The sequence below is a fragment of the Ambystoma mexicanum genome, chromosome 2p (assembly GCF_040938575.1).
Source record: "Ambystoma mexicanum isolate Mex_15411 chromosome 2p, UKY_AmexF1_1, whole genome shotgun sequence".
Classification (NCBI taxonomy): Eukaryota; Metazoa; Chordata; class Amphibia; order Caudata; family Ambystomatidae; genus Ambystoma; species Ambystoma mexicanum.
In genome coordinates, this window is record NC_090923.1 from 286,347,221 (window position 1) to 286,419,309 (window position 72,089).

Below are 72,089 nucleotides of genomic sequence, written 5' to 3' on the forward strand. Positions count from 1 at the left end.
GGAAAGGCACATGTAAATGTGATTGTCGAAGAAGCAGTGCCGACATCAATGATCATGGAAGTGATTTCTGAGATATCAGTAACTGATGAGTGCTTTCGGATGATATTCAGTACCGGTACCAGTGAGTGGAAGGGTGTGTCAAAGTCTTTGGACTGCCAGTAACACATGGCCAAAGCAATCCTAGAAAAGTTGTAGTGAGGATGGTGGTGTCTGGTCATCATTTCAAATTCAAAAGGATCGAATGCAATACATTCGAATCAAAAGGACCGAAAAAAAGACTGAATGCCTTTTTTGAAATGTATTTTCTTTTGTTGATTTCGGTATAGGTAAAATTTGTGGTTTTTGGCCCAAAAACAGGGGTTTGGGGGGGACCCCCCATAAAAAAAATAAAAATAAAAATAAACGGCATTCGATCTTTTTTTCAGTCCTTTTGTTTAGAAAGTATTGCATTTTGAAACTTTGTATTCGAATCTTTAACTATAAACCAAGTATGGTATGAGCTGTCAGTGGCTCCGACAGGCCAGTTACTAATGCACAAATGCACTGAAGCCCCTGCAGCATAAATAACATGAGTACCACAGTTATCCCATCATGGACATCAAATAGCAGCAAAGAGCACGTTGAGACCAAGTCAGAAAGTGTGATTTGCCCTCTTGGAGCACTGAGTCGATGAATACATGGAGTTCTCCGCACTGACCATCGTGAGCCGTGCCTCTTCTGCCCGCTGCCGCTCCGCATCTATAGCATGGCCTAACCGCTGCCACACGGAAGACACTTCCAGTCCTGGGTCCTCCTGCCCTCTTGCCGATGCCTGCCCCTCCGATGTCGAAGGCCCCGAGCCATGCTGGCTCCCACCTTGTTGCTGCTGCTGTGCCTCTGCCTGTGCCCTGGCTCTTGTTGCCTGCACATCCTCCTCCGGCTGGGGTGCAGTTGTTGAGGTGACCACCCCTGCTGGATGTCCGACTCCCGACTGTGGCAGGGGTGTGTCCTCCACCAGCCTGGCCGCAGGGTCAGAGGCAGCTCCACAGGGTACCCAGGTGATACATGGGTGGGAAGATGGCATGGAGGGCGACTGGCCCGTAGGGAGTTCAGGTTCAAGTGAGGAGGGGGTTGCAAGGAGGTCCAGCACACAGAGGAATCCAGCACTGGTGACCCATCCCAGTAGGTCAACGCGGTCAAAGAGGCATCCAAGATGAAGTGCAGTGTCTTCACGAAAACACTGCAGGTCACCTCGCATGCCCCGTAGATGCAACGCTATCCCAGCCAGGACAGGCTCAACCTGGTCCCGGATAGCCACGTCCGCAAGGAGAGGAAGGCCAGTTGTTGTGCGCCCATCCCCTCCCTGAAAACAGGTCTGGACGTAGGCATCCCTGCTGGTGCCAGATGATGCAGTCACAGGATCAGGGACAGGATTACACACAGGCACATCCGTGGCGGCCTGTGCTGCCTCCTGTCCCTTCCCCTGGACTGCACCACTGGCACCAGTGGAATCTCCACCTCCAGACCCCGTGAGTGGCCCTTCCACGGCCTCCTCATCCTCCAAACCCACCACCAACCTGGATGACTCCATGCCATCTTCCTCTGTCGGACCCTGTGGGGTCTCAGCTGCCCCTTCTGCTGCCGAGGAGTCCATCTCCAACCTCCGCCTCTTGGACCTACCCTCGGCAGCTGCGGCCTGGGACGCGGCACCAGACTCCTCACTCCCTGAAGAGATGACAATCTTGGAGGGGAGCCAGGCCTTGCGTCTCCGGCTGGTGGTGCGATCCCTGCCGCTTTGCTCCACAGCACCCTCTCCGCCCTCTTCATCAGTTGATGCTGCAGACAGGGAGAGATAGAACACAGGCATCAGGGCACTGTACAATGGACTGATACACACATGACAGTTGCACATGAGTGGCAGTGTCAAACTTCAGACATGTCATCACACTCCCTAACACACATGTCATTTCTACTCACACACATGAGCAATTCCACAGCAATATTGCACCAGGCGGCACCATCCATACACATACAACTGCATCAGCCTCCGAAGGTGAGCCTGACGTCACATGAAACACGGGGAGTACACAACACATGCACACACACCAACACACGTACATGCATGTGTACATGTCCACCAACTGTCAGAGTGATGAGATCGCCATCCATGTCACATCTGGCATTCAGCCTTCTACATGTCAGTGCCACATGCATCCATGTTGCATCACAGTTGCACACTTGTCAAATACACACACATGCACATGTACACAGTGCAGATACATGCAGCTGGAACCAACATCCATGTGTGACACCACAACCATGCCAACGTACATACACAGTAATTCAAACATGTGTGCTCCCACATCTGCATTTGGCCTGCATGCTTACCCACACATACACCATCCATGTGTCTCACACATGAGAGGACTTGCATGTGTCAGTCTTACACCCCTGTACATGCACATCCATACATGGCCCTACAGAAACAATGTGCAACCTGCACACTACTGGCACACCACGACAAGCACAGCGTCCAACCAGTATGCATGTACACTTACCGCTCGACTCCAGACGGTTCTGCCTCTCAAGGGCCTAGACGTGGAGCACTGGGCTCATGCGTTCCAGGACCCTCATGTGGTGGTCGGACAGGTAGCCCCGGTGCCCCTTGGCATCCGCTGCCTTCAAGAGGCACCGGGCCTTGTCGAAGGTCCTGAACCTGAAGTCTTCCCAGCGCTTCTTGACATGTTTGATGTCACGGACTGCCACCCCCTCTTCGTTGATGGCAGTCACGATGTCCATCCAGATCCTGCTCCGTCCTTCATAGTCGGCACGCAAACTTCCAAAGAGGGCATCATACTGCCCCAGGACTTGCTCCACCAGGACACCAACTTCCCTGGCACTGAAGCTGGTGGCCCTCTCCCCCTCTGGCTGGGGGTTGCCAGTGGTGCCAGATGGTGTTGTGCCCGACATGGCAACCCCAGAGGCAGGTGTGGGTGGGCAACTGGATCCTGGGGCTGGGCTGTGGAGTGATGGTTTCCCAGTCGGGAGTCTTCAGTTCCAGCAGGGGTGGTCACAGCAACTTCACCCCTGGTTGAAGTGCAGGCAGCAAATGGCAAGGCACGTGGGCAGCAGGCAGGTAGCAGCAGATGGCAGGTGGGAGCGTGCTCGAAGGGTCTTGGGGGCAGTAATTCGGCGTTCTGGGCAGGAGCGTGGTCTTCTGTGTGTTGTCGCGTGGCTAGCTTGATACGGAGTGATTTGGCACGTGAAAAAATTGCACGTCAGCGTGTAATTCGAGAAAAGGGCGTTAGCGCCTAAGCACGTCTGTGACGTTACGCGCTCGGGTGTTTCTCTCGTGATGGGTGCATAGTGAATCAGCACGTGAATACACTGCACGTATGCAAATTCATTGGACCAAAGGCCCTTTAGCGCGTAAGCGCGTCTGTGACGTGACGTGCAAGTGCGTTTCCCTCAACACGGGTGCATGTTCATCGTACACATGCAAAAACTGCACGTCCGAGTGTCAGCTTGTGTAATTGGAGGAAAGGGCCTTAGCGCGTACAAGTGATGTTGTACGTCTGGGCCGGTTTAACTGTAGTGCGGGTTCATTTTTCCACGCACGTGGTCTACGAGGGGTTGCGTGCACGTTCATTTTTGTTTTTGGGGTGCCTGTGCATTGCGTGACCCGTCATCTTCCCCCAGGGGTCACAGACAGCCTTGCTAGAGCACTAGGGTACGAATTCCATCTAGTACCCTACCCCTTTCACCCCCAATTGCCCAGGACAATAATTTACTGCTACTCCCATACGCACAACAACATCAGTGCCATGGTTGGGAGGCGACCAAGCAGTAAGGGAGGCAAAGGTGGCCGACCTTCAAAAGGTGGGCGTGGCGGGTGCGGTAGGGGACGTGGCCAGGATTTGTAGGGTGCCCCTAGATCCCCACATGTGGAGGACCAATCAGGGACACCCATGCCCCACCCCCCCATGGTTGTGGGAAACGTAGCTGACACCGTTCCCAGCTCAGCCCTTGTTGGACCAGCCCATTGTGGCACCTGAACTGGCACAGGAAGACTCCGAGGCTGACTTCCAGGTCAGCAAGTCTAAGCCATGTGTGGCGGTGCAAGTTGGTGTCACCAGGCCACGTGGATCTGGGACAGCAATGTCATCTGCTGCCCCAAGTAGGCAGGGTGGGGAGGCTGCAGGGGCAGCTGCAGCTCTATCCACCCCAGCTCTGAGTCTCCCAGCCGGGACAGTGTCGGTCCAGGTCCATCAAATCGACGTTACCCCTGCCAACATCACCCTGCAGCCAATGCCTGCACCAAGACCTATGGTCATTGTGACTTCGCACACTCCTAGTATGCAGTCCACCGGCGCTTCTGCCCCTACTGACCAGAGCGGCGTAAGCCACTCAGGATCTGCACCACCTTTGAAAAAGAAGAAGAAGGGTGCTCTGGCACTACAGGCTGAGACCCCAGACACGGCTACACACTCCGGCACGTCAAGGAAGCCTAGCTTTAATGACGTCGAACTTGATGCACTTGTGGCCTATGTGTCGGCACATAGCCGCGAAATGGTGGTGACTGCAGGGTGCAAGACCACACCTGGTCAACGTAGGGCACACTGGCAGACCATCGCGGACCACATTAGTGCCCTTTGATTTGTGAGGCGCACAGCTGATGATTGCTACAAGCGGTGGAATGACCTGAAACGCAGAGCAAAGAACAAGCTAGCCTCAAATCATGCCTCTACTCTTGTGACTGGCAGTGGGTCTCCACCAGAGGACAACCAACTCACTGAAGATGAGTCTGTTGCTGGAACCTTCGTCAGAGAGGAACAGATCCAAGGTGTGGGAGACTTACCTGATTACGACGCATTGTCCTGTGAGTGCCCATGCATGTGTGTGTAATCCATGTGTATGTTGTGTGGGTGACGGGTTCTGATTGAGTGCCAGGTGAGGGTGTGTACTCCAGAGTGCTATGGGTCATCCATGTGCTTCCTCCAATACATTCACATGCCTTGGATTTGGGTATGACAGTATCCCTTCTGCCCACAGTAGCCAATTAGTGCCACATTACTGCAGTTGCCCTTGAACTGACATCTTGCAACAACATTGTTCAGATTTTTTTAGTGTTCATTCAGGCTGATTGTTTCAATTCTCCCATTTTTGTAACACATTTTTCAGCCCTAATGCCACATATGTGACATGCTCCTGTCATTGATTACACCACAAATTGGGCCACATTTGTTACCTTGTTATGTGAATGATTAGACCATTAAGGCCGATAGAATATTGGCCTGCTCACATTTATTTTTAGGGCCTGTTTGCATGTGGAACATGATAGTTGTTTCCTGTCATGTTAAAGTGACCAACCAATGATTTGTACATCTGCCTACAATCACTGTATTATTGTACACTGGATGTGTTGCAGTGTGTGGCACATGCATATTTTGCCACACTATTTAGGATTTTTCATCTCATCATGTCCATCTCACATGGATGGGTGACAGTACTCATTCACTGACATATCGCTGTAGTTGTCTAATGTACCATGGCTATGCTACATGCCATCTGTGTGCTGGCATGTGTCATGTATGTGTATTGGACATGCCACTCACAGGCTAATGTGTGATGCCAGTGCTACCCACCATGCAGCAAGTGTGTTGCTTTTCCATCTTGGTGTCCTCAGTGTCTGCTTTTTGCCTCCCCTTCCAACTCATTGACAGTGCATGCATGCCAGGGTTATAGTCATGTGGGACATGTGTAAATCATGTACAGGATCTCTGTCTTGTCAGGCCTATGTGTGTGCTATTGTGATCATGCCTGTTTCCATTTGTTGTTTTTCATGTTTTTGCAGGTGATGACGCACTTGATGCTGGTGAGGTTGAGGAGATGGTGCAGACCCAGGAGGGATCTCAGCCATGACCAGGCACCAGTGGAGGACGTGGTGTGGTGGTGGGTGAAAACCCTTTGTTACTGCAGACCATACTGTACAGGGGTGTCTCTGGGTGCACATCCCAGACCTCTATTCAGGTGCTGAATCATATGATGAGATTATGTGCTGTCGCAGGTGAGTGCTTCTGGCAGGGATTCTGTTCTGTCCAACACACCTGCACCAGGGGTAGAACCCTGTATGGGGATGTCAGTGTTAGTAGGTCCGCCTTTGGTGGTTACGGATGCAGGGTCACACTCCACAACATCTGATCCTGTTCCTGGGCCAGCAGATCAGAGGGGGAATGCAGTCCTGCAGCCTCAGGCAGTGCCAGCACAGCAAGGTGCAGATCGCCTTGCCCCAAACAGGTGTGGTGCCCGCCGACGCGGTGGCCGTGTGCCACCAGGCAATGCTGTATGGGAAAACTCCATGTACGGTATGGCATCCCAACAGGCAGCAGCAGTTGAAATGATCGCTCAGGCAATGGAGAGGGTGGCCACTTCCATTATCCCCCCTGAAAGGCAGATGGAGCAACAACAGTAGGCAACAAACTCCATTTGCCAATCACACAGGGAAGACTTGTTGGCGTCCAACAGGGACCGACGGGCGGCACTGGAGACTCTGCGTGAAGCCATATCAATAGAGTCACAGGGCCACAGGGAAGCCCTAAGGGTAGAACTCCATAACGTCAAGGAGACTCTGCTTGAACTTGAGGCTTCCCAAAATTTTAGGGCAGAACAGCAGCTGAAGCAGCTCACACGTTCGCTCTCAGCTGAGCTGCAGGCAACCCGTGAGGAGATCCGGGCATCACGCGAGGCCATGCATGCAGAAATGCAGGCAACCCGTGAGGTGCTGCATGGGGATCTCCGCACTATAATCCTCCAAAATCAGACCTTCCAGACCTGCATGCTTGCTGCCATGGAGGACCATGCCAGGGCTTTGCATGGGCTGCCTCCCATAGCACCACCACCTCCTGATGCAGCAGCAGAGGGTAAAGAGACCGACAGCAGTTCTCCCACAATGGCATAGCCATGCAGGCCATGAGCCCATGGAGGTATTTTTTTTTTTTGCAACATCCACGCAGGTGGGTGTTGGTGTGCTCCCTGTCCTCGAACCTCCTGGGTGGCAAATTCCCCTCTACCCCCACATGGCCATTTTTGATTATTTTATTTTTTTGTTACAGTGTGTTGCCTTGTGGCTCCCATGGGCATCCACTGTGTATTCCGGCTGGGCACATGCAGGCTTGTCCTGAGTTTGGGTTAGAGGCTTGGGTTCGTGACACACACACCCCTTCTGCTTCCCATTTCCATGGGCTTGCAAAGGGTGTGACTAAGTGACAGTGACTTACACGGTGACATTGGGCTCCCATGAACTGTGTGGGCAGTCTGTAGTCAATAATGTGTGGCCATCCCTAGTGGGTATTGTTGTTGTATTGAACACTGCATGGTGTATTGATATGTGCGTGTGTCTCCATGTCTTCCTCAAAATTTGCAGGTACCTTCTTCATGTCTTCACAAGGACGTCTCCTTTGCAGATGGAGTTCATGTTGTATGCAGTACACTGACACATTTGCATGGCAGCAACACTCTGCAGTTGGAAAGGGTGGATGAGATGGCTTATTCAGGTTGTAAGACTACCACTACTTTGACTTTGTACTGTCATGTTTTTTCAATGTTTCATGCTGTGTTGCTGTATTGTGTTAAGTATTTGGTCATGTGTGCTGTTTGTTATTGATTACTGGGAGCATATTGTCTGTGGGCTGTTTCCATTTGGGACAGTGCACTTTGTGACACTTGTGTCAGGTCTTGTGCATTGCTTTGTTTGCTTTCACGTTGCATGACATGCCATGGTGTGTTGGGTGGCGGAGATGAGGAGGGGTTGGGTGACATGGCACTATTTTCATGTTGTATTTTGCTAGGGGGTAGTCATTCATGCAGCATGAATGTATGTCTTTTAATGACACAGCATTGGTTGTCTTTCGGTAGGTAGGGATGCACACAATGTAACACTTCCAGGTGACCAATCTCAGGCTGGTATGGTTGTGACAGTTGACTGCCCCTTATGTCATCATCATTGATTGTCAGCTGGTATGTGCCAGGGCTGTGTGCACTCCACAGGGGTGTGATTTTAGGTGAAGTAATTGGCCACCAGCTGCGTGCGGGCTGCCTCACCACGTGCCCTTCCCCTCCCATGCGCAGCAGCCGTGCATGTGGTTGGGGATGTGGGGGCACCACCATGTCCACCGGCAGGCCCCGGCGTGTTGCAACGTTGTGCAGGACAGATGCTGCCACTACGATCCTGCACACTACTGGGGGAGCATATATCAGCTGCCCACCAGAACCGTCAAGGGAGTGAAAGTGTTACTTGAGCATGTGCGCTCCACTATGCCCCAGGTTGCAATATGGGCTGTGTTGTATCTTACCTCAGGTTGTGTGGTGGGATTCCAAACTGGTGTCATCATGTGGGTGCTCAGAGGGTAGCCACTGTGCCCTGGGGAGGTGATGATGGGTATCATTAGTGGGGTTGTGACATTACTCAGTATCTGACATGCATGCATGTGCAGTGGCATTTATACTCACCAAGCAGCCATGTATCGCCATGCCGCCCAGCTTCTAGGTCCCGGTTTAGGGTTGACATTCTGTATATGAAACTGTCATGGGTGGAACCTGGATAGTTGGCATATACTGAGGTGATGACTCCCTTGGCATCACATACTACCTGCACGTTGATGGAATGCCAGTGCTTGCAGTTTCTATAGATGTGCTCTGATGCTCTGGGAGGACGTAGAGCCACATGGGTGCAATCAATGGCACCTAGCACTTTGGGGATGTGTGCCACCCCGTAAAAATCCTGGACAACAGCCTGCCTTTCTGCAGGTGTTCTGGGCAGGTATATGTGCCTGCAGACTGATGGCTGTGCATTCATGATGGCCAAGACCTGGTGTAGGCAGCATGACTGCGTGGCCTGTGACACCCCACCCACTATAGCACTTGTCCGCTGAAATGACCCAGTAGCCAAGAAGTGCAGTACATTGAGCACCTTTTCCAAGGGGCTCAGTGCTTCGGAGCACAGGGTGGGTGATGTGAGGTCATCCTCCCACTCACTCACCAGGTCGAGTATTATGTGAGGTGGAAACCTGTACCTCCCATACACCTGGTCATCAGGCATCCCAAAAAGGCTGGTCCTGGGAGTAAAAATTCTGGCCCTGACTATCCTCCTCCTCCTCCTGCGGTATCCCACGACCACTGCTGCAGGGAGCGGTATATTCATCGTTGCGTCTGAGCTTGTTTGTTGTTTGCGCACACTTTTAAGCTGCGCGGGTCCGGGTATGTCTGCTTCCTGCTGTCTTTTTTGACGCACGCGTTAGCCCTGTTCGATTCCATGAATACGTGTTGTAGGCGCACGTGTGGGCGTTCCGCGCTTTTGCCTCCTGTACTTCCCCCATAACGCCCACATTTTCATGCGTTGTTCCCCATTCTGCGTGTTACGCCCCGTGTTCCGCCTACTTTTGTTGTGTGCGCCGCGCTATGTGTGCTTTCGCTGTGCGTGTAGCACACGCTGTTTGGTGAAGTGTGCGCCCGCGTGCGCGACGCAGGATTTCAGCGCACATCCATGGATTTACACGCGCACGGACTTCCATGAATCGATGTGCGTGGGCTTCACTGCGATTTTCGCACTTGTTCTGCGATTCGCACGCTTTCACACGCTTGCGCGGAAATTTTCAGCGTACATTAATTCCATGAATCGGCCTGTAAATCTTTGTGCAAAAATATTGCAAACGTAACCAGCTTCTGGGGCCCAAAGATGAAATAGTGGTAGTTAGAGGTCAATAGTATCTTTTTTGCTGTTCTTTTGTGGTTCAACAGCATTGGACCAGGCTTAGAACTGTTGTGCGAATGGATCGAACCAAGTCCAAGCGGGAAACTGGCATTGAGCCAGTTCAAATGCAGTGGTTCAGAGCAGGTGGCATTCTAGCAATGCAGGTCAAATTGCGCATCAGAATCTGCTCGGAGCCAAGCCGGTTCAAGACGTGTTGTAACCACTGGTTAAGGGCGGAGTGCAATTCTTCATCGGTTTGACTCGAATTCCAGTGATTGTTTGAAGCAGTGATCCTGTTGTTCCAGTGTGCGGTACCATGTCTAGCTGGGTCGAGTCATTCAGTAACTGTTGGTTTGAGTCAAAGAGTGGCACTCCAGCAGTTGAGTCCAGCAATGAGCAGTTAATTTGAGCCAAGCAGGAGACAGGCTTTGTGAGGGACAGTGTATCTTCAAGCTGGTTTGAAGGTGCAAGCATGCTGGGTTGAAAGGTTCAGTCGAAGCCCATAGGCAATACTGGTGGCTATTGTGGATGGAACCAACCATTTCAAAGAGAGTTCGATCAGTTTAAGGTGGAGAAAACAGGAATCCTGGATGTCTTGGCTCTCAGGAGGCTGTGAGTCCCAATCCAGGGGTTTAGGGATAGGATTATTCCTTGTTCTTAGGCTCCCAACAATGGGAGGGCTAGCACACACCTGCAGGGGTCCTTAAGCGTAGTGAGGTCCTGTGAACCAGTGTAGCTGGTAGGGAGCCCAATGTGCCCTGGGTATGGTTGGGGAGCAGAGCTTGCCTCTACCTTGCACACTGAGTCTTCCCCTCCAAGAGAGGACTTTGGACAGTCAGCTCTCCCAACAGATGTCCAATGCATTCTTCCTTAGTTATTTCTCCCAAAGTGATTCATAGAAGGAGTGGAAGACACATTCTTTTAAAGGCAAAAGTCTACAGGTGAGTGTTCAAAGCATGCCTGCTTTAAGGGGTCCAATTCCTGTTCCTAAAACAAGTGGTCTTTGACTTCTGGCATCACACCCAGAGGGTTTGGTGTTGTAGGAAATACAGGGGAAAGGAAAGAAAGACTTAGATAGAGAGAAAACAAGACAGTGGAATATTCCACCAAATGTATTGAGCTCCCTTTGCCTACACTAATTCTGCCACTTTCGCAAGTTAATAATATCAAAGGCCCTTTTGATATGCAGCAACCTGGTGTGAGACCAGTCCTTTCGGGCCGGCTGTTCCCTTCGATGCCTGCTTCTCAGAACAGTGTCAGATGGACATCTATACTGACGAAGAGAGGTGTTTGTAAGTCCTCACAGGGTGAGGCCAGTCTATTCAGTCTCCTGCCATGCATTCAGAGGGTCAGGCTGCCTGACCAGAATACAAGTATCCCTTTCAGCGCTGTCCTGGGCTCACAGTGCAGCCACGTATGATATCAATCTGATATAGCTTCTTATAGGTATGTGAATTACTATCCACCGTATCATAAACTCAATCATGGGTTTGTGTTTAAAAATTAAACTACAACCAGAAAAGTAATTGTGCATGAATGCCTCGTTTTGGAATAGATGTGCTGACTTTAAATGCAGCCTCTCTGATGTGACGTGGCTGTTGCAGCAGCTGTCAAATTGGCACCTGTGTCCTTTTGACCTACTCTGAGTATCTTGAGGTCAGACACTGCAGATCAGAATACTGATTCAGAGGGGTACAGGTGTACACTAGGGTCTAGCCCACTTTTGCTGACCTACACTTTCACCAAATGCATTTATACCTATTTCTTTCTTCCTTGTTTGCTGCAAAATGCATATGTTAAGTTGGGGTAAGGTTCATATAGGGGTTGGGGTAGTAAGAGGTGGCACAGGAGTCTCCCCCCGCGATTTGTGGTAACAAAAGTGTAAACAAAGCTAAAAAAAACAGGCCAAAAGTGTAGGTCAGCAAAAAATATTCAGTAAAGATTTATAGAGCCCTACACTATCCTTTTGGGGTGAAGCTTATGAAAGGGGGATTTGATTACCTTTTTCTGAGATGGAATTACTGGCATCATTTTATTGATTAATGCAAATCAAATAAGCCAGGGTTTCTACCCGCTTGCCAGATAGCAATCTTTCACAATCAGCCAAGACCACCTGCCATAGAATGGGTGACAGCAGCCTAAGTACCAACTTGTAATACATCCTATGGCTTACAGCTAATTCAGTGATAACGTACATGTGAGTGCCTCGTTCTAACTTTCCATCTCCACTGAAATTTGAAGTTTGACATTCATCTGATATGAAATGCACATCATATATTTTTTTAATGTACATCTTTCCCTACCCGCACCCACGCAAGGCCCTATGCCAAACTTGCCACTATATGCACAAATGCTCATATGGGTGTTAAATGCCCACTAAGCCACAATGTGCAGCTCCACCCCATTTCTCTACTATTCTTCGAAGGCACTACCTGCAGGAATATCTCTCTTTAAAACCTACGCCCTCAAACCACAGTTGACTATTCTATGAACTTCTCTAAGGCCCCTTTACAATTTATTAATTTAGTCAGAATCTCAATGAAAGAAGATGGGTCTGGGATCCGCTTCCAGTAGGAATAAGTCTTAAAGGAATGGTCACCCCACATTATTTTTCACCATGGATCACCAGTTCAACCGTTCCACACCAGATACTGAGGTATTAAGGGCCTGATTCACAGAGCCTTTTCCTATGGGATTGCACCATTATAAAAACACGTCTGTGAATCAAGCCCTAAATGGGTTTTCGATGAAGCATCACTTGATTCACCTATCTCTGCAGCCCACTAGTGTTTCCCTTGGCCATCTTGTGACAACCAATAATAACACAGGTGTTTGATAACACTATATGTATGCCCTGGTGGCACCAACAGGGCAAACACCCCTGCTAGTGATGTCTGCAACCTCCATAGCAAGATGTTCTCTAAACGTATGTAAAAAAGCATGTGTCACCATGCACATGCAGAGGATACTCCACCTTCTGATGCATATCAACATTGTCTATCTCTGTGGGCATGACCATTCCTTTCCGAGCTTGTTTATCGCTCCTCTGCAGCCATTAACCACACCCTCCCCATTCTATTACCCTAATGTAACAAAGTTTTTATTTTAGTCCTCCTGCAAACTAGGAATCTACACATATTTGGTTGTCTGTAAATATTTCAATTGGCTTAACAGTAGCTAGCATTGTTTGATGTTGTCAAGTAATGTTCATATGCGGGTTGGTAGAATGATAATAGAGTCCTACTGTCTTAAAATAGCTACTAGCATAAAATATTATCCAATGATGGAAAGCACACTGATGCTCCTTAGGCCTGCGCCACACTTTTGAAAACTATAAAGACAAATAAATAAACATCAAACGCATGATAAGATTGCAGTGGCGGACTATATAACGGAATCAGATAGCAGAGGCACCGAGGTTGTTAATCCCCATCATTTTACTGTAAATGATCTGGTGGTGTATTCACAAGACAGACAGGCGACATATTTGAAAGTTACCAAGCAATTATCCAGAAAAGGAGGAACAACCATTTTCAGAAAGTAGGATTTTTAATCTCTCATCTATTAACTCTACAAAACCCATAAGGAAAAGAAAGTGAAAAAATAACCATTTAGGAGTAAAGATACACTAACTTCAATCTGGTCTGTACTGTAAAATAGCACTGTACAGGTTACAGAGTATTCCATGTCCAAATGTTAGAAGTAACTTGACAAGTTTTTTCATGATTCACCCAGGAGTCATGGAGTCATGTTACTCTCTCAAACTAAATGGGAGGATAAGCAGGGGAAATCACATGTTTCCTTAAAATTCAGTGAGTTTGGTTCATTCCCATGTGGACTTCTTTAGATCTCCATGCTATTAGGGACATCATTTGCTGTGGTTGCTACACTCCCACAAACCATGTTCCATTAATAAATCATGATCGAGACTGTCACAGCAGTGTGGCATGGCTCTGAGCGAACTGAGAGTGACAACTCAAAAGATATATGGCCTCATTACAAGGTTGCCGGTCCGGTAACAATGGTACAGGTAAACTTGCTGGTACCATTGTTACCGGACTGGCAAACTATGAGTTCTGCTTGCGGCTGCCTTGACCTGGCGGGCGTACCGGCACCAAGCGAGCAGACCTCGACGGATGCATTCATGAATGGTGCCGGTGCATCCGGCCTCCCCATTCCCATTTGAGTCCAATCGGACTCTGTGGGATGTATCAACCCACTTATCCAAGCCCTGCAACATCACTGTGCATTGCTGGCAGCAGAAACATCAGAATTGCCACTGGAAAGCATGCTGCTCGCTCAAAATCACCAGAAAATGAGCAGTGAAAACCTGAAAAATAGGCTGCCATCCACTTTTGCCTATTTTAGTGAGCACTGGAGATCACTGCCTAAAACCACCATTGGGCTACCCATAAAGCAGCCTGAAACCACTTGGAAATAGCATTGCTCATTGAAAAAGAAACAGAGCTAGTTTCAAAAAACTGTTTTCTTGGGTGTCAAAGTGCTAAAATCATGGCTCACAAACCACCCTTAAAGATCCAACCTCTTTGTTGGGTGTTCCACATCATTTACTGCAAGAATCCACATAAATACAATGTCAGAAAAAATCATATGTTCTCAGAACAAAATCCTATTTTAAGGATACTGATGGAAAGACAGCTGTCAAAAATGGGTGTAGTACCATTGCTCACCTCTACCAGAAAGCCGGCGTTTTAAAAGGGGAGGGATTTCAGTTAAGCCATAAACACAGCATCACTCTGACTCATTCTGACACGCTGATCCTTTCTCCAGTCAGGGGAAAGGGAATTCTCTAACCTATCAAATCCTTAGAGGGTTGGGCATAGAGAATCAGCCTACCCACCCACTTTGGAAACACATAAATAAGGACTGCTATGACAGATGAAAAACACACTCTTTTCCACTACTCACCGATTCCTGCGAAGCACCCTGCCAGACCAGATCCAGAATATATTCAGACAGAGATTCCAGAATCCAGATAGATCCAGAGACCAGACTCTAGAACCAAACTCTAGAACTCTGAAGCAGAGGCCTAACCCAAATCTGAACTCTTTGCAGCAGGCCTCAGAATCTAGCAACCTGATTCTAACCCTTAAACTTCCAAGGGGCATCTCAAAATCCAACAGCCTGGCTGAGCTGTTTTGCTGTTCTAGCTAAGAAGCCTGTGCTAGACCCAGATCCAGACCCAGAGAAAGCAGTGCTGTATCCAGACCCGTCAGATCCAGTTCAAGAGACCCAGACCACTGTGCAGTGCTGAGAGCAGAACCAAGAGTGCCTGAGACCTGTCGGGTAGCAAGAGTAAAGTCCAAACCCTTGACCAGATCTTTGACGAGGCACATTACATTCTAAATCCTAGGAGTGAGTATCTAGTCTAGGACTGTCCTTAACCAAGCTCTTAGTTTAAAGTAATCCTATTCCATCCATTTCAACCTGTTCAGAACTGCATTATAGAATCGTGTGTCCATCCGGTTGATTTCAAATCTGTTAGGCGTGATCTGTCATTTTGAAATCTCGACTTTCTTTCTGCAAAATCTGCCTTCACAAAAACCTCCGTAACTTTTGAACCGCACGTCCTAGAAGCAAAATTTAACTGTCATTTTAAAGCTAAGATCCTGAACCCAAAATGACATTCCTTATAGTTTTTCTGTAATCGCGTTTAACGCACGCGGAAAAAGTGTCGCAAATCGCAATTTAGCTCAATATCATTTTCTGTCACAATAGCTCTTTCTTGTTCTCAATTGCTGAAATTCGTTTTCAATTTGATAATCATGCATGAATCATTGCTAGTGTTGACCTGTAACAATCCAAAGTAATTCTCACTAGTGCTAAATCTCCTTTAGTGAATTAAAATCAATTTAGCATATTTTCACTTTCACTGCAATCACATTCAAAGGTATTTTTGCCTGTTTTAAAATCATACCTGTTTCTCTAAGCTTGCTGGGGGACTGGGATTGAGCTGCATTATTGATTGTATTCCTGAAACCTGTGTGCCCTCATTTCCATCTGTTCATATTACATAGGGGGGAGTGAGTAGTCACAGGGGAAAAAGTGACCATATTATCTTTTGATTGAAATCATATTGAGTCTATTTCTGTGTTGCATTCTTTCCCATTATTGTGGAATCACATACATCATTCTCTGCTACAGTATCCTTCATATTCCTACTCCTAAGTGATTAAAGAGATTGTCAATTTTGTAATATTACCCCTTGTTGATTACCGTCCATATTCATAAGTGTGCTATTCAGATATTATTTTGTTCATAAAGGTGTGATATATATATTGTTTAATTCTTCAAATAAACCTTTTAATTTGCAAAACAAACCTACTTCTTAGCTCAGTGAGGTCAGGGGGATTCAAAGAGAGGGGCGTTATATAAGGGTTCATCATCCAGATTTAGAGAACTTTGACATAAACAAACCTGATGGGCATCCCAGACTAGGCAATGACTTAGATGGAGTGCTGCATTGAAGTCACTTACAACTCAAATGGGAATGAGGAGTAATAATTACTGGCACCCAGGGCTGTAATGCCCTGGTAAATCCCCATTGCCAGGTGCTGGTAAATTCATGACTCTGTATTTACCGGCATGGCTACCGCGGGACTTATATTGAGGCCCATGGTGTGGCCAAATCCTGCAGTCTAGAAGAAGTTGCTACTACAATGAAAGGACTATGTAAAACTCAGATTAGACGGGACAGAACGCCATTTGAGATAGGTTGTAAAAAATATAAAATGAGAACCGTTTAAGCATCATTGTGTGGCCCACAATATATGTATATTACGGAATAAAGCTGGTTAAAAGCAGAACCTGATGCACCAGGATTTTAATAAAATGTCATTTGACAAATTATTATTCCAAGAGAGTTGGCAATGCTGCCCTCTAGAAATAAATGGGTGTTAGGTAATTTCTGTAAAATACTGACAACAAACCAAGATGTTATTTAGATGAGAAAACTAAGAACATGCCGAAGGAATGAATGTAACTAGGAAAATTACATTTCAGAAAGAATCTGATGATCATATCTTTAAAGTAAATTCCAACCAAAGTACTCCTCATTCACCACCGTTGTTACCATGTGCAGAATCTGGTGAAAGGGGCCCCTAGGGGTCCCTTACGTCTATGGAAACAAGGCGAGTCACCACACACGATAGATACGCCAGACACGAGGTTGTATTCCCAAAGCTAGGGTTTATTGCAAAGCAAAAGTCTCAGTTGGCCAACTCGGTCTCATGCCCCGCGACGTGTATCTCTAGACCTCGAGGGACGCAAGAGAAGTGAATTACGTACATCAGTTACATATATACAAAATGCATGCCAAACAATCAGCTATGACATGTTTAACACCCCCCTTTATTGGGTTTCGTTGAACTTGGTGTGATGATGGACATTTTCGACAACTATGACACCTTCAAACATCTATTCTAGTGACAATTTGCAAACAGTGAGTGTGGAGGCATCTTTCAGTTGTTGAACAGAACATAGCGCTTCTGTTCTTGGAAGCGAGCTACATACGGGGGGAGAGTTGCATTCCAGACCTTGCTATCTATGAGGTGCTATTTGTGTCCTGGGAGCCGACACGCTCTAACAGGGTTTAGCAAAGGGGGGCCATAAGAAGAGCATAATTCAAGCCTTTAGCTGCTTTATTCTGACATATTCTACCATATAACGAGATTGTCTGGCAGCTGCAAAATGATTAAATGCCCTGCAGCTCTGCTTCAAGGCTACATTCCGGAGGGAGCCAGGCATTCTTCCTGGTGCTGCCTACATTGTGTTTCAACAAACTCTTGTTATCCTTGCGGCCCTGCGGCCTTGTCCTTTTATGTGCAGACATCAATGTTTTACAGTCGAGCAGTGTAAGCGGAATATGTACTGCAAAGCAATAAGAACAGAAAGCAATGAGCAATGGTTAGAAAACAAAATGGCGATTCTTGTTACATCAAAATGGCCGTTCATTGGCAAACTGGAAAACCTATATTCTGTCATATTGTGCATGAGACTGTTGGCCCACGGCCATCAAAATACATTTGCGGTCACACAGTAGAGGTATCCATTTTTCTAGACTGACACTGGGAGCATTGATGAAACCTCAAAAGCAACAAGCAAAGAAACACAGTAAATAACACTCCTGCGTTCATTGCAGGTTTTCCGGTAACTAGCCAGTGATTCCGGTGGGACCGGCAAACCCGCCTTACTGTTACTGGTGCCCAGTATTGTGGTATTACCGGGATATTATGGCTGATGGCAGCTAGGACTCCATGGAATGGGTTTGCCACAATCACCATCACTGGTAATAGGGATGCAAGACTTATCCTTGGCCTCAAGCCTAGGGACCGCATCTCTTCAGTCCTAAAATCTCTCCATTCTCTCCCGGTTGCTGCAAGGTTCAAATTCAAATCCCTCTGCATCATCCATAAGGCTGTCTGGGGCCAGAGACCACTCTATCGACAATTGCTCTCACTAAATTCTCTCCCTTCAGATCTTTACATTCCTCAGGCACCAACTCTCTGCACGTAAAGCACTTTGATAAACAGCAAGCTGGTGGCCAATCTCTTTCCTCGGCTGGCTCCCTTCTCTGGAACAGCCTCCCTCTTCCACTTCGTCTTGAGCCAGATCTCCTCAAATTCCAGAAGTTCCTCAAGACTTTCCTTTTCACCACTTCCTCCTCTCCCTCCTTGGCTAAACTCGCAGTCGCTGAGATTGGTGACCAGGGCCATTATGTTTCCACCCAGGTGCTGGCCACAATTTACTTGATGTACAAACATCTTACAAATGCACAATAAATAAATAAAATATTTGAATAAATGGAGTACATAAGAGCATTAGCTTTACAAACAAACAAAGTGTACGTTCTTTAAAAACATATTAGATATTGGTAAATTGAAGGTCATAAAGTAGAAACAAAATAATCAACAAATAGTTCTAGAAGAAGCAGCAAAAGGACCAAACAATGTTGCTTATGAAGCATTCTGACTATGTTAATGGCACCATCATACAATTCATTGATACCTTGTTAGCATATTGATAAATGTAGATCCAACATTGGAACTATACATATAATTGACCTGTAACGAGATGCATGTTTGATGGATGGCCTGATCACTAATGATGAATGGAATTGAATTTCCTATAAAAATTACATCAGCCTACTTCCTTGACAAAGTCCAAAAAAAGGAATGTAACGTAACTCCAAATAGTTAGTTATCAGTAGGAAGGATTCCCTTTCCACAAAAAAGTATTTCTTATATTTCCTTTGTATGTAGTCATTTGCTTTTGTACATTTAGAGGTATGTAATTAATAAGGCTTTTTATGTTTGGTGATATTTACATATCACTGTTAGCTCCTTTTTCTATTGTGCAGAGTTTCCTGCAGTATATGGGAGAACTAAACCTAAAACTGAACCACAGAAAAACAGAATTTCTCATCCTCCCCAACAACACACAACATGTGTACATCCTGATCTGTCAGTCAACCATGAGATTAGAAGGCTTCACCCTAGTTCACCCTGCAGCTGACAAAATGTGCCAAACCCCTGGGATTCCACATTGACATCCATTTCTCCATTAAAATGCTCATAGTAAAGAAAATCCCAAACAACTCGGGGTGTCAACTATCTTACTTGCAGAAAATCAAGCCCTTCCTTCCAGGAAATAACTTCTGAACCAAACTCGTAACTGAATTTGACTTTCAATCTGTATCCTCATCTGAAATATTTTCATTACTGAAAAAACATTGACCCACCTCTTGTCCATGAAATGCTCTTCAAGCTATCTCTGCTAAAATAAATTCCAAATCTATCACGTTGATCAGTAACTCATTAGATGAGCACTTAGTACTGATTCCCTGAATTCCTCAAAGTCCTCTCTTAACCTTTCTGTGTTGAATTACTACTGTCCAATGGTGAGTTTAACCTGACTTTCAAAAATACTTGAGCAAGTAAGCACCTCCCAACTCCAACAATTCATAGAAACCACTTCCATTCTTGAAGGGTATCAATCAGGATTACAGCATAAATACAACATCAAAACTGCTCTGATCTCTCTTTGGAATGGTATCTATAAATATAAAATGCTTAGGTATGTTTCCGTACTCAGCTAATGCAATTTCTCAGTGTTAGTTTGCCCTCTGCTGTCCGAATGGCAAAGTGAACCTCTGTGTGCCCTTCCAATTCAACAACAGCTATCATTTTAACAAACAGAGCGAAACAAAGTAGAACATTGAGAATCATTTTAAGTTACTTCTTTCCACCCCCACTTCACTTCATACAGGGCATGGCGGTTCCAGTGTCAATGAACAGTTAATTACTGGCTCAAAGTTTCAGTCCCTAAAGAGCAAAACAATGTAGGACGAATGCCTCCTCACGAGCTAAAACTGAAAGTAGGTGCTGTAATTATGCTACTACACAATCTTATGCCATCACAGGTCCTATGCAATGGAACAAGGTTGACAATTATGCATAAACAAAGACACATAAAAAAGGCACACGTAATCCATGGAATTTAGATACTTTTCCTATACCGTGCATACCTCTCATTCCATCTGATGCAAATATGTCTTTCAAATTCAAAAGAGGATGTTTAGCCTTGTCAATGACTATTAATAAGTCACAGGGTCCTATGCCCCCTTCCTGGAAGAGATCAGTGGTAATTCTGATATTTTAGAAGGGGGACAGTAGTGACCCTATGAATTACCAACTGAAATTGACCTTTAAGATATGGTACAACTGCGTATGTTACCCCGGGAATGGCTAGTTTAGCGATAAACTAGCCATTCCCGGGGTAACATGGCTAGTTTAGCGATAACCCTTTTGGGGATGATGGATATTCTATTTGCCTTTGATACAGTGGATCCTGATATATTATTATCATGTTTGTCTCACTGAGCCAACATTTCAGCTTATGTTTTAAAATGATTCCGCACCGTTCTAATGACTGGTTGCAATAAATAAAGTTAGGCACTTTTATTTTCCCTAAAGAGCAAGTGAATTGTGGAGACCCACAGGGCACCTATAGGTCTCTGCTGTCTTTTACTATAGGAACTAGGCCATTGTTTGACATATTCCTTTAATATGGAATTATGTACCATTCGTATGCAGATGACACTTTAGTATATGTTAAAGTTGATTGTGCTGTCACCGATCTGGGAAGCCTTGCTAGTTGTCTCAATGAAGTCGAGCAAAGGATGCTAGAGAATGGATTACAGCTGCACCCTCAGAAAATTGACGTCATCCTTGTGGGTCATAAAAGTATATTCCATCTCCCTGTGTGACTCTGCTCTGTTCCCATTCCCCCAGCCACAATATGCAACATACTTATTTGTTAGGCAATAAAGGTGAACAATCTAGGCTTTTGTTGTTCTTTATATGAATACGCCAATAAGTGAATTCTTCTTTATAAGCTATTCCTACTTCGAAGTACTAGCCTGCACATAAACAGATAACTCCTTTGAGCTGTCCCTCATCCATTCCAAATTGGAACACTGCCACTTTTTGTACCTGGGTATTCATGAGTACCAACTCTGTTGACTACAGAAAGTTCTGGTCCCTGCAGTCTGTTTGATTTTTAATTCATTTCAACGTAACTATTCACACGCTTCCTGTAAGAGTCAGAATCACTTTCAAAGTCCTATGCCTTGTGTTTAAATTGTCAGACTTTCAAAAAGTGGATAGGGTTCCTGCTTATCATAAGCTCATCCCATGAACAATGTTTAAGAAACTCACATGCATACTTTGCAAATTGTGTGCCTGAAGGTCATTGAAAATGGATTGATGTGCCAATGACAGGCTGTGAGCTTGAAAGGGTTTGTGCTGCTATCTATCTCTTGAGATGAGAAATTAAACTCCAGGGCCTCACTTGGTTGCCCTAGAGATTTAGGGCCTCATTACACGGAAGGCGGTAAGGGTTAACGGTAATGGTACCGGTGACCATTAACCCTTACCGCCTTACTACGAGGTCCCTTTGCGGGTAGGTACCATAATTAGCGCCTTCCCCATTCCCATAGAGCCCTATGGGACAAACATTGGAATGGGGAAGGGCAATGGGGGAAGGGGGAATTACCGCCCCGCCAACCTTGGAATAGGGCAGTAATTCCCCTTTCCACCAAGGCGGTGCGGTATTTTACCCGCATGCCTACCATGTAATGAGGCCCTTAGTCCTGGCTGCCTTCCTTGTCAGTGCTATTCTTTGAAACTATAAGAAATAGGAGGCTCTTAGATGGGAAATGCAGGGTGGACCAGATAAGATTGGGTCTGTTCTACAACCCTGGAGACCTCCGGCTTGCACACCCCATTAAAAATGCAACATCTTAGTCATTAGCTCTTGAAAGGCGCAGGATAATCTAAACACAGATCCCTCTACTGACGTCACGCCTGAACAGAGCAGAATTGGTACTTAAAAAAGGTGGGGGCCAGAGCAAATGAGTGGTCGGACTGCCAATAGTTTAAAAGTGAGAAATGCATTTCATTGTGTACAATTGACAATATACATCGCACAACAGTCATTCTAGGATTTCTGGAAAGACGACAGTGAAGACCTGCTGATCATGTCAAAACGATGCTGGTGGGATAAACACAAATAAAGTTATTCATGAAAATGTGATGTGGCCCTCCTTGTGTTTACCAGCGATGCGAAAAATTGATAAAGCATGCCAAGTATGATTCACATGATACCCATAAAGTACCATTTGTCTCACCGATATAGTTCCAGAGTAAATGGAGAAAAACTGTATCTCTGCACAGGAATGATGTACAGACACCTGACTAGTCTCATAGGATTCACTGTAACATGTAGTTTTCAAAAATGTATTCATGTATGTCAAAACGTGGAGATTAAAGGTACTTTTCATGTTGTGAGATTTTATAGTGTCCAAGGCAGACCAAGCCCACCTGTCGAAGTGAGATGATGGAGTTCTGTCCTCCCCTAATGTCCCAAAGCTCTCCCACATCCCCTTGTCTGATCAGCCTATAGGGGGAGTGGGGTAGTGAGCATTAACCAATCCTTTCTGCAGGAATTATGACAAGTTAGTTATGTCATTTGTACTATAACTAAGTCAGCTTGCCTCAGAGCTGGACTTTTCCCACTAATACCATGAGGTGACCTGCTGTCAAAATCTGGTGTGAACATCCCAGCAGAGAGAGGCCTAACCTTGCAGTGGAGCCAGGAGACATAGAAACTGATTGGGACCCTTGGAGGAAGGACAGGAGACCTTTGACTGGCCCCCTTTGGCTATCCCAGCAGTGTGACCTGAAACTCTCTGTAGCCCAGTTTAGACCTCTCCTGTAAGTAGAACTACCCCCAGCTATGGATTGTGTATGCCCTGTATTCTTTCAGCATTGTCTTAACTATTTCCCCCATGAAAAATCCACAGTTTGCATGTGTATTTTAGTTATTGTCCCATTGAGAAATCTCCCATTTGCCGTTGTAGATCCTTAGCGTATTTATCAAAGTAAATCAATTAATTCCCCCATTTAATTCATGGGAATGTATTGTTGGCATTCAAAACCAACAATCTTTTCCCAGTGTGTTGTGAGCCGGCATAGTCATAAAGATTTGCCAAAAGAATTAACTTCAAAAAGCCAAGTTCCCATTGTAAGGTGCAAAACGGAATTGTCCCTGTGTTCCCATTGTGGGATAAAAAATTAAATCCCATTTGCATTTTCTTTCTTACATTGCAATTGTGCTAACCATCCCAAAATCGATTTTCCCATTCTATTCTGACCATAATCCTAAAGCCCTATTTGTTCCTGTCAGGTATAGAAAAACAAATTCCCCATTTCTTTCTATTCTTTCCCATAGCAGTGGTGCTAAATAATTAACAACCAATTTTACCATTGGGCTCTGAAAAACTAATTTTCCCCTTACCTTTCTTAGTGTCATATTGTTTCTGTGACCCATACCCCAAATCCGATTTTCCCGTTGTGTTCCCACTCCTTGCCACTGCATTCCATTCAAAATAGTCAAGCCTAGTGGATGTTTGTAGGGTGAGGGTTGCTGGGACCAAAGTATAATTCTGTTTGCAGTAATTGTTATTGTGCACTTTGATATGTTCTTTGCTTGAATTGGCGGGTGATGTAAAAGGTAGCTATTGTAACTGCATAGTCTGGTGTCATCTCTGTGTTGGTACTTTACTAAAAAAGATATTTTGTCTTTGTGTTGCCACAACATTGGTGGCTGATGTAATCTGTTCTAATTTGTCTGAATAAATTAATTAATAAATATCTTATTAATACACAACAGCCTGGTTCCTAGTCCATTGTGGCACCGGGTATCGGTTGGGGTTGTGTGCGAGACGGGTTGGAGGCCGTATCAAAAAGGACCTGAACGATAGAAATAAAAGCATTTTATTGTGTGCCACATTCATTGTAGGGGAAGTAGATCCCTGACGTGTGTGTGACCATATAATAAGCCATGACAGAAAAGGGTGCTTGGTGGTCAGCCCTATTCTCTTCTGAAGAGTGCAGTTCCTAATGTGATAATTTCCAGGTTCTTCTATCTCTACAATGACTTGTATACAAGTTTTGCCGGCTGACAAGGTACCTTTTCCCACTAATACAACGGTTCGCTCACTTCTATTCTTAGTCATAACACTTCTGTTTTTAGTAAACATTGACACTTGTTTGTTTCTGCCTTCTTTTGTCTTATTTGACAATTTAAGAAATATCTCTAGTACAAATTGTGTAGCACCATCTTCCATTGTCATTAAGGATGTGCTACTTATATTGTACCCATGATTTGCAGCGCTTAGGCAGGCATCAAGGAGCACATAGTCCAAGGGTCGAGATGCTTTCTGTTCTGTATATTGTTATGTGTTTTTGTGCCCTGTGAGTTTTTTTGTTCTCTCTCTCTGCCACATGTGCTATTCCCTTGTGTAATGAGTAGCACAAGGTTAATAATGAGTTATTGTTGTCTATTAGTGACATCTTCAAGGTGTTTATTTCAGCTGGAGTATTTTCTGGTTCTGTAATTGCTACTGTAGTAGTTTTAATATTTTGTTTGTGTTTACCCTACGTGTAAGGTAATCAGTTATTTTACTGTTTTGCTTGTATTTGCTGGTAGTGGCGTCCCTCTTTGGCTTATTTTCATCAGCAGCTATGGCGTCAATGTTAGACTCAGTGTGTGATGGGACAGCACAAATACTATGAATTGGAGTACACTTATGATTGTGTTGAAGCAGCTCCCTTCCAGCCATGTTACTCTTCGATCCTTACGAGCCAGCAGACTGCAGACTGCAAGTACACTTGGTTGCACATTGCTGCTCACACGCTTGCGCTATGCGCTTGCACTATGTGCAGTGCTCCAGTTAAAGTACAGGCAGCTGAGAAAGATGATTGCCAGCTTCTCCAACAGCCCAAAACACTTCCCCAATAACCCAAAACAATCAGGTGTCGAGCCGGTCAACTGCAGACTTGCAGTACGTTTGACTGCACATTGCTGCTCACCCAATCGCGCTGCGCGCACGCTCCAGTTTAAGTACAGGCATCTAAGAAAGATGTCGGTCCAACTGCAAACTCCAAGTAGACTTGGCCTCACTTTGCTGCTCACGCATGTAAGACACATGCTGGGGAATAAAGAAAAATGTTACTTTGAAGGTAGGTGTCACGGAATTCCCCCTTTCTCACCTGGGAGCGATCCTTGCAGGATTTCTTGGGCGGTGTCTTCTTACGCACGAACCTGGTCTTGTATAATCCCGCGTGAGCCCCTTCTGGCTCCAGCGTGCCTTCAGAGCTCCAGGATTCAGACACTCCGGGATCCAGGAATGAAGAAGGTAAGCACAGAGCACATGAGTCCGGGAAACAAGGAGGAAGGAAGAGGGTAATGGGAATGGAATTAGGAGGTCCAGGAACAAGGACAACAGTGTAGCGAACTACGGAGCACACGTCTAGTCGCTGCTTGCAGTAGCATTGAGACGCGCGGGCCTATTTGTAAATACGCTACGTCTGATGTAAGGACAAGGAAGATGTTGCACGTTAGACAGCCATGTTGGGAGTATCAAGGAGTGCAAGCCCCGTTGTGACAAGGACCATGAGGTTGAAAAGGGGCGTGTTCTGTGGATCAAGACAGCATGCCTCCTCCGAAGACTCGTTCCACCGGGTTTGCCCGGGTGTATGAGATGGTATCTTCTGAACAATCGAGGGGTATTCAGGTTAGAAGCTGGTTCCCATGTTCTTTCACTTGGAGGATATCCTTTCCATTCAACCAGGTATTGAAGCTGAGCCCGTTTATACCTGGAGTCGCATATTCGGGACACCTCATGTTCCACTTGGTCGTCCATCACCACCGGAGGGGGTCTGCAAGATTTCCGGGAAGATCGGATGTAGGGTTTTAATAAAGAAGTGTGAAAAACTGGGTGAATCTTCTTCCAGGAGTCAGGTAGCTTGAGTCGGTATGAGACAGGATTTATGATTTCCTTGACGGGAAATGGACCATAGTACCGGGGGGCCAGTTTGTTTGGCCGTAAGTGTCGGGGTAGTAGCTTCGAGGACAACCAGACTTGATCACCAACTGCATATGAAGGCCCTGGTCTTCTTTTAGAACCAGCATTTTGTTTAGTTCGTATTCTGGCCATCTCTAAGTGTTCCTTGGCTTCCTTGTGTACATTGATGAGTGTTTCCATCCAGGAGTCAACGGTAGGAACAGGTGTGGGATGTGGAAGAACAGAGGGTAACACTGATGGATGAAATCCTTGACTGCAATAAAAGGGGCTGGTGTTGATTGCCGAATGATCGGAATTGTACGCAAACTCAGCCACGGGTATTAGGAGCGACCAGTCGTCCTGAACCTTTGTGGCGAAACAGCAGAGGTATTGTTCCAGGGTCTGGTTTACATGTTCCGTAGCTTCATTGGTTTGTGGATGATAACCTGATGAGAGAGCGCGTTGGATTTCCAGAATGCGACAGAGATGTTTCCAGAATTGTGAGACGTATTGAGGTCCTCGGTCTGATATGATCTTGGAAGGAAGTCCATGTAGGCGGAAAATGTGTTCCAGGAAGATTCCAGCTAGCTCTGATAAGGACAGTAGTTTATGCAGGGGTGTAAAGTGAGCCATGTGAGTGAACAGGTCAATGGTAACGATGATAGTCGTGTAGCCCCTGTGTCAGAGCCTTCAGTCTTCTTCTCCTGGCGCAGAGGCAGCACAAACGCCTCCCTTCTCGTTAGGTCTTGGGGCCTGGAGATTACACCATCACAGGCTCCCGTGACCCTTCGGGGAAAGAGGGTTAGGGTCCGTGGAGTGGATAGGTAGAGGGCTGTAGGATCACCGGGTAGAGGAATAGGAAGGAGTTGTGGATAGGAATGGGGAAATTAGGGTAACATGCTCCTTGGCTCCTGCTTCCTTTTTGTGGAGTTGCAACCTGTCACTCCTATACACTTCACAACATCAAGTATACACTCAATACGGGAGCCTTTGTGCTGGAGCTCCAACCAGTTTGGCCAACTGCTTCTGCAGTGCCAGTGAGTATGCCACTGTTGTTCACAAACACTTGCAAAACGTTTCTCAGATTATTGCATGCAAGATTCCCACATTACTGCATGTAGGATAAAGCTTCCCCCACATTGCTTCATGCAAGGTACAGTACACCTACACGTGGCTCACTAGGTTCGCTCAGTCATTAATTGCAACAAGAAACATAAACATGAATTTAGCTTCGTTCTCATGTGGTTCTGCGGTGACTGCCGTCTTTTCTGTCCACGCACCGTTCCGCGGAGTCGTCTTCCACTAGAAATAAAACAAGGAAAGTTCTACCCTTAAAGGGTTAATTGTTCTGAAAACGGGCGGCCCGTGTCAAGCGTCCCCCACACGGAGGCCTACGGAGTCTGGACCATGCAATGCCCCCCAAGATGCATGCGGTAGTTGTGCAAGCACTACCCATGCAGGATTAGTAGTTCGTGCCCCAAGAGTTAGTTTCGTTTTGCACGCGTCTTGGTTTTCGTGCTTTTCGTGTTAGTTTAGGAAAATCCCTTCCATGCAATTAGCCGCTGCGCGTAGAGAACATGCGCTACTTATCTCGAATGTGACGCGGGGCCTGGGGTATGCTTTCAGGCGGGCTGGTGCCCCGCTGATGCTTGCCGACCAGAGCTCTGCAGATCCACGTCAGATCAGGTTGCCGGTCAGGATTGCGAGCGGCGCTCGTGGGGCGTGGCTCGCGCATGCACGCTCGCGTGGGCGTGGTTCCCATGTGTCCTGCTGCCGGGGTTGCTGGGAAACATAGTTTCTTGGCTGTTCTCCACCCCTGGCCTCGTGACCTGCTAAAGGGGTGGAGAACACGTCTTGAGAAGCCTGTCGGGCGCCGAAGAGGCCCCCATCTCCCTCCAAAACCCAACATAGGGGCCCTTTTCCATACCACCACCCCAACACTTGCCAGGGTTCTGACAGTACTTCCCCTCCCTCCTGCAGGCCCAGGTTTAGAGGGGTTCTTTCAGTGGAACTGGCGGAGGAGCCGAGGAGCATGAATATTAGATGCTGGTTCCCAGGACCTATACTCGTGGCCATAACCCACCCAATCCACCAGATACCACAGTGCACCCCGTCTTACTTGTGAATCTAGGATAGCTTGGACCTCGAATTCGGGGTACCCATCCATCAGGATAGGTGGAGGTTTCTTGGGCGGAATGAAAGAAGGGGATGGTTTGAGCAAAGCAACGTGAAATACTGGGAGCACTTTCATGTTTGCCGGTAGATCCAGTTTTGCTGCTACTGGACCAATCAGAGCTGTGATTTTAAATGGGCCAATGAATCGAGGTTTGAACTTAGGTGAGCCCTGTAACCGAAGATTCCGAGTTGACAGCCAAACCTTGTCCCCAATCCGGTATTGAGGGCTGAGACGCCTTTTTTTGTCTGCCTGTTGTTTGTATGCCTGTTTGGCTTTATCCAAATTGTCTCGTGCCTGTTGCCAGATAACCTCTAGCTGCTTCTTCTTTGTCTCTACTGCTGGTACCTCTGGATACTCATATTGAGGCACAGGCTGAAAGCGAGGATGATGCCCATACACACTATAGAAGGGCAAGGTTTTTGTTGATGTGTGAAATGCGTTATTGTACGTCAGTTCGGCCAGTCATATCACCTTTGCCCAATTGTTCTCTAACCCTTGTGTCAAACAACAAAGATATTGCTCTAAAGATTGATTCAAGCGTTCAGTTTGGCCTTCTGTCTCTGGGTGATAGCTGGTTGAGAGCCTTATTTCCATTCCCAATGATTTGCAAAAGGCCTGCCAGAACCTTGATGTGAACTGTGGTCCTCGATCCGAGATTACACTATAGGGTACAACATGTAACCAGATTACATGTTGTAGAAACAGGTCTGCCACTGTGCTGCCCGAGGGGGTACCTTGGCAGGGGATGAAGTGTGCCATTTTGGTGAGATAGTCCACTACAACCAAGATGGCATTGTATCCTTGACTTTGTGGTAGTTCCACTATTAGATCCATAGACACGGTATGCCATGGGGTGGGTGGTGTTGGGAGTGGTTGTAAAACCCCCGCCGGTTTCTGATGCTCCGACTTATTTCTCAAGCAGATTTCACATTTGGCGATGTGTTGTTGAACTTCCTTTTTTAACCCTGGCCACCAGAAATGACGGAGAAGTAGTTCTACAGTCTTTTTCTTCCCTGGGTGTCCCACAAAGGGTGGGTCATGGCACCATCGAATGGGCTGTTGACGAAGAGGCACTGTTGGGAGATACAACGCTGATTTAAAGAAAGGCAACCCGTCTTTCACGGTTTTGTCCTTGTCTCCGGCTGTCCAATGCACTAATTCCTGTGCCGACATGGCCTTTCTAATATCTTCAAAGACGGTATCCACAGCTATGCTAGCTATGACACGACTTGGGTCCAAAATCATCTTTGGTGTCTCCATCATGAGTTCTGATTGGCTGGAATCTTAACTAGGTTCAGGCTACCGTGAAAGTATGTCAGCTTTCCGATTTTCTGCTCCCGGACGGTACTTCACCACAAAATCGTATTCCGAAAATTGCATTGCCCACCGGAGTTGTCTTGGACTCAATGCTTTGGCTGATTTCAAAAACTGTAAGTTTCGATGGTCTGTATATATCGTGACAGTGTGTCGAGCTCCCATTAAGTAGTGGCGTCATTCGTCGAAGGCCGTTTTGATAGCCAGTAACTCTTTATCCGCTATTGCATAGTTCTATTCAGCTGGCAACAACATCCGGGAGTAAAAGGCAACTGGATGCAACTGATTGTCTTCATCTCTTTGTGATAATATTGCCCCAACAGCATAACTGGAAGCGTTGGTTTCCACAATGTACGGCTTGGCTGGATCTGGATGTCGTAGAACCGGCGCAGTGGTAAATGCCGCCTTCAAAGCCTGAAAACCTTCCTCGGCCTTCTCATCCCACTGGAACGGAACTCCTTTGCGTAACAGTCGTGTCATGGGCTGCACCTTCTTCGCAAAGCCATCTATAAAACGGCGGTAGAAGTTGGCAAATCCTAAGACAGTTTGAATATCTTTCACTGAACCAGGGGAGGGCCAGTCTATAATGGATTGCACCTTCTTCTTATCCATAGTGACTCCTTGAGGAGACAGAATAAACCCCAGGAATTCTACAGTTGTTTGATGGAATTCACATTTTTCTAGTTTGGCGTACAAATGATGTTCCCATAGCCTTTGCAGAACGGCCTTGACATGACTCTGGTGCTCTTTAGGGTCTCGTGAGTAGATAAGTATATCGTCGATGTACACTACTGTGAATACATCGATGTAGTCATGCAAAACTTCGTCTAGAAAATGTTGAAACGCTGCTGGCGCATTGCAGAGCCCGAAGGGCATTACCTGATATTCATAAAGGCCAAATTTTGTGCGGAATGCTGTCTTCCACTCGTCACCTTGTTTTACCCGTACCAGGTGGTATGCCCCACGGAGATCTAGCTTGATGTAAATTGTGGATCCGCGTACCTGATCTAGTAACACAGGTATCAAAGGCAGGGGATAACGATTTTTTTATGGATATCTTGTTAATTGCCCTATAGTCAATGCATGTTCTTAGATCCCCAGTTTTCTTTGGCACGAAAAACAGGGGTCAGGAAACCGGAGACTTGGAATGTCTGATAAACCCATTAGCCAGGTTCGTTTCAATATACTCTTTCAGATGTTTATCTTCTGCTTCCGTAAGTGCATATATTCGACTGCAGGGCAGTACTGCTCCTTCCACAAGATCGATTCGGCAATCAAAAGGCCGGTGTGCGGGTAGGGTCTCGGCCGCAGCTTTGCTAAAGACGTCGCGATATGCTTCATACTCCATAGGCAGGTCGGTTTCTGAACTCCCTCCTACACAGTGAGTTACTTTCTCTGATGTCCAACAGTTCGCATGACAGTGAGTGGAATTAAATTCCAGTACCCCGGTACTCCAATCTATGGTTGGGTTGTGCAGCCGTAGCCAAGTCAACCCCAAAATAAACCCGAACTGGGGAGCCGCTATTACGTCAAAGCGGATCGTTTCCTGATGTGTTACTCCACAACTCAAGTGTAAGGGTAGTGTTTGCTGTGTAATCGGTCCTGAAACCATCTGTGAACCGTCCACCGATTTGACTTCTTCTGGACAGGATTTGTCACACAATGGAATTCCCAGTTTCAAGGCCACCTGACGATCCAAGAAATTCCCTGTGGCCCCAGAATCCACCATCAATGACACTGATATCCGTTTTTCTTGCCATCTGAGGTGACCTGCTATCATAACATGACCTGCCTGGCTATGTTTCACATTTGCTAAAATGTCAGTTGTGTCTTCAACTTTGCTCGTCCTTGCCACCCTCATGGGCGAGCGGCCACGTTTCCCGAAGGACTTCCCTTAACAGGCTTGTTCGTACATTCCCGCACAAAATGGCCAGCTTTGCCGCAATATAGACACAGTTTCTCTCTCCGTCTTTTCTCTTTCTCTTCTTTAGACAGGGGCCCACCCACAGTTCCTATCTGCATTGGTTCGTCTGTTCCTTTTTCCGGTGTTTTAGGAGTCTTTTGTTGGTCGAGCCTCACTAGAGGCTTGTTCTCCCACCTGCGCCGGTCTTGTTGCCACTCATTTTGCCTTTGGTCTAATCTAAGAGCTAGGTCAATAATTGTTGAACAGGTCTCTGGTTGTGGGTCAACCTGTGCTACTAGATCTTTTAGATCTTCCCTCAGCCCCTGATAGAACAGAGCCATCCTTTTATCCTGGGGCCAATCGGTTTCCATAGCCAGTCGATTAAAGGCCGTGACATAAGTAACCAGTTCTCTATTACCTTGTTTTAGTGTCAATAGTTCTCGATCCTTCAGTCTTCTTCTCCTAGCGCAGAGGCAGCACAAACGCCTGCCTTCCCGTTAGGTCTTGGGGCCTGGAGATTACACCATCGCAGGCTTCCGCGACCCTTCTGGGAAAGAGGGTTAGGGTCCATGGAGTGGATAGGTAGAGGGTTGTAGGATCACCGGGTAGAGGAATAGGAAGGAGTTGTGGATAGGAATGGGGAAATTAGGGTAACATGCTCCTTGGCTCCTGCTTCCTTTTTGTGGAGTTGGAACCTGTCATTCCTATACACTTCACAACATCTAGTATACACTCAATACGGGAGCCTTTGTGCTGGAGCTCCAACCAGTTTGGCCAACTGCTTCTGCAGTGCCAGTGAGTATGCCACTGTTGTTCATAAACACTTGCAAAGCGTTTCTCAGATTATTGCATGCAAGATTCCCACATTACTGCATGTAGGATAAAGCTTCATGCAAGGTACAGTACACCTAGACGTGGCTCACTAGGTTCGCTCAGTCATTAATTGCAACAAGAAACATAAACATGAATTTAGCTTCGTTCTCAGGTGGTTCTGCGGCGACTGCCGTCTTTTCAGTCCACGCACCGTTCCGCGGAGTCGTCTTACACTAGAAACAAACAAGGAATGGCAGAACGGATGCGTGCGCTAGTTCTACCCTTAAAGGGTTAATTGTTCTGAAAACGGGTGGCCCGTGTCTAGCGTCCCCCACATGGAGGCCTAAGGAGTCTGGACCATGCAATGCCCCCCAAGATGCATGCGGTAGTTGTGCAAGCACTACCCATGCAGGATTAGTAGTTCGTGCCCCAAGAGTTAGTTTCGTTTTGCATGCGTCTTGGTTTTTTCGTGCTTTTCGTGTTAGTTTAGGAAAATCCCTTCCATGCAATTACCCGCTGCACGTAGAGAACATGCGCTACTTAACTCGAATGTGACGCGGGGCCTGGGGTATGCTTTCAGGCGGGCTGGTGCCCCGCTGATGCTTGCCGACCAGAGCTCTGCAGATACACGTCAGATCAGGTTGCCGGTCAGGATTGCGAGCGGCGCTCGTGGGGCGCGGCTCGCGCATGCAGGCTCGCGTGGGCGTGGTTCCCATGTGTCCTGCCGCCGGGGTTGCTGGGAAACATAGTTTCTTGGCTGTTCTCCACACCTGGCCTCGTGGCCTGCTAAAGGGGTGGAGAACACGTCTTGAGAAGCCTGTCGCTGCGCCGAAGAGGCCCCCATCTCCCTCCAAAACCCAACATAGGGGCCCTTTTCCCTGCCACCACCCCAACACTTGCCAGGGTCCTGACTCCCTGGAAGGTGGCAATTCCACAATGAAGTCTGTAGCAATGAATTACCATGGTCTTGTTGGTAGAGTAGGTTGTAGTAGGAGACCTGCTGGTCTCTTCTTGTCGTGCTTGTTCTGGCTACAAATAGAACAGGCTTGGATGTACAGTTGTACGTCTGTCTTCATACTAGGCCACCAAAATTGTCTTTGGCCCTCATTACAACCCTGGCGTTAAGGGGTTAACGGCGCCGTAAAAGGTGGTGGCGCCGTTAACCCCTTAACGCCTGATTACGAGGTCCCTTTGCGGGTTGGAGATTTTAACGCCTGCTTTTTGCAGGCGTTAAAAACCAACCCACAAAGGGACCTTGGTGCTAAGTACGGTGCCACAATTTGCGGCACCGTACTTAGCGCCTTCCCCATTCCCATTGAGCCCTATGGGGCGAAAATGGGAATGGGGAAGGGCCATGGCAGCATGGGGAATTACCGCCCCGCCAACCTCGGAATGGGGCGGTAATTCCCCATTCCGCCATGGCGGAGTCGGTAAGTTACCGGCATGGACCATGGTGCTGTTAGCACCATGGTCCAACGCCAGGGTCGTAATGAGGGCCTTTGTATAAGACAGAGGGTGTTGGTACTGCCACGATGTCCGGAATGAAGGGTTATCGTGGCAGAGGTTGATTATCCTTTGTTGTAATTTCTGTGTGGGGAGGACTAAAGTATTATCGTTATTATCTTTGAACAAGTATCCATCCTTGATTCTTAGATTCCATTGCTCCTTCCTTGAAATATCCTTCCAGAGTTCAGAGCATTGGGTTTATATCCAAATTTTTTCGAGGAGACTGACTGCTTGAGCTACAAAAATCGTGTGGGGAAACATCTTGGGATAGGTCTGTTCTTCAATTGTTTTGTAGTTGGGATGTCGGGATAAGGCATCAGCAATTATGTTCTGTGATCGGGGGACATGATGGATGTGGAACTGGTACTGGGCAAAGAAGAAGGCCCAACGGGCCTGACGACTGTTCCTACACTTCAAGGATTGTAGAACTTGAAGATTCCGATGGTCCGTGCGGACCTGGACTGGATGTCTCGCTCCCAGGAGTAGGTGTCGCCATTCAGTGAAAGCTTGACGGATGGCTAACAGTTCCTTTTCCAGGACAGAGTAATGTGTCTTACTGGAAGTCAGAGTTCTTGAAAGATAAGCAATGGGGTGTTCCATCTTGTCCTCAAACTCTTGCTTTATCACTGCTCCTATGGCGTAATTAGAGGCATCCGTCTCCACTATGAATGGTCGATTTATGTCGGGTTGGGGTAGGATGGGGGCTTGAGTAAACTCTGTCTTTAAATGTTGGAATGCCTTGCCTTGAGGTGTAGACCAGAGAAAGGGAGTGTCTTTCTTCAAGAGTGCAATGATCGTCTGAACAATCTCAGAAAAGGTGGGTATGAACTTCCGGTAGAAATTGGCTAGCCCCAGGAAGGATTGAACTTGTTTCACAGAAGTGGGAGCCGGCCAGGATAATATGGCTTTTACCTTTGACTGGTCCATACCAATTCCTTCTGGACTAAGGAAAAATCCTAGGTAATAAACAGAGGTCACATTAAACAGACATTTCTCGGGTTTGGCTAGGAGTCTATGCTCATGTAGTTGTTGTAAGACAGCCTTAACATGTTCTTCATGCATTAGAAGCTCCTTGGAATAGATCAGGATATCGTCCAGGTAGACGATGACGAAGATGAACAGCATATCGGAGAACACCCTATCCATGAACGGTTGAAAGATGGCAGGGGCATTAGCAAGTCCAAAGGGCATTACCAGAGATTCGAAGTGTCCAAAGGGTGTTCGAAAGGCTGTTTTCCATTCGTGAAAGGCACCCCTGAGATCCAGTTTCGTGGAGATTACAGCTCCTCTCACCGCTTCCAGGATATCTGAGATTAAGGGGAAAGGGTAGCTGTCTTTGAGGGTGCATTGGTTTAATCCACGATAATCGAGGCAAGGTCTAAGTTCCTTGGTGTCCTTCTTGGGAACAAAAAACAGTGAGGCTCCAGCTGGGGATTTCGATGGTCTTATGGTGCCATTTTCAAGGTTGGTATCCAAGTATTCTCGTAGGGCTCTCTTTTTAGGTTTGGATAGGATGAACATCCTCCCAAAGGGAATCACTGCTGAGGGTTCTGTGTCCATGGCGCAGTCTTCAGGTCTGTGAGGGGGTAGAGCCTGGACTATGGCAGTTGAGAACACATCAGCATAACTCTGATAGGCCTTTGGAACCGATACGATATTGGACACCATGAGTGGAACTTGCTGATCTATTGATGGTTCTTTGAAAGGTGTCACGGATGATTCCAGGAATAGACAGTGAGACATACAAAATTCAGATCCAAGAAATGAGGATCCTGCTGCTCAGTTGATATAAGGATTATGCTTCTGTAACCAGGGAATACCCAGGAGCATGGGATAATGAGCAGACAGACAGGCTGATTCATGGAATAATGTGCGCTGAACATTCCCGCGCAAGTGTGCGAAACCGTGCGAATCGCAGTGCAAGTGTGAAAATCACAGCGAAAACCGTGCTGAAAATCTGCATGTCGCATGCCGGCACACAGGTCATCTAACAGCGTGTGCTACGGCCACAGTGAAAGCGCACATAGAGCGGCGCACATAACAAAAGTAGGCGTAACACGGGGCGTGACACGCCCACATGCTCGCCTACAATACAACATGTATTCATGGAATCGAATAGGGCAAACCAGCACACGGCAAAGACGCGCACAGGCCTAAACACGTCCGCCACACAAAGGCAGGCGGTAGCGTCCCTGCGCATGAAAAAAATGTGCGCCAAAATGTGCGCTAACAAAAAGCACGTATATACAGCTCTGATGAATATCCCATACTGTGGCCCTCTAGGACAAATGACGTGCAAAGGGGTACGCGACAAACACGGACACCCGCTGTGTCAAAAATAGTGTGTGCGTGTATTTCGGGGGTGCGCGGGATGTTTCACACGCAATAGGCCTTGGGCGAGCGGGGTATGTGTAAATCTGGGGTTCGCGGGAAGTTTCACACGCGATAGGCCTTGGGCGAGCGGGGTACATGTAAATCTGGGGTTCGCGTGAAGTTTCACACGCAATAGGCCCTGTGCGAGTGGGGTGTTTGTATTTCTGGGGTTCGAGCGAAGTTTCACATGCGATTGGCCTTGGGCGAGCGGAGTATGTGTAAATCTGGGGTTCGCGGGAAGTTTCACATGCGATAGGCCCTGTGCGAGTGGAGTGCGTATATTTCTGGGGTTTGCGTGAACTTTCACATGCGATTGTCCTGGGTACATGTAAATCTGGGGTTTGGGGGAAGTTTCACACGCGATAGGCCCTGTGCGAATGGGGTGCGTGTATTCCTGGGGTTCGCGTGAAGTTTCACATGCGATTGGCCTGGGTACATGTAAATCTGGGGTTCGCGGGAAGTCTCACACGTGATTTCAGCAGGGTACGTGTATTTTGGGGGTGCCGTGGAGACCTACACGTCAATTGGCAGTGTGGCTCCTCCCAGGTGTTCGCTCCACACCCTCCACGGCCCCTGCAGGCAGCCCACACCACAGGGGACTACCCTGTACCCCTGGTCACGTCCCACAGGCAGCCCATCCACCATGGGAATGTCCCCCAGGCAAGCCACATGTCAGCTTGCACTACTGATCACCAACGCATGACCCCCTCCACCCCCAACCCCCAGCAGTGAGGGGCAGATGCCAGCAGGACCCCCACTAATGTCCCCCAGCACCCCCACCCCCCAGCAGTGCAGGCCACCTGCCAGCAGGCCCCCACTCATGTCCCACTCATGTTCCCTTGCACCCCCACCCCCCAGCACTGAGGGGCACCTGCCAGCAGGCCCCCACTCATGTCCCCTTGCACCCTCACCCCCCAGCAGTGCAGGGCACCTGCCAGCAGGCCCCCACTCATGTCCCACTCATGTCCCCTTGCACCCCCACACCCCAGAACTGAGGGGCACCTGCCAGCAGGCCTCCACTCATGTCCCCCAGCACCCGCACCCCCCAGCAGTGCAGGGCACCTGCCAGCAGGCCCCCACTCATGTCCCCCAGCACCCCCACCCCCAGCAGTGAGGGGCACCTGCCAGCAGGCCCCCACTCATGTCCCCCAGCACCCCCACCCCGCAGCAGTGCAGGGCACCTGCCAGCAGGCCCCACTCATGTCCCACTCATGTCCCCTTGCACCCCCACCCCCCAGCAGTGCAGGGCACCTTTCAGCAGGCCCCTACTCATGTCCCACTCATGCCCCCTTGCACCCCCACCCCCCCAGCACTGAGGGGCACCTGCCAGCAGGCCCCCACTCATGTTCCCCAGCACCCCCACCCCCCAGCAGTGCAGGGCACCTTCCAGCAGGCCCCCACTCATGTCCCACTCATGTCCCCTTTCACCCCCACCCCCCAGCACTGAGGGGCACCTGCCAGCAGGCCCCCACTCATGTCCCCCAGCACCCCCACCTCCCAGCAGTGCAGGGCACCTGCCAGCAGGCCCCCACTCATGTCCCCCAGCACCCCCACCCCCCAGGAGTGAGGGGCACCTGCCAGCAGGCCCCCACTCATGTCCCCCAGCACCCCCACCCCCCAGCAGTGCAGGGCACCTGCCAGCAGGCCCCCACTCATGTCCCCTTGCACCCCAACCCCCCAGCAGTGCAGGGCACCTGCCAGCAGGCCCCCACTCATGTCCCACTCATGTACCCTTGCACCCCCACCCCCCAGCATTGAGGGGCACCTGCCAGCAGGCCCCCACTCATGTCCCCCAGCACCCCCACCCCCCAGCAGTGCAGGGCACCTGCCAACAGGCCCCACTCATGTCCCACTCATGTCCCCTTGCACCCCCACCCCCCAGCAGTGCAGGGCGCCTGCCAGCAGGCCCCCACTCATGTCCCACTCATGTCCCTTTGCACCCCCACCCCCCAGCATTGAGGGGCACCTGCCAGCAGGCCCCCACTCATGTCCCCCAGCACCCCCACCCCCTAGCAGTGCAGGGCACATGCCAGCAGGTCCCCACTCATGTCCCAATCATGTCCCCTTGCACCCCACACCCCAGCAGTGCAGGGCACCTGCCAGCAGGCCCCCACTCATGTCCCCTTGCACCCCCACCCCTCAGAACTGAGGGGCACCTGCCAGCAGGCCCCCACTCATGTCCCCCAGCACCCCCACCCCCCAGCAGTGCAGGGCACCTGCCATCAGGCCCCCACTCATGGTGGCCTGGTGCTCATGGAGTGAGGAGGCTGGAATTCCGAGCTCCGGCCGAGCCCGTAATCCGATCCTGACTAGTGAGCCCATCCACTAGCAACACCGAATACAAGCTGACCCACTTGAAGCTGGGACGATCCCCCTTCTTTCGCAGCTAAGCCCGACGAAAATCGGACGGTGGGGACAGAGCGGGAGCTCTGGCCCGGCATCCCCCCCGACCCTGAGTGCGACGCGCAAGATGGCGGCCGCGGCGCACTGACGCTGCGGACCTGAGCGGCGAAGGCGGAGCGCCAACAGCGGCCGCTGCCTCTCCTGTCGCCTGGAGGAGTTCGGTGGACCAGAGAAGGCGAGACCCGGCGAGACCCGGCGCGGACCCCCTGGAGCTCTCGGCGCCAACCGAAGACCACGGGCGCTGCGGACCGTGCGAACCAGCGGCCCACACCCGGAGGGGCCCCCAGCGCAATCCGGGGCGGGATTCCCCCCGCGGAGCCTCCAGCGGAGGACAAACGAAGAGGCGGCCAAGACCTGGGGCCAGTGCCACACGCTGGTTCCCGTAGGCGGTGAGAAGCGTCCCTGGGTCCACCTGGGTTGCTGCCTCCCCTGCCCTGGGGGACTGCGGCCGACTAGCACACTGGGGCCGCGGATGACGCGCGTCCTCCACCACTAGCCACCACAACAAACGGGGGTGACCCTGAGAGTCTTGTCTACCCGGACACACTGCGACACCGCCCCCAGCCCCCCATCCTTGCGGAGAACAGGCCCCCGGGGCCAACATCACGCCCAACACACCCAGGCAGGACACGGCCCTGCACCCGGCGCCGCTGCCTCAAAACATCAGCGACCCTGGGGCAGCACGGACCCCCCAGACCTAGAGGAGCATACCGCAGACACTCCTTACCACGACAACTCGGAACACCGCAGGTGGGGCCACCGGCGAAACGGACTGGCGGGGCCCACGCAGCAACCCAGCCCGAAGAGGCGTAACGGCCGAGTGAACAACGCCACAATGTCCACCCTGAGGAGCAAGCCCAAATCGGCCACATTGGACCCCTTCCTCACAACCAAGGTCCGCCCATCCGCCCAATCCACCCCAAAGGGGGAGGTGCCGCAGGACACTCAGGGGGAGAGCCCCGCAAACAGCCAAGTACTTGAGGCAATAGCGGCCCTAAAGGAATTCATAGACACCAAGATAGGGGAGGTAAAGGCCGATATCCAGCTCATCCGTCAAGATGCTCGCAACCTGACAGAACGTGTCACTAACATCGAATCCGCCCAGAAAGACACCATGGAGGACACGAAAGATCTTAAAGCCGAGGTGGCAGATCTCAGGAGGAAGGTGGGCATCCTAGAGGCAAGGTCGGAGGAGGCGGAGGGACGAGCCAGGCGAAACAACATCAGGATCCTCGGCGTCCCTGAGGGAACAGAGACTCCCGACCCAACCGCATATGTAGAATCCCTAATTCAGCAGGAGATTGGGGCCGAGAAGTTGTCACAGGGTTTCGCTATAGAGAGAGCCCACAGATCACTCCAGAAGAAGCCTCCCCCAGGCTCGTATCCCCGACCCATCATAGCGAAGGTTCTCAACTTCCGAGACAGGGAAGTGATCCTGAGATTCTCCAGGGAGGGTGGAGCGATCGACAGAAACAACTCCAAAATCACCATCTACCCGGACTATACACAATCGGTACAGAGGTCAAGGAACTCCTTTGTCCCAATCAAGGCCAGACTGAGGCAACTAAACCTGAAATACATGCTGCTGTACCCATCCAGACTAAAGGTGATCTACAAAGGGAGAGCGATTTTTCTCGAAACCCCGGACGCGGCCACCATGTGGATGGAACACAACAATCTGGCTGAGGCCCCTGAAGAACCTATCCCTGACAACAGCGCCGCAGCCCGCAAAGCACGATAACCTGGAGCCAGCGCCTTTTCTCCCGATCCGCACATAGAACTTCAACCTAGCACAATACAACGAGCATGCTGGACCTCAGCATGACATGAGAGTGCAATATGATTACGGGGCCGGCCGGGCCTCCCACACATGAGCACGCAACGACAACCCCCGAAAGATCAGTGCAGGCCCGTTGCCAGCACGACCCTGCTTGCGCCGGAAACCCAGATGGGGCCAGATTGCGCGAGAGCACCTGAGCACTGCACTTCACCGGCAGGAGCTGGGTGCACCAGTTATAGTTATTTTGTATGTGTTACCGTTGAGACCGCCCCGCTACCCGAAACAACCCAAGTAACGAATGAGTACCTGACACAGAGAGAAGCACTCGGCCGACCCGCAGAACTAGAGCAAGTAACGGCACCCAGCAACACGAGACCGAGTGCAGGAGTGGCAAGGGACCGCTCAGGACAGAAACTGTATTCCAGCAATGGCATCACAACTTAACATAATCACATGGAACGTCAGGGGGATGGGATCCTATGTAAGGAGAAACCGCGTCCACTCCTACCTGAGGCGCAAGAAGGTATCGATTGCGTTGCTCCAGGAGACACACCTCCTGGCGGAAGCCACACACAAACTAGCAGACTACTCGGGAGGGCAGGGCAGCGGCGCATCTTACTCCAAATATGCACGGGGGGTGTACACATGGATAAGCCCACACACACCATTCCACCAATTGGGAACAGAAGCAGATAAGGACGGAAGATATGTAGTGGTGTGGGGCATGCTGGAGAACACACGGATATGTATAGTAAACTCATACTTCCCCCAGCACGGGGTCCCTTCCCACCTGAAACAACTATGCACCAGAATAGTGCACCACAGAGAAGACGCCTTCCTGTGGGGAGGCGACTTCAACTGTGTCATGAATGAAGAGTTGGACAGGTCCAAGACCCCACAAACCACCAACAACTCTGTCTCAAGGGCACTTCGCAACGCAGTGGAAAACCTGGACCTGGTCGACATTTGGAGAGACCTTCATCCAGCCGATAGGTCCTACTCTTTCTTCTCATCCCCGCATGGCCTCCACACCAGGATAGATTACTTCTTCATCAACGGAGAACTTATCCCACAGGTGCACTCTGTGGATTACCTGGGCAGGTCGATCTCGGACCACTCTCCCCTGCTCATGCAACTACGCTTGCAGGGCCCCAGGCCCCCCATTCCGATGTGGCGTATGCCCACGGAGACCCTGACGGACCCTTCCTTCAAGGACACCCTAGGAGAAAAACTGGAAGAATACGTAAGAATCAACACTGGGTCAGTTGAGAAATGGAGCACGCTCTGGGAGGCAATGAAGGTAGTAACCAGAGGCGAGGTGATAGCAGAAGCAGGTGGAATCAGGAAGCAACTGAAGAGGGAACTCGAGGCCAAGGAAGAGGAGATCAGGCGACTGGAAAACAGCCCGACCCCACCCAGCGAGAGGGAACCCAAGCTGGCAGAAATCAGGGACGAATGCCGACTCGCCTGGGATAGGCTGTCCAAATTCGACTTCTCCACACGCACCGCTAAGGCACACAAGGAGGCGGACAAACCGGGCAGGATACTGGCCTGGCTGTGTAGGAAAGAGCAACCAAGACAAGCCCTCAAGGAAATCAAGGACGAACACGGAGTAACCCAGAGGACACAGCAGGCAATTAACGATGCCTTCTCAAACTTCTATGCCAAGCTCTATGCCCACGATGAACTGGTCCCAATAGAAGACATTCGAGACACCCTGGATGAAGTGGGTCTCCCCAAACTGAGCTCGGAGCAGCGAGAGATGCTGGGAGAAGCCATCACGAAGGAGGACATCTCGGAAGCAATCAGGTCCCTCTCTACATGCAAGACTCCCGGAACCGATGGCCTCACACCAGAATTCTATAAAGCCTACGAGGAGATCTTAGCCCCGGTGCTACATGGAGTATATGTAGAGGCATACGAGACCGGCATATTACCTGGCAGCATGAGAGAGACACTCATAATACCTATGCTTAAACCTGGCAAGCCCACTGATGAGTGCGACTCGTACCGTCCCCTGGCAATGCTGAACTACGACAGCAAAATCCTTACAACCATACTGGCTAAGAGGCTGTCCAGGCTGATCGGGTCTATAATACACGAGGACCAAAACGGCTTTGTCCCGGGGCGCAACACCACAGCCAACCTGAGGAGGCTCCAGCATGTCATAGCACAATCCGCAGGGAGCAACGAAGACCTGGCTGTGCTCTCACTGGACGCCATAAAGGCGTTCGACTCAATATTCTGGGAATGGTTGATCGAGACCCTGAGGGAGTTCGGACTAGGCGAGCGCTTTATACGATGGATCAAGGTGCTCTACAACACCCCAGTGGCGAGGGTGAAGACAGGGGGCGTGGTGTCTGGATCCTGGGACATCCAAAGGGGAACAAGGCAAGGATGCCCACTGTCACCAATGCTGTACGTCCTTGGCCTGGAACCAGTAGCGATCTATTTCAGGAAGCAGCTCTTCGACGCAGGGATCAGAACGGGTGAGACTGATAACATCATCTCGCTGTATGCAGACGATGTCCTCCTCTACCTGCGTAACCCCAGAATGAATGCACCCACAGCGCTGGACATCCTCGACAACTTCGCAACATACTCCGGGATAAGGTTCAGCAGGCGGAAATCATGCTCCTTCCCCCTGGCTTCAAGGGAAGGAAACAGAAGAGCTACCAGATATTGGGATCCAATGGCAGACGGCAGTGTTCCGCTATCTCGGACTCACCATCATGCACACGCCTGCCTCCACACACGAAAGCAACACGGAAGCAGCAATGAGAGGGGTACGCAAATCCACCAAATTCTGGTCCCGACTCCCACTCTCCGTGATGGGCAGAGCGGCCATCGCGAAGATGATAATATTACCGAGATTCCTGTATTACTTCACCAACATAACGCACTATATACCCCCCCCTTCTTCAGAAAATTGGAATCTCTCATCAGGGACTTCCTGTGGGGCCCGGCCAGACACAGGCTTTCGCTGCACACCCTCACTCTTCCGTACAAAGAGGGCGGAATCCAGTTGCCTGAATTCCAAAAATACTACCTTGCAGCGCAACTGACACATGTTGTTAAGTGGTTGTCCGACGAACCAACAGCTGAGACAGGCCTCCTTCGCCAGCTGATAGCCCCAATGCACCCCAAAGAAGTAGTATGGAACTCAAAGGTTGGGCCTCCCGACCCGCCCATGCTGGTGAGGCTGGGGAGACAAGTCTGGAACAAGGCACGCACGTTGCTCGACCTGGGCCAACCATACATGCCTGAAATCCCCATGCTCGCTAACGTCTGTAAGACACCCACCGATCTACCAGCAATGAGGAAATGGGAGAACTCTGGCTTATACACCTGGGGGGACATGTATGAGGATGGAAGCTTCAGAGAATTTGACTCACTACAGATGAAAGAAGGGCTTGCTGCTGGACAATTTCTATGGTACCAAAGGGTGAAACAGGTCGCTAAGAAGACATGGAGCACATGGCCAGAGGAACCGGAAACTCACCCCCTCGTGCAAGAGATGCACAACTTAAGCGACGGCTGGAAACCCACGGCGAGACTGTATGCCCAACTGAACGACAGGCGCAACCCGAGGAGTGCAATCCTGAAGGAAAGGTGGGAGGCGGACCTGGAGACAGACATCACGGAGAGTGAGTGGGACAGGGCCCTGATACACCCGAAGGAAGTGTCCCGCAACGCCAGGTTCAGGCTCATCCAGCTGAATGTCCTATATAGGACCTACATGACCCCACAGAGGGTATCCACATTCAGTAGGAAAGCCCTACCAGTGTGCCCATGGTGCACCAGCGAGCACGCAGACCTAATCCACATGTTCTGGACCTGCCCCAAAACCAAGAAACTCTGGTCCGCTGTCGAGAGGACTTGCAGGGGAGCCGGATTGGAAAGGTACGAGTGGACACCCAAGGAGTGCCTCCTGGGCACATACCCCAGACTGAGCAAAATCAAGCACACGGTGAAACTAATGGACATGGCGTGCATCCTAACAAAAAGAACGATAGCAATGGCCTGGAAATCCCCAGGAGGCCCCAGATACGAACCATGGAGCAGGGAAATGGAGAGATGGACCAGCGCTGAGACCAAAGCCTGGGAGGAGGGGAACAACCGGGGAGGCGAAGACGTGAGCGCAACACTGGAGTCCTGGAAGACCCTCCTGAAGGACATGATCAACCGGACGGACTTTAAGCCCCCTTGAGTGCACCCCCAGCCACGAACTGTCGCCCTGAAGCAAACTTAACAGTCACATCCACAACAACCCTAACCCTGGGACTTTAAGAGACAACCGGATGGTGTCTGGAGCGAGGCCCGAAGCGGGGCCGGCAGGTACCCACGCAGTGGGGGGGTGGCGGGACGGTCAAAGTTATGGTTTGTTGTTTGTTTCTGGTTTCTTCTCCTTCTTTCCTCCCTTTTTTCTTTTTTCTTTTTTTTCTCTTTTCCTCTCTTTTGTTGCTGTTCTGTAATTTTATCGGGCGAACTCGTGACAAACCGGATGTTGTTATGCATCCATGCTTAACTGTTCTTTGTTAATATAAATGCCAATAAAAACATTTAAAAATAAAAATAATCAGGCCCCCACTCATGTCCCCCAGCTCCCCCACCCCCCAGCAGTGAGGGGCACCTGCCAGCAGGCCCCCACTCATGTCCCCCAGCACCCCCACCCCCCAGCACTGAAACGGCGATCTCATGACACAAACCAAAAGTCAACTATGTACATCAACACACATCCGCCATGCGAAGGAAGGCGGTAGCGTCCCTGCACATTAAAAAAATGTGCGCTATCAAAAAGCACGTATATACAGCTCTGATGAATGTCCCATACTGTGGCCCTCTAGGACAGATGACGTGCAAAGGGCTATGCGACAAACACGGACACCCTCTGTGTCAAAAATAGCGTGTGCATGTATTTCAGGCGTGCGCAGGAAGTTTCATACGCGATTGGGCCTGGGCGAGCGGGGTACGTGTATTTCAGGGGTGCGCGGGAAGTTTTACATGCGATTGGGCCTGGGCGAGCGGGGTACGTGTATTTCAGGGGCTCGCGCGAAGTTTTACACGTGATTGGGCCTGGGCGAGCGGGGTACGTGTATTTCAGGGGTGCGCGGGAAGTTTTACACGGGATTGGGCCTGGGCGAGCGGGGTACGTGTATTACTGGGGTGGGTGGGGAAGTACAGGAGGCAAGTGCGCGGAATGGCCGCACGCTACAACACGTATTAATGGAATCAAACGGGGCTAAGGCATGCGCCAAAAAGGACGCGCCAATCCGGAAAGACGTATGCCAGCAGGAAGCAGCATAAAAGTGCACGCAAACAACAAACAAGCTCAGATGCCAGGATGAATATACCGTTCCTAACAGCGGTGGCCATGGGATACCGCAGGAGGAGAAGGAGGATAGTCAGGGCCCGAATTTATACACCCAGAACCAGCCTTTTTGGGATGCCTGATGACCAGGTGTATGGGAGCTACAGGTTTCCACCTCACATAATACTCGACCTGGTCAGTGAGTGGGAGGATGACCTCACATCACCCACTCTGTGCTCCCAAGCACTCAGCCCCCTGGAGAAGGTCCTTAATGTACTGCACTTCTTAGCCACTGGATCATTTCAGCGGACAAGTGCCATAGTGGGGGGGGGTGTCACAGGTCACGCAGTCACGCTGTCTACACCAGGTCTTGGCCATCATCACTGCACGCCCCTCAGTCCGCAGGCACATATACCTGCCCAGAACACCTGCAGAAAGGCAGGCTGCTGTCCAGGATTTCTACGGGGTGGCACAATTTCCCAAAGTGCTAGGTGCCATTGATTGCACCCATGTGGCTCTATGTCCCCCCAGGGCATCTGAGCACATCTATAGAAACCGCAAGCACTGGCATTCCATCAACGTCCAGGTAGTATGTGATGCCAAGGGAATCATCACCTCAGTATATGCCAACTATCCAGGGTCTACCCACGACAGTTTCATCTACAGAATGTCAACCCTAAACCGGGACCTAGAAACTGGACGGCATGGCGACACATGGCTGCTTGGTGAGTATAAATGCCACTGCACATGCATGCATGTCAGATGATACTAATGATACCCATCACCACCTCCCCAGAGGACAGTGCCTACCCTCTGAGCACCCACATGATGACGCCAATTCGGAACCCCACCACGCCACCCGAGGTAAGATACAACACAGCCCACATTGCAACCCGGGGCATAGTGGAGCGCACATTCGGAGTGCTCAAGTCACGCTTTCGCTCCCTTGACCGTTCTGGCGGGCAGCTGTTATACACTCCCCCAGAAGTGTGCAGGATCATAGTGGCAGCATGTGTCTTGCACAACGTTGCAACATGCCGGGGCCTGCCCGTGGACATAGTGGTGCCCCAACATCCCCAACCACATGCACGCCCGCTGCGCATGGGAGGGGTAAGGGCACGGGGTGAGGCAGCCCGTACGCAGCTGGTGGCTAATTACTTCACCTAAAAGCACACAGTCCTTGCACATACCATCTGACAATCAATGATGATGACTCAAGGGACAGTCAACTGTCACTACCATACAAGCCTGAGATTGTTCACCTGGAAGTGTTACATTGTGTGCATCCCTACCGAAACACCACCAATTCTTTGTCATTAAAAGACATACATCTATGCCAGGGCTGCACAACTGATTTTGAGAGAGGGCTGAAAGTATCTTACATGATGGCTATAGTGGTCCGAAAAGTAAATATGGGCAGGGCATTAGGTGGGGCGTGGCAGGAGGCTCCTTCAACCCCCAATTTGTATTAAACACATGGAAAAAGAATATGTTGTTGAGGGGTAACAGATTTCATTTGCATTTCAACCGTACATTTAGTACTACACGTTATCCATTGTCATGAATCATTTCAATTTAGTAATTGTATTTCGTCTGTTCAATCAAATCAAATATATTTTATTGACCCTTGATTGGACATTCAGTTCTTTTTCCCTGCTTTAATTTGCTATTCGGGTTGGCTAAGAGGAGTATGGCCTTCATTGGTTCAGGTTTCCTCATAAACCAAAGGATGTACATCTCCTAACTGTGCCTGTTTCAGCTTTATTATTGGGTTCACTCTTGGAGTGCAACACAATGCCCCGTGGCTTCCACCCCCAACCAAACACCATGCCCCATGGCCCCCTCACCCCCAACCAAACACTAAGCCCCATGGCCCCCTCACCCCCAACAAAACACTATGCCCCATGGCCCCCTCACTCCCAACTAAAAACAATGCCCCATGCTTCCCACCCCCAACCAAACACCATGCCCCATGCCCCCCTCACCCCCAACCAAACCCTACGCCCCATGGCCCCCTCACCCCCAACCAAACACTATGCCCCATGGCCCCCTCACCCCAACTAAACACAATGCCCCATGCCTTTCACCCCCCACCAAACACCATGCCCTATGGCCCCCTCACCCCCAACCAAACACTAAGCCTCATGGCATCCTCACCCCCAACCAAACACTATGCCCCATGGCCCCCTCAACCCCACTAAACACAATCCCCCATGCCTCCCACCCCCAACCAAACACCATGCCCCATGGCCCGCTCACCCCCAACCAAACACTAAGCCCTATGGCTCCCACCACACTTCGGCCCAACATCTCAAATCAGGTACTAACTCGAACCCCCAGCCCCCTAACTCAGCACACACACTCACAAGCATGCACCCATACAGACCCGAACCCCACACCCACCAAATTGCTAAGACATGACAGTACTAAGTGAAAGTAGTGGTAGTCTTACAACCTGAATAAGCTAGCACATCGACCCCTTCTGTAGAGTGTTGCTGCCATGCAAATATGCCAGTGTACTGCATACTACATGAACTCCATCTGCAAAGTAGACAGCCTTGTGAAGACATGAGGAAGGAACCTGCAAATTAAGAGGACGACATGGATGCACAAGCACGTATCAATACACCATGCAGTGTACAATACAACAACAATATCCACTAGGAATGTATACACAGTATTGACTACAGACTGCCCACACAGCTCATGGGAGTCCAACGTCACTGTGTAAGTCACTGTCACTTGGGCACACCCTTTGCAAGCCCATGGAAACAGGAAGCAGGAGGGGTGTGTGTCTCACGAACCCAAGCATCTAACCCAAACTCAGGACAAGCCTGCATGTGCCCAGCCGGAATACAGTGGATGCCCACGGGAGCCACACAAGGCAACACACTGTAAACAAAATCAAAATCAAAAATGGCCATGTGGGGGCAGGGGGGTGGGGGAGGCCACCCAGGAGGTCCGAGGACAGGGGGCACACCAACAGCCACCTGTGTGGATGTTGGGAAAAAAAAACACCTCCATGGGCTCATGGCCTACACGGCTACGCTATTGTGAGAGAATCGCTGCTGTCGCTCTCCCCACCCTCTGCTGCTGCATCAGGAGGTGGTGGCACTATGGGAGGCAGCCCACGTAAAGCCCTGGTCTGGTCATCCATGGCAGCAAGCATGCGGGTGTGGAAGGTCTCGTTCTGGAGGATTATAGTGCAGAGATCCCCATGCACCACTTGACGTGATGCCCGGATCTCCTCCCGAGTTGCCTGCATCTCAGCTGAGAGCGAACGTGTGAGCCGCTCCAGCTACTGTTCTGTCCTCAAGTTAGTGGAAGCCTCAAGGTCAACAAGAGTCTCCCTGAGGTGATGGAGTTCTACCCTCAGGGCTTCCCTGTGGCCCTGGGACTCTATTGATATTGATTGGCATAGAGTCTCCAGTGCCGCCCGTCTGTCCCAGTTAGACGCCAACATGTCCTCCCTGTGTGATTGGCAAATGGAGTCTGTTGCCTGCTGTAGTTGCTCCATCTGCCTTGCAGGGGGGGCAATGGAAGTGGCCACCCTCTCCATTGCTTGAGCCATCATCTCAGCTGATGCTGCCTATTGGTTTGCCATACCGTATATGGATTGTTCCCATGCGGTATTGTCTGGTGGCATACGGCCACCGTGTCGGCGGGCATCACACCTGTTTGGGGCAAGGCGAACTGCGCCTTGCTGTGCCGGCACTTCCTGAGGCTGCAGGACTGCATTCCCCCTCTGATCTGCTGGCCCAGGAACAGGATCAGATGTTGCGGAGTGTGACCCTGCATCCATAACCACCAAAGGCGGACCTACCAACACTGACATCCCCATAGCGGGTTCTTTCCCTGGTGCAGGTGGGTTGGACAGAACAGAATCCCTGCCACAACGACTTACCTGCGACGCCACATAGGTCTCATCATCAGAATCAGCACCTGAATCGAGGTCTGGGGAGGTGCACCCAGAGACACCCCGGGAGAGAATGGTCTGCAGCAAGATTGGGTTCTCACCCACCACCACACTACGTCCCCCACTGGTGCCCGGTCATGCCTGAGATCCCTCCTGGGTCTGCACCATCTCCTCAACAGCATCAAGTGCCTCATCCCCTTCAAAAACATGAAAGACAAAAAAAGGAAACAGCATTAGCACCATGGCACTCAAATAGGCCTGAAAAGCTACAGAACCAGTACATGATTGACACATGTTCCACATGCCTATAACCCTCCCATGCATGCACTGTCACTGAGTTGGAAGGGGAGGCAATTGGCAGACACTGATGACACCAAGATGGAAGAGCAACACATTAGCTGTATGCTGGGTAGCAGTGCCATCACACATTGGCCTGTGAGTGGCATGTCCAATCCACGTACATGACACATGCCATCACACAGATAGGCATGGTACATATGACAAGTACTGCCATATGTCAGTGAATGAATACTGTCACCCATCCATGTGAGATGGACATGATGAGATAAAAAATGCTACATAGTATGACAATATTACACATGTGCCACTCACTGCAACACATACAGCGTACAAGAATACACTGACCGCAGGCCGAGGTACACATCAATGGTTCTTCACTTAAACCTCCCATGAAACAACTATCATGTACCACATACAAACTGGCCCCAAAAATGAATGTCAGCAGGCCAATTCTCAATCAGCTGAATGCTGTACTCATTCACCTAACAAGGTAACACGTGTGGGCCTATGTGGTGTGTAATGAATGACAGAAGCATGTCACATATGTGACAATAGGGCTGAGAAATGCGTAGTGAAAGTGGGAGAATTGAAACATCAGCCTGATGAACACTGAAAGATACGGAACAATGTTTTTGCAAGATGCCACTTCAAGGGCAACTGCTGTAATGTTGCGCAAAATGTCTACTGTGGGCAGAAGGGATACTGTAATACCCAAATCCAAGGCCGCAAAATGTTTTGGATGAAGCACATGGGTGACCCAAACCACTCAGGCACACACACCCTCACCTGGCACTCAATCAGAACCCGTCACACACACAACATACACATAGATCACACACACATGCATGTACACTCACCCGACAATGCCTTGTAATCTGGCAGTTCTCCCACACCTTGGATCTGTTCCTCTGTGACGTAGGTCCGAGCAACATACTCATGTATAGTGAGTTCGTTGTCCTCTGGTGGAGACCCACCGCCAGTCACCAGAGTAGCGGCATGATTTGAGGCCAGCTTTTTCTTTGCCCTGCGTTTCAGGTCATTCCACCGCTTGTAGCAATCACCAGCTGTGCGCCTCACAAATCCAAGGCCACTTATGATGTCCGCGACGGTCTGCTAGTGTGCCTGACGTTGACCAGGTGTGGTCTTGCACCCTGCAGTAATCAACATTTCGCGGTCATGTGTGGACACATACTCCACAAGTGCATCACGTTGGCCTCATTGAAGCTAGGCTTCCTTGACATGCCGGACTGTGTAGCCATGTCTGTGGTATCAGCCTGTAGTGGACGAGCACTCTTCCTCTTTCTTTTCGAAGGTGGTGGGGATCGTGAGTGGCTTACGCCGCTCTGGTCACTAGGGGCAGGAGCACCGGTGGACTGGGTAGTAGGAGTGTGCGAATGCACACTGACCATGGGACTTGGTGCAGGCATTGGCTGGAGTGTGATGTTGTCAGGGGGAACATTAGTATGATGGAGCAGGACTGACACTGTCCTGGCTGGGAGAGTCAGAGCTGGGGCGCATGGAGCTGCAGCTGCCCCTGGAGCCTCCCCACCCTGCATACTTGGGGCAGCAGATGACATAGCTGCCCCAGATCCACGTGGATTGGTGACAACAACTTGCACCGCTACACGTGGCATAGACTTGCTGACCTGGAAGTCAGCCAGGGAGTCATCCTGTGCCAGGTCAGGTGCCACAATGGGCTGGTCCAACAGGGGCTGAGCTTGGATGGTGTTAGCCACGTTTCCCTCAACCATGGGGGAGGGGCATGGGTGTCCCTGATTGTTCCTCCACACATGGGGGCATAGGGACACCCTGCAAATCCCGGCAATGTCCCCTACCGCGCCCACCACGCCCACCTTTTGAGGGTCGGCCACCTTTGCCTCCCTTACCGCTTGGTCACCTCCCAGCCATGGCACTGATGTTGTTGTGCGTATGGGAGTTGCAGTGAACTATTGTCCTGGGCAATTGGGGGTCAAAGGGGTAGGATACCAGATGGAATTCGTACCCTAGTGCTCTAACATGGCTGTCTGTGACCCCTGGGGGAAGATGACGGGTCACGCAACGCACAGGCAGCCCAAAATAAAAAATAAACGTGCACGCAACCCCTCGTAGACCGCGTGCGTGAAAAAATGAACTACGCTGTGGCACCCAGAAACACAAAAATAAGCGTACGCATAATGCACGCAGCCTACAATGACCTCTGAAGGGGAGCGCGACACACGGGGGAAGCACAGTTGATAAGTACGTGCGGAACTCACCGTCTGCCTGGAAAAAGAACGTGAAAAATACGCGCATGTGCGCGTTGGCAACACCCCCGCCAAAAGAAGAATTGTACGCTGTCTGAGGAGACAGGACAAAAGGAGAAGTGAACTCTGTTTGAGGAAACAGGCACAACAAAAAATCAGAAAAGAGCTGTCAGAGGTAACAGGGAGTACGAACTAGAAACCCTGTGAAGTAATCGTGTGTGAACCGACAAGAAGTACAGATTTCACCCACTCGCTCTCCACGAAAAGCACGTACAAGGAAATGGCGTCCTACACGCAGCTTTTAAACCGACCCACACGTACACATCAGAGACGCGTATACGCGGGCGCTTTCATCCAATTACACGCGATGACACTCGGACGTGCAGTTTATCCACGTGTGCTCTGTTATCACGTGCTCTGAGGGAAACGCCCGTGTGCGTAATGTAACTTAAGCGCCTACGCGCTAAGGGCCTTTGGTCAATGGAATCGCGTGTGTGCGCAGACGCGCTTACGCGCTAAGGCCCTTTCCTCGAATTACATGCTAATGTGCAAGATTTTCATGGCCCGAATCACTCCGTATCAAGCTGGCCATGCAAAAACATACGGAAGACCACACTCCTACCCTGAAGGCCATTTTCCTGCCCCCAAAAGCCCTGAGCACGCTCCCACCTGCCATCTGCTGCTGCCTGCCTGCTGCCCACGTGCCCTGCTATTTGCTGCCTGCACATCAGCCAGGGGTGCAGTTGCTGTGACCAACCCTGCTGGAACTGAAGACTCCCGACTGGGATACCATCGCTCCACAGCCCAACCCCAGGACCCAGTTGCCCACCCACGCCTGCCTCTGGGGTTGCCATGTCGGGCACATCACCATCTGGCAGCACTGGCAACCCCCAGCCAGAGAGGCAGAGGGCCACCAGCTTCACTGCCACCGAAGTTGGTGTCCTGGTGGAGCAAGTCCTGGGACATTATGATGCCCTCTTCGGAAGTTTGCGCGCCGACAAAGAAGGACGGACCAGGACCTGGACGGACATCGTGACTGCCATCAACGCAGAGGGGGTGGCAGTCCGAAAATTCCAACATGTCAAGAAGCGCTGGGAGGACTTCAGGTCCAGGACCCTCAACAAGGCCCGGCGCCTCTTGAAGGCAGCGGATGCTAAGGGGCGCCGGGGCCATCTGTCGGAACATCAAATGAGGGTCCTGGAACGCATATCACCAGCACTCCATGTCCAGGTCCTTGAGAGGCAGACCCGTCTGGAGTCGAGCGGTAAGTGTACATGCATACTGATTGTAAGCTGTGCGTGTGGTGGTGTGCCAGTAGTGTGCAGGTTGCACATGTGATTTTGTAGGGCCATGTATGTATGTGTATGTACAGGGCCGTGAGGCTAACACATGTGAGTCCTCTCATGTGTGAGACACATGGATGGTGCATGTGTGTGTAAGCTTGCATGCCAAATGCAGATGTGTGAGCACACATGCTTGAATGACTGTGTATGTAAATTGGCATGGTTGTGGTGTCACACATGGATGTCGTTTCCAGCTGCATGTATCTGCACCGTGTACATGTGCATGTGTGTGTATTTCACAAGGGTGCAACAGTGATGCAACATGGATGCTTGGGACATTGATATGTAGAAGACTGATTGCCAGAGGTGACATGGATGCCAATCTCATTACTGCGACATTTGGTGGAGGTGTACACATGCATGTAAGTGTGGTGGCGTGTGTGCATGTCTAGTGCACTCCCTGTGTTTCATGTGATGTCTGGCTTACCTTTGGCTGCTCATGCTGTTGTATGTGTATGGATGGTGCTGGCTGTTGCCATATGGCTGTGGAATTGCTCAGGTGTGTGAGTTGACATGCCATGTGTGTTGGGGATTGTGATGCCATGTCTGAAGTTTGACACTGCCACTCATCTGCAACTGGCATGTGTGTATCAGTCCATTGCACAGTGTCCTGATGCCTGTCTCCTATCTCTCCATGAGGGTGCTGTGGAGCACAGCGGTGGGGATCACACCACCAGCCGGAGACGCAAGGCCCAGCTCCCCTCCCAGGTTGTGATCTCGTCAGGGAGTGAGGAGTCCGGTGCCACGTCCCAGGCCGCAGCTGCCGAGGGTAGGTCCAAGAGGCGGAGGTCGGAGTTGGACTCCTCGGCAGCAGAAGGGGCAGCTGAGACCCCACAGGGTCTGACGAAGGAAGATGGCATGGAGTCATCCAGGTTGGTGGGGGGTTTGGTGGAGGAGGAGGCTGCGCAAGGGACAGAGACGGGGTCTGCAGGTGGGGATTCCACTGGTGCCAGTGGTGCAGTGCAGGGGCAAGGACAGGAGGCAGCACAGGCCACCGCGGAGGTGCCCTGTGTGTAATCCTGTCCCCGATCCTGTGACTGCATCATCCCGCACCAGCAGGGATGCTTACGTCCAGACCCATTTTCAGGGAGGGGATCCGCTTACAACAACTGGCCTTCTTCTCCCTGCGGACGTGGCTATCCGGGACCGGGTTGAGCCTGTCCTGGGTGGGGTGGCGTTGCGTCAATGGGCCATGCGAGGTGACCTGAGGTCTTTTCATGTGGAGACTGCACGTCATCTCGAATGGCTCGTTGCCCACGTCAGCCTACTGGGACAGGACACCCAGGCCGGATTCCTCCGTTTGCTGAACCTTGCTTCGACCCCCTCCTCACCTGAACCCCCTATGCGCCAGTCATCCTCTGTGCCATCTTCCCACCCATGTATCACCTGGGTACCCTGTGGAACTGCCTCTGACTATGCGACACATCCCTGCCACAGTCGGGAGTTGGATGTCCAGCATGGGTGGCCACCTCAACAATTGCACCCCAGCCAGAGGGGATGTGCAGGCAGCAGGAGCTAGGGCACGGGCACAGGCACAGCAGCAGCAGCAACAAGGTGGGAGCCATGATGGCTCGGGCCTTTGACATTGGAGGGGCAGGCATCAGCCGGAGGGCAGGAGGACCCAGGACGGGAAGTGTCTTCCGTGTGGCAGCAGTTAGGCATGCTATAGATGCGGAGCGGCAGCGGGCGGAAGAGGCACGGCTCACGATGGTCAGGGCGGAGAACTCCATGCAAAGGGCTCTGAGACAGGCCGAGTGCCTCGAGGCAATTCACAGGGACCTGGAGGTCCGGATGTCATCGTCCCTGCAAACCCTCTGGGCCTTAGAAGAGGACCGCCTCTGGGACATCGAGCAGGAGTTCGATGATGCCCTGGCCCGGGAAATCAGGAAGTGAGCCGTCGGAATAGCCCGCTGCCATTGTATATAGTTAATTAGTGTTAGGTTTCCTTTTGGTTTTCATTTCATTTGGGGTGCTTGGACAATGCCCCACCTTTTTGTATATAGTTGTTCATTAGGTAGGGTTTTTGTAGGTTTCCTTTCAATGGTTGGGCTCATGGACCCTGGATTTGTACTTTGTATATAGTTCTACACTGGATTTCACTTCATTTCAGTTTCTTTTTTACCATGGATCAATGGATGTGTCTTATTTTTACACTTTGGATTTGGTTGGACGGACAGACTCTTTGGACCCATTTGCTTTTGGATTGATTTGGATTCTGCTTTCATACATTTTTTTGGAATATTTTGAACATGCAGCTTTTTCTTCATTATTTCCATTATTGTGTGTTTTTATTTTATTCATTTGGTTAATTATTGAATACACATTTATTATATACTTTACTGATGTGGTCTTATCTCTTTTGTTTTGTGCATGTCACAATGTTGATATTTTCACAGTCATGTGTCACCATTGCGTGGGTCTGAGGGACATTGATTCATGGCCATGCTAGTTATGTATTTTCTATCATGACTTTGGAAATTCAATGTGGGGTGTTTGGACTGGGGTGGGATTTGGGTGACCATGAGGGGCATGGGTCTGGAGTGTGATGACCTGTCGGGCGGGACATGTCTGGGGGCCTGCTGGCAGGTGCCCCTGACTGCTGGGGGGTGGGGGTGCAGGGGGACATGTGTGGGGGCCTGCTGGCAGGTGCCCCTGACTGCTGTGGGGTGGGGGTGCAGGGGGACATGTGTGGGGGCCTGCTGGCAGGGGCCCTGACTGCTGGGGGGTGGGAGTGCAGGGGGACATGTGTGGGGGCCTGCTGGCAGGTGCCCCTGACTGCTGTGGGGTGGGAGTGAAGGGGGACATGTGTGGGGGTCTGCTGGCAGGTGCCCTTGCCTGCTGGGGGGTGGGGGTGTAGGTGGACATGTGTGGGACATGTGTGGGGGCCTGCTGGCAGGTGCCCCTGACTGCTGGGGGGTGCGGGTGCAGGGGGACATGTGTGGGACATGAGTGGGGGCCTGCTGGCAGGTGCCCCTGATTGCTGTGGGGTGGGGGTGCAGGGGGACATGTGTGGGGGCCTGCTGGCAGGTACCCCTGACTGCTGGGGGTGGGGGTGCTGGGGGACATGTGTGGGGGCCTTCTAGCAGGTGCCCTGCACTTCTGGGGGGTGGGGGTGCTGGGGCACATGTGTGGGGGCCTGCAGGTAGGTGCCCCTGACTGCTGGGGGGTGGGGGTGCTGGGGGACATGTGTGGGGGCATGCTGGCAGGTGTCCCTGACTGCTGGGGGGTGGGAGTGCAGGGGGACATGTGTGGGACATGTGTGGGGGCCTGCTGGCAGGTGCCCCTGACTGCTGGGGGGTGGGGGTGCAGGGGGACATGTGTGGGGGCCTGCTGGCAGGTGCCCCTAACTGCTGGGGGGCGGGGGTGTTGGGGGACATGTGTGGGGGCCTGCTGGCAGGTGCCCCTGACTGTTGGGGGGTGGGGGTGCAGGGGGACATGTGTGGGGGCCTGCTGGCAGGTGCCCCTGACTGCTGGGGGGTGGGGGTGCAGGGGGACATGTGTGGGACATGAGTGGGGGCCTGCTGGCAGGTACCCCTGACTGCTGGGGTGGGGGTGCAGGGGGACCTGTGTTGGACATGAGTGGGGGCCTGCTGGCAGGTGCCCCTCACTGCTGGGGGGTGGGGGTGATGGGAGACATGAGTTGGTGATCATATTGCAACGTGACATGTGGCTTGGTTGGGGGGCATGCTCATAGTGGATGGGGTGCCTGCGGGACATGACCAGGGATGCAGGGTAGTCCCCTGTGGTGTGGGCTGCCTGCAGGGGCCATGGAGGGGGTAGAGGGGACACCTGGGAGGGCCCACACTGCCCATTCACGTGTAGGACTCCCTGCGCACCCCCGAAATACGTATTCTCCGCTCTGACAGCAAAATCGCATGTGAAACTTCATGCGCAGCCCAGTAATACACGTACCCTACTCCAATCGCGTGTGAAACTTCCCGCGCACCCCTGAAATACACGTACCCAGGCCAATCGCGTGTGAAACTTCCCGCGCTCTCCTGCAATACACATACCCAGGCCAATCGCATGTGAAACTTCCCGCGCAACCCTGTAATAAACGTACCCAGGCCAATCACGTGTGAAACTTCCCGTGCACCCCGAAATACACGTACCCAGGCCAATCGCGTGTGAAACTTCCCGCACACCCCCGAAATACACGTACCCAGGCCAATTGCATGTGAAACTTCCCGCGCACCACCGAAATATACATACCCAGGCCAATCGCGTGTGAAACTTTCCGTGCACCCCTGAAATACACATACCCAGACCAATCGCGTGTGAAACTTCCCACGCACCCCTGAAATACACGTACCCAGGCCAATCGCGTGTGACACTTCCCGCGCACCCCTGAAATACACGTACCGAGGCCAATTGCGTGTGAAACGTCCCGCGCCCCCCCGAAATACACGTACCCAGGCCAATCGCGTGTGAAACTTCCCACGCACCCACGAAATACACGTACCGAGGCCAATCGCGTGTGAAACTTCCCGCGCACCCCCGAAATACACGTACCGAGGCCAATCGCGTGTGAAACTTCCCGCGCACCCCGAAATACACGTACCCAGGCCAATCGCATGTGAAACTTCCCACGCACCCTTGAAATACACGTACCCATGCCAATCGCATGTGAAACTTCCCGCGCACCCCTGAAATACACGTACCCAGGCCAATCGCGTGTGAAACTTCCCACGCACCCCTGAAATACATGTACCCAGGCCAATTGCGTGTGAAACTTCCCGCGCACCCCCAAAATACACGTACTCAGGCCAATCGCGTGTGAAACTTCCCACGCACCCCTGAAATACACGTACGCAGGCCAATCGCATGTGAAACTTCCCGCGCACCCCTGAAATACACGTACCCAGGCCAATCGTGTGTGAAACTTCCCACGCACCCTCGTAATACACGTACCCCACTCGCACAGGCCCTTTCGCGTGTGAAAGTTCCAGCGAACCCCGTAATACACGTATCCTGCTGAAATCGCGTGTGAAACTTCCTGCGAACCCCAGTAATACATGTACCCCACTCGCACAGGCCCTTTCGCGTGTTTGTTTGTTTGTTTGTTTATTTATTTATAGTGCGCGCCAGACCTGAGGGTATCCGGGCGCGTGTTCAAGAATACTTTAAGCTTACATGTTACAGTTACACATTTCAGGAAGGTTACAGGGTGCATTAATAGTAAATGATGGCAATATACATGGTTACATACACAGGTGATTGTACACAGGGGTGTATACACAGTATACATTGCATGTCAAGGAGCAAGGTGGGTTAAGCGGGGGTGATGAACGAGGTATGCGTTCAGCTGCAGATTAGCAGGTGGGTCAGACATGAGTAGTCCTACTCTAGTCAGTTATAGGTCATTTTCTTTGAGCCATTTAATGCAATTGACAGGGTAATTCATAGAATTTCGCAGAAAAGTGTCGCAAGCGGCTGGCGCAGAGTGTCCGCGTGCGATTGTCTGCGCCAGGCACGTGCGCTAAAACCGATTTCCGCGCACAGCGTATTCATGGATTTTAGGCTCCCAAACCAGCCGTGGCGCAGAGTATTGCAGTGACCCTGCAGCAGCGCCAGTAACGCCCCCAAGAACGCCCTCGCGCAAGGAAAAGCCATCAAAATCGCTCAATCATCGCAAAGGGCTGCGCTAACCCTGGACCAGTTTACAGGGCTGCCAAACAAGGAACGCAAAGCGGGTAACGTTCATATCAGGGGTACGCGGGAAGTTTTACACGCGATTAGCCAGGGTACGTGTATTACAGGGGTACGCGGGAAGTTTAACACGCGATTGGCCAGGGTACGTGTATTAGAGGGGTACGCGTGAAGTTTTACACGCGATTAGCCAGGGCACGTGTATTACAGGGGTACTCGGGAATTATCACACGCGATTTGGCTGGGTAGGTGTATTACAGGGGTACATGGGAAGTTTTACACGCGATTTGGCTGGGTACGTGTATTACAGGGGTGCGCTGGAATTATCACACGCGATTTGGCCAGGTACGTGTATTACAGGGGTGCGTGGGAAGTTACACACGCGATTAGGCTGGGTGGGTCCTCACAGGTGTTCCCTGTACACCCTCCATGGCCCCTGCAGGCAGCCCACAAAACAGGGGACTACCCTGCACACCTGCTCATGTCCCCCTGCACCCCCACCCCCCAGCCACCAGGGGCACCCTCCACCAGGCCCCCACCCATGTCTACCACCACCCCCACCCCCCAGCCACCAGGGGCAGCCTCCACCAGGCCCCCACCCATGTCTACCACCACCCCCGCCCCCCAGCCACCAGGGGCAGCCTCCACCAGGCCCCCACCCATGTCCCCCTGCACCCCCACCCCCCAGCCACCAGGGGCAGCCTCCACCAGGCCCCCACTCATGTCTCCCTGCACCCCCATCCCCCAGCCACCAGGGGCAGCCTCCACCAGGCCCCCACTCATGTCTCCCACCACCCCACCCCCCATCAGTGCAGGGGCACCCTCCACCAGGCCCCCACTCATGTCCCCTATCACCCCCACCCCCCAGCCACCAGGGGCACCCTCCACCAGGCCCCCACCCATGTCTACCACCACCCCCACCCCCAGCCACCAGGGGCACCCTCCACCAGGCCCCCACCCATGTCTACCACCACCCCCGCCCCCCAGCCACCAGGGGCAGCCTCCACCAGGCCCCCACCCATGTCCCCCTGCACCCCCACCCCCCAGCCACCAGGGGCAGCCTCCACCAGGCCCCCACTCATGTCTCCCTGCACCCCCACCCCGCAGCAGTGCAGGGGCACCCTCCACCAGGCCCCCACTCATGTCCCCTATCACCCCACCCCCCAGCAGTGCAGGGGCACCCTCCACCAGGCCCCCACTCATGTCCCCTATCACCCCCACCCCCGAGCCACCAGGGGCAGCCTCCACCAGGCCCCCACCCATGTCTACCACCACCCCCACCCCCCAGCCACCAGGGGCAGCCTCCACCAGGCCCCCACCCATGTCTACCACCACCCCCGCCCCCCAGCCACCAGGGGCAGCCTCCACCAGGCCCCCACCCATGTCCCCCTGCACCCCCACCCCCCAGCCACCAGGGGCAGCCTCCACCAGGCCCCCACTCATGTCTCCCTGCACCCCCATCCCCCAGCCACCAGGGGCAGCCTCCACCAGGCCCCCACTCATGTCTCCCACCACCCCACCCCCCAGCAGTGCAGGGGCACCCTCCACCAGGCCCCCACTCATGTCCCCTATCACCCCCACCCCCCAGCCACCAGGGGCACCCTCCACCAGGCCCCCACCCATGTCTACCACCACCCCCACCCCCCAGCCACGAGGGGCACCCTCCACCAGGCCCCCACCATGTCTACCACCACCACCACCCCCCAGCCACCAGGGGCAGCCTCCACCAGGCCCCCACCCATGTCTACCACCACCCCCGCCCCCCAGCCACCAGGGGCAGCCTCCACCAGGCCCCCACCCATGTCCCCCTGCACCCCCACCCCCCAGCCACCAGGGGCAGCCTCCACCAGGCCCCCACTCATGTCTCCCTGCACCCCCACCCCCCAGCAGTGCAGGGGCACCCTCCACCAGGCCCCCACTCATGTCCCCTATCACCCCACCCCCCAGCAGTGCAGGGGCACCCTCCACCAGGCCCCCACTCATGTCCCCCATCACCCCCACCCCCCAGCCACCAGGGGAAGCCTCCACCAGGCGCCCACCCATGCCCCCCTGCACCCCCACCCCCCAGCCACCAGGGGAAGCCTCCACCAGGCCCCCACCCATGTCTACCACCCTTCCCACCCCCCAGCAGTGCAGGGGCACCCTCCACCAGGCCCCCACTCATGTCTCCCAGCGTGCTACGTGTATTTCAGGGGTGCGCGGGAAGTCCCACTCGCGAATAGCCTGGGCGCGTGTATTTCAGGGGTGCGCGGGAAGTTTTACACGCGAATAGCCAGGGCACGTGTATTACAGGGGTACGCGGGAATTATCACACGCGATTTGGCTGGGTAGGTGTATTACAGGGGTACATGGGAAGTTTTACACGCGATTTGGCTGGGTACGTGTATTACAGGGGTGCGCTGGAATTATCACACGCGATTTGGCCAGGTACGTGTATTACAGGGGTGCGTGGGAAGTTACACACGCGATTAGGCTGGGTGGGTCCTCACAGGTGTTCCCTGTACACCCTCCATGGCCCCTGCAGGCAGCCCACAAAACAGGGGACTACCCTGCACACCTGCTCATGTCCCCCTGCACCCCCACCCCCCAGCCACCAGGGGCACCCTCCACCAGGCCCCCACCCATGTCTACCACCACCCCCACCCCCCAGCCACCAGGGGCAGCCTCCACCAGGCCCCCACCCATGTCTACCACCACCCCCGCCCCCAGCCACCAGGGGCAGCCTCCACCAGGCCCCCACTCATGCCCGACTCATGTCCCCTATCACCCCCATCCCCCCAGTCACCAGGGGCAGCCCCCACCAGGCCCCCACTCATGTCCCCTATCACCCCCACCCCCCCAAGTCACCAGGGGCAGCCCCCACCAGGCCCCCACTCATGTCCCCTATCACCCCCACCCCCCAGCAGTGCAGGGGCAGCAGGCAGTCAGGCAGCAGCAGGTGGGAGCGTGCTCGGGCTCTGGGGGGCAGTAGTTCGGCCTTCCGGGCAGGAGCGTGGTATTCCGTGTGAGTACGCGTGGCCAGCTTGGTACTGAGGAAAGGCCCTTAGCACGTAAGCGCGTCTGTGACGTGACCCGCACAGGTGTTTCCCACACAGCACGTGATGACAGAGCACACGTGGAAAGACTGCACGTCAGAGTGTAATCGCGTGTGATTGGTGGAAATGGCCCTACACGCAGAAGTGACAAAGCGTGTGATTGGTGGAAATGGCCCTACACGCAGAAGTGACAAAGCGTGTAATTGGTGGAAATGGCCCTACACGCAGAAGTGACAAAGCATGTAATAGGTGGAAATGGCCCTAGCGCGTACATGCCGCGTAAGTGACGCTGGACGTGTGGGCCTGTATAAAAGGTATGTGTAGAACACGTTTTCCTTGTACGTGCTTTTCGTGGAGAGCGAGTGGGTGAATTCTGTACTTCTTGTCGTTTCACACGCGATTTACTTCACAGCGTTTCAAGTTCGTATTCCCTGTTACCTCTGACAGCTTATTCTCTTTTTTCTCTTTTACTGGTTTACCTGGGCCTGTTCCCTCAAACAGTGTTCCCTTCTACTGTTGTCCTGTCTCCTCAGACAGCGGACAAATCTTCTTTTGGCGGGGGTGTTGCCAACCAAACGCGCTCCTTTTACACGCTCGTTTACCAGGCAGACGGTGAGTCACGCACGTATCTAACATCTGTGCTTGCCCCGTGTGTAGCCTACCCCTTCAGAGGTCATTCTAGGCTGCGTGTGACACGCATACGTTCATTCTTGTGTTTCTGGGTGCCACAGCGTAGTGCAGGTTTTTCTTTCTGCACACGTGGTCTAGGAGGGGTTGCGTGCACGTCATCTCCCTTTTTTGGGCCTCCTGTGCGTTGCGTGACCCGTCATCTTTCCCCAGGGGTTACATTCAGCCTTGCTAGAGCACTAGGGTACAATTACCATCTGGTACCCAACCCCTTTGACCCCCAATTGCCCAGGACAATAGTCTACATCCACTCCCATACGCACATTAACATCAGTGCCATGGCTGGGAGGCGAGGATTCCGTAAGGGTGGCAAAGGTGGAAGAGCCACAAGTGGTGGCCGTGGTGGATCCGGTAGGGGACGTGGTCGTAACTTGCAGGGTGAGCCTGTCCCCCCATGTGTGGAGGACCAGTCACGGGCACCCATAATCCCCTCCCCCTCCCCCCTCCCATTGAGGCTGATGTGGCTGACACGATCCATGCTCAGCCCTTGTTGGACCAGCCCATTGTGGCACCAGACCTGGCTGACTCCATGGCTGACTTCCAGGTCAGCAGGGCTACGACACATGCGCTGGTGCACGTTGATGCCATCATGCCACGTGGATCTGGGGCAGCAAGGTCATCTGCTGCACCAAGGAGGCAGGGCGGAGAGGCTGCAGGGGCAGCTGCGGCTCCATCCACCCCAGCCCTCACACACCCAGCCAGGACAGTGTCGGTCCTAGTCCATGCTGCTGACATTCCCCCTGACACCATCACACTAGAGCCAATGCCTGCACCAACTCCCATGCTGAGTGTGCAATCCCACACTCCTGATACAGAGTCCACCAGGGCTCCTGCCCCTAGTGTCCAGAGCGGCGCAGGACACTCAGGATCACCACCACCTTCCAAGCGGAAGATGAAGAGTGCTCGTCCGGCACAGGCTGATGCCCCAGACACGGCTACACAGTCCGGCCCGTCCAGGAAGCCCAGCTTCACGGATGACGAACTGAATGCACTTGTCGAGTATGTGTCCGGACATGACAACGAGATGGTCATTGTTGCAGGATCCAAGACCACACCTGCACAACGCCAGGCACACTGGCAGACCGTTGCGGACATCGTAAGTGCCCTTGGAATCGTGAGGCGCACAGCCAATGATTGCTATAAGCGCTGGAATGACCTAAAGCGCAGGGCAAAGAGTAAGCTGGCCTCAAGTCATGCCGCAACTCTAGTGACTGGAGGTGGGTCTCCAGTAGTAGACATGGAACTCACTCCACATGAGTCAGTCGCTGGGACCTACGTCTCGGAGGAACAGATCCAAGGCGTGGGAGATCTGGCTGATTACGAGGCATTGTCCGGTGAGTGCACATGCATGTGTGTGTCATCCATGTGCATGGTGTGTGTGTGAGGGCTTCTGTTCGGGTGCCAGGTGAGAGTGTGTGCGCCTGAGTCGTATGGGTCAGCCATGTGCTTCATACAATTCTTCCTGCGCAGCTGCATTTGGCCATAGCAGTATCCCTTCTGCCAACAGTAGACATCTAGCCCAACTGCACGCCAGTTGCCCTTGAAGTGTCACCTTGCCACAACATATTTGCTTCTTTTTCACTGTTCATTCAGTCAGTTTGTTTGCATTCCACCACTTTCACTAGGCATGTTGCTGTCCACTAGTCACATGTCTGACATGGGTATGGTAAAGTGGAGTGACTTTGTTACCTGGATATCATTTGTACACACATGTCCCTGTGCAATTGGACCATTTCAGACTGGCAGCTCCAGGTGAAAAATCTGACCTGTTAGAATTAGAAAAGCAATTACATGCGGGAACTGGACTGAATGAATAGGTGCTGCCCTCCTCTCCATATTCACTCAATAGCAATGGTACATGCCATCTGTGTGATGGCATGTGTGTTTCACCTGCCAATCACAGGCCAATGTGTGATGCCACTGCCAGGCAGCATGCAGAAAATGTCTTCATCTTCCATCTTGGTGTCATCAGTGTGTGCCATTTGCCTGCACTTCATACGCAGTGAGGGTGCATGCATGGGAGGGTTTTAGTCATGTGGGACATGTGTCAATCAAGTACTGGTTCTCTTGCTTCTCAGCCCTCAATGTGTGCCATGGTGCTAATGCCTGTTTCCATTTCTTTGTTTTCATGTCTTTGCAGGGGAAGACGCACCTGATACTGCTGGGGTTGTGGAGATGGTGCAGACCCAGGAGGGGTCCGAGGGCCGACCAACCACCAGTGAGGGACGTGGTGTGGTGGTGGGGGAGAACCCACAAGTGCTGCACGTCGTGCTCTCAAGGGGTGTCTCTGGCTGCACCTCCCCCGAGCTGTACTCAGGTGTTGATTCGGATGAGACCTATGTGCCGTCGCAGGTGAGTGTTCCAGGGAGGGATTCTGTTCTGTCTCACCCACCTGCACCAGGGTCAGAACCCTCCATGGGGATGTCAGTGTTGGCAGCTAGGCCTTCGGTGGTTACGGATGCAGGGTCACACTCCGCGACATCTGATCCTGTTCCTGGGCCAGCAGATCAGAGGGGGAATGCAGTCCTGCAGCCTCAGGCAGTGCCGGCACAGCAAGGCGCAGTTCGCCTTGCCCCAGACAGGTATGGTGCCCGCCGACGTGGTGGCCGTACGCCACCCGGCAATACCGCATGGGAGCAATCCATTTACGGTATGGCAACCCAACAGGCTGCATCATCCGAGATGATGGCTCAGGCCATGGATAGGGTGGCCACTTCCATTGTCCCCCCAGAAAGGCTGATGGAGCGGCTAGAGCAGGCAACCGACTCCATCTGCCAGTCACACAGGGAGGACATGTTGGGGTCTAACAGGGACAGGCGGGCGGCACTGGCGACTCTGCAGGAGGCCATCTCCATTGAGTCCCAGGGCCACAGGGAAGCCCTGAGGCAGGAGCTCCTTCACCTCAGGACGACTCTTGTTGAGCTTGAGGCTTCAACACACCAAAGGACAGAACAGCAGCTGGAGCGTCTCACCCGTACGCTCTCAGCTGAGATGCAGGCAACGAGGGCGGAGGTCCGGGCATCCCGTGAGTTGTTGCATGGGGACCTCCGCACACTCATCCTCCAGAACCAGACCTACCACACCCGCATGCTTGCAGCCATGGAGGAGCAGACTAGGGCCTTGCGTGGGCTGCCTCCCATAGTGCAACCACCTCCGGATGCAGCTGCACAGGGTGATAATAGCGACAGCAGTGATACTCCCACAATAGGGTAGCCGTGTGGGCCATGCGCCCATGGAGGTGTTTTATCTTCCCAGGATCCACGCAGGTGGGTTCTGGTGTGCATCCTGTCCTGGGACCTCCTGGGTGGCCTCCCCAACCCCCCCGGGCCCATCAATGGCCATTTTTGATTGTTTCTTATTTTTATTTTTATTTTGATTTCTTTTATTCCCAATTTTTTTTTTGGGACGATCTGTTGGCTTCCGTGGTTCCTGTGGGCATATGCTGCATTGTGGCTGGGCACATGCAGGCTTGTAATGTATTTGGTTCAGATGCTTGGGTTTGAGTCACACACACCCCTCCTGCTTCCCGTTTCCATGGGCTTGCAAAGGGTGTGCCCAAGTGACAGTGAATTACACAGTGACGTTGGACTCCCATGAGCTGTGTGGGCAGTCTGTAGTCAATACTGTGTATACATTCCTAGTGCATATTGCTGTTGTGTTGTACACTGCATGTTGCATTGATGTGTAACTCTTCTTCTGTGTCTACCTCCCAATTTGCAGGTCCCTTCCTCATGTCCACACAAGGACCTCTAGTCTGGAGATGGGGTCCATGTTGGCAGCAGTGCACCTACAACTCTACATGGCGACAACACTGCACAGTTGGTAGTGGTGGGAGTGCAGGCATTTCCAGGTGGTGAGACTACTAATATGTAACATTTGTGATGTCATGTTAATGGTACTACGTGCTCAAGTATGTTGTTGGTCCGGCATTGCTGTGAGCATTTCAGGTGTTGCAGGTTTCTAATAGTGCCACTGTACATAGTGAGACTGATGTCATGTTGTGGGGATTACTTTGTTTACCTGCAATTAGCATGACATGGCACAGTGTGTCGTGTGGCGGTGCTGGGGTTGGGTTGGCTGACATGGCACTGTCCTCTTGTTGCATTTTGCAAGTGGGTATTCATTTTAGCTGCTTCAATGTGTAACTTCACAAAACTGCATTGGTGGTGTCTGTGTGGGTAGGGATGCACACATTGTGACACTTCCAGGTGAACAATCTCAGGCTGACATGGTATTCCCGGTTCATTCTCCAGACATTCAGGATCAGTGTCAGGTTGAGTCATCATTGATTGTCAGATGGAATGTGCCAGGGCAGTGTGCACTCCACAGGGGTGTGATTTCTATGTGAAGTAATTAGCCACTAGCTGTGTACGGGCTGCCTCCCCCCGTGCCCTTTCCCCTCCCATGCGCAGCGGCTGTGCATGCGGTTGGGGATGTGGGGCCACCACCATGTCCACGGCCAGGCCCCGGCGTGTTGCAACGTTGTGCAGGACACATGCTGCCACTATGATCCTGCACACTACTGGGGGAGCGTATAACAGCTGCCCGCCAGAACGGTCAAGGGAGCGAAAGCGTGACTTTAGCACTCCGAATGTGCGCTCCACTATGCCCCTGGTTGTAATGTGGGCTGTGTTATATCTTACCTGGGGTGGCGTGGTGGGGTTCCGAATTGGCGTCATCATGTGGGGGCTGAGAGGGTAGGCACTGTCCCCTGTGGAGGTGGTGATTGGTATCATTGGTGGGGTTGTGACCTTGCTCAGTATCCAACATGCATGCATGTGCAGTGGCACACATACTCACCAAGCAGCCATGTATCGCCATGCCGCCCAGCTTCTAGGTCCCGGCTTAGGGTGGACATTCGGTAAATGAAGCTGTCGTGGGTGGAGCCAGGATAGTTGGCATATACTGAGGTGATGATTCCCTTGGCATTACATGCTACCTGCACGTTGATGGAATGCCAGTGCTTGCGGTTCCTATAGATGTGCTCAGATGTCCTGGGGGGACGTAGAGCCACATGGGTGCAGTCGATGGCACCTAGCACTTTGGGGAATCGTGCCACAGCGTAAAAATCCAGGGCGGCAGCATGCCTTTCTGCAGGTGTTCTGGGCAGGTATATGTGCCTGCGGACTGATGGGCGTGCAGTGATGATGTTCAAGACCTGGTGTAGGCAGCGTGACTGGGTGGCCTGTGACACCCCACCCACTATGGCACTTGTCCGCTGAAATGATCCAGTGGCTAAGAAGTGCAGTACATTGAGGACCTTCTCCAGGGGGCTGAGTGCTTGGGAGCACAGGGTGGGTGATGTGAGGTCATCCTCCCACTCACTCACCAGGTCCAGTATAATGTGTGGTGGAAACCTGTACCTCCCATACACCTGGTCATCAGGCATCCCGAAAAGGCTGGTTCTGGGTGTGAATATTCTGGCCCTGACTATCCTCCTCCTCCTCCTCCTTTGGTAGCCCACTGCCACTGCTGCTAGGAACGGTATGTTCATCCTGGCGTCTGAGCTTGTTATTGTTAAAGTCCGCAAATTTATGCTTTGCGCGTGTTCTAGGCGAGCGTGTGACCCGCGCACCCCTGGAATCCAGTTCCCAGTCCAATAGCGTGTGGAAATTCACACGCACCACGGGATACAGCGTGTGACCCGCACACCCCTGGAATCCAGTTCCCAGTCCAATAGCGTGTGGAAATTCACACGCACCACGGGATACAGCGTGTGACCCGCGCACCCCTGGAATCCAGTTCCCAGTCCAATAGCGTGTGGAAATTCACACGCACCACGGGATACAGCGTGTGACCCGCGCACCCCTGGAATCCAGTTCCCAGTCCAATAGCGTGTGGAAATTCACACGCACCACGGGATACAGGTTCGCTGACGTACTTGCGTGTGTAAGTGCCCGCGCACCCATTAAATACACGTACATAGGCCAATCGCGTGTATGCGCACTTTTGTCCAATTACACGCGATGACACTCTGACCTGCAGTATCTCCACGTGTGCCCCGTCATCACGTGCTGAGTGGGGAACACCCGTGCGGGTCACGTCACAGACGCGCTTACGCGCTGAGGGACTCTGGTCCAATAGAATCGCGTATGCGTGCTGACGCGCTTACGCGCTAAGGGCCTTTCCTCGGATTTCACGCTGACGTGCAGGATTTTCACGTGCCAAATCACTCCGTATCAAGCTGGCCACGCGAAAACACACGGAAGACCACGCTCCTGCCCAGAAGGCCGAGTTACTGCCCCCCAGTGCCCCGAGCAGCCCCCCACGTGCCATCTGCTGCTGCCTGCCTGCCTGCCTGCTGCCACCGTGCCCTGCCATTTGGTGCCTGCACATCAGCCATCTGCAGGGGTCCAGTTGCTGTGTCCACCCCTGCTGGAACTGAAGACTCCCGACTGGGATTACATCGCTCCACAGCCCAGTCCCAGGACCCAGTTGCCCACCCACACCTGCCTCTGGGGTTGCCATGTCGGGCACTTCCAGATCTGGCACCAGTGGCAACCCCAGGCCAGAGGGGCAGAGGGGCACCAGCTTCACTGTCACCGAAGTTGGTGTCCTGGTGGAGCATGTCCTGGGGCAGTATGATGCCCTCTTTGGATCGTCCCGCGTCAGCAAGGAAGGACGGCAGAGGATCTGGGCCGACTGTGTGGTTGCCATCAACGCGGAGGGGATGGCAACCCGCGACGTCCTGAAGATCAAGAAGCGCTGGGAGGACTTGAGGTCCAGGACCCTTGTGAAGGCCCGGCGCCTCGTGGAGGGGGGCCGGGGCCGCATGAGTTCCATCCAGATGAGGGTCCTGGAACGCGTACGCCCAGCGCTCCACGCTCAGATCCTTGAGAGGGAGGCCCGTCTGGAGTTGAGCGGTAAGTGTCCATGCATTACTGTGTGAGACAGGGCATGTTGCGGTGTGCTGGTTCTATGATACTTGCCTGTATGTGTGCCATAGGCCATGTATGCATGTATGTGTGCAGGGACATCATGGTAATGCATGTGCGACCAGTGATGTGTGATGCACATGGTTGTTGCATGTGTTGAAATGCCGCATGGGGAGCCCTATGCAGATTTTGAACATGAGAGCATGCCAGTCGCTGTACCTGGACATGGGTGGGGGTGAGGGATGGGTGCTGATGCCAGGTACATATATGGTAGCCATGTCTGTGTGCCTGACCTGCGTGTCTGTGACTTGTGCATGCCATGGATGCATGACACATGTGTGTGACAATGCACAGATTCAGTAAAGCAGCCAAATTACCCTTGTATCCGCTGTGTTTGGTGTGTTTGGGGCCAGATGGATGTGACTGAGGTGAAGTGTGTGCATGTGATAGGCATGAGCCATGATGCATGTGAGCTACATATCATTGAATGTTTCAAGAGTCCATTGGACATGCATGGAAATGTCCATGGCATGCACCATGCCTGTTACTGTGTGTGTTTTGCCTGGACTGACCCATGTGTTGTGGAGGGACATGATGGAAGTGTACTTTGACAGTGGTGCTCATCTGCTATTGCTTCCTGTCTAGGGGACCATTGTACAGTGCCCTGATGCTTGTGTTCTTTGTCTCCCTCTACGCAGCGGCTAGTGAAGAAGAGGGCGGAGACGGCGCTGTGGAGCAAGGCGGCGGGGATGCCCCCACGGCTGCAGCGGAAGGGGTGGGTGAGCCCCCACAGGGGCCTGCTACGGTAGGAGACGGTGAGGGGCCATCCAGGTTGGTGGTTTGCACAGAGGAGGAGGAGGCCGCCACTGGGGCACACATGGGGCCTGGTGGGGGCATCCCTGCTGGTGCAAGTGGTGCAGTCCAGGGCCAGGGGCAGGAGGCAGCACAGGTCACCGTGGAGGGGCCTGTGCATGTCGCTGTCCCTGACCCTGTGAGTGCACCACCATGCACCAGCAGGGATGCCCCGTCCCAGGCCTGTCCGCAGGTAGAGGGGATGTCCATGTCACCTGACTCCCCTCCACCTTCGGACGTGGGAACCCCTGGCCGTGCGGAGAAGGTCCTGATTGGGGTCGCGATGCGCACGGCTGTGATTCGTGATGCCGTGCGTGCTTCCCGGGAGGAGCACGCACGTCATCACGAAGTGCACCGTGCCGACGTGGCCCAATTGGGATCGGCCATGTTCGGGGGTTTCCTGCATGTGTTGGCCAATGTGGCGGCCCTCTCCTCCTCTGTGCAGGCTATCCACCAGTCGTTCTCCTTGCCGTCTTCCAGCCCAGATGCCACCAGGGCCCCCTGTGGACCTGCCCCGACCAATGCAGCCAGCTCGGTGGGGATCCCATCCCTGCCACAGTCGGGAGTCAGAGATCCAGCAGGGGTGGACACCACAGCAACTGGACCCCAGCAGATGGAGGATGTGACGGCATCATCGGGCAGGGCACGTGCACGACGGCGTCGGTGGTTTCCATCAGCCTGGATGCCGTCGTGCTGGCACAGGCAGTTGCGTCGGAGGCAGCAGCAGGCTCAACGTGGGAGGCATCATGGCTCGGGGCCATCAACATCAGGGGTGCAGGCATCGGCCGGAGGGCAGGAGAACCCTGGAATGGGAGTGGCTTCCGTGTGGGAGCGGTTGTGCCAGCGGATAGGTGCGGAGCGGCAGCGGGCAGGGGAGGAACGGCTCACGATGGTCAGGGCGGAGGACTCCATGCGGAGGGCGCTGAGGCGGGCTGAGTGCCTCGAGGGTCTTCGCAGGGAGTTTGAGCTTGACACTGCGTTATCCCTGCGGGACCTCGGGGCCAGGGAACATGCCCGCCTCCAAGCCATTGACCAGGAGTTCGATGATGCCCTGGCCCATGACAACAACCAGTGAGCCGTCCGAATAGCCCGCTGCCTTTGTATATAGTTGTATAGTTAGGGTTAGGTTTCCTTTGTTTTTTTGATTTTTTTTTGGTTGCGATTGGACAATGCACCACTTTTTTGTATATAGTTCAGTTTTTAGTTAGTAGTCATAGTTAGGTTTAATTTGGTTGGGCTCATGGACCCAGGATGATCTTCTTCATGGTTCTTCATTGGCTTATTTTAATTTTTCAGATTATTTTCTTGGACATTCATCTTGTTTTGTTTGATTTGCTTTGTGTTTTTTCTTATTTCATTTCCATTCTACTTGCTGTTCAATTCATTTTTTTTATTCTTCAATGTGTCGTATCATCTCATTGCTTTCAGGCATGTCATGTTGGGTGTTTTGTCAT